At 37.3% G+C, this 72,089-nt stretch overlaps 4 protein-coding genes across 4 annotated transcripts; all 4 read right to left on the reverse strand.

The window, feature by feature from the left end:
- Positions 1-3,434: 3,434 nt before the first annotated feature.
- Positions 3,435-21,686, reverse strand: LOC134496946 (vomeronasal type-2 receptor 26-like). The gene is made up of 8 exons (XM_063302659.1): positions 21,645-21,686; positions 17,049-17,195; positions 15,154-15,263; positions 13,588-13,879; positions 11,523-12,257; positions 9,629-9,856; positions 4,629-4,755; positions 3,435-4,336 (listed from the first exon to the last, which is right to left on the reverse strand). Exons 1-8 carry the CDS (start codon positions 21,684-21,686, stop codon positions 3,435-3,437), a joined length of 2,583 nt encoding a protein of 860 aa, XP_063158729.1.
- Positions 21,687-22,127: 441 nt separating this feature from the next.
- LOC134496947 (vomeronasal type-2 receptor 26-like) lies at positions 22,128-28,627 on the reverse strand. Its single transcript, XM_063302660.1, has 5 exons — positions 28,484-28,627; positions 25,702-26,556; positions 25,075-25,302; positions 23,828-23,954; positions 22,128-23,029 (listed from the first exon to the last, which is right to left on the reverse strand). Exons 1-5 carry the CDS (start codon positions 28,625-28,627, stop codon positions 22,128-22,130), a joined length of 2,256 nt encoding a protein of 751 aa, XP_063158730.1.
- Positions 28,628-34,590: 5,963 nt separating this feature from the next.
- LOC134496948 (vomeronasal type-2 receptor 26-like) lies at positions 34,591-45,504 on the reverse strand. Its single transcript, XM_063302662.1, has 6 exons — positions 45,365-45,504; positions 43,550-43,727; positions 39,664-40,524; positions 38,155-38,379; positions 37,454-37,580; positions 34,591-35,492 (listed from the first exon to the last, which is right to left on the reverse strand). The coding sequence occupies exons 1-6, from the start codon at positions 45,502-45,504 to the stop codon at positions 34,591-34,593; spliced, it is 2,433 nt and encodes an 810-aa protein (XP_063158732.1).
- Positions 45,505-62,327: 16,823 nt separating this feature from the next.
- LOC134496949 (vomeronasal type-2 receptor 26-like) lies at positions 62,328-71,579 on the reverse strand. Its single transcript, XM_063302663.1, has 6 exons — positions 71,389-71,579; positions 68,915-69,092; positions 67,150-68,010; positions 65,704-65,931; positions 64,328-64,454; positions 62,328-63,229 (listed from the first exon to the last, which is right to left on the reverse strand). Exons 1-6 carry the CDS (start codon positions 71,577-71,579, stop codon positions 62,328-62,330), a joined length of 2,487 nt encoding a protein of 828 aa, XP_063158733.1.
- Between the last annotated feature and the right edge of the window lie 510 nt (positions 71,580-72,089).

The raw sequence follows: 72,089 nt of genomic DNA on the forward strand, positions 1-72,089 counted from the left end.
TTGCATATTGTTCTTCTGGACATGGAACAGAGTCATCTGCATCTGACAAAAAAAAAAAAAAATGTGATATAATGTTTTTCAGTGACTGGCCCGATGCCATCACAAAGTATCTGAAGAAATAAGATCTCTCTTCCCTTTTTCTATATGGATAGAGTGGAAAAACTGATTAGCATTAATCAGTTATGATAATTAAGGTTAGTGTTAAAATAAATTATAATAATAAATTATATTTTTAACCTTGCAGATTCAACAAGCAGATGGCCAGATTCAGCCTGATGACTCTGTCTACATTTTTGAGAGTTATAGGTTTAAACTCTTCCCACAAAATAGGGAAAGATGATGTCTCAGTCAATTCAACAGAATTTTCTCAACCTGATTTCAGCTCAGAACTCATGCAAGCCATTTAATGCATGCAGATGTTCTTAGAACCCTTCTCTCTCAAGCAGGGATCAGGGCTCTAAACAGGCCACTGGTCAGGACTTTGCAATTGGAATAAGCATGGAAAAAGAGTTTCCATAGTAATTGTGGTCCCTAATGTGGGCTCTTAACACATGCTCAAGTGAGGGGTTTCACTAATTTCCTTCACAGCAAATGCCAAGGGCAGGATGTGCTGATAGTTTTGTGTCAGGAACCTTTAAGGAGAACTGTATAAACTGAATCATTATGATTCTATCAGAACAAGTTTTGATATAACAGTCCTTGGACTGTAGACATGAATAAAAGCTATCATGGCCTTTTCTTTTAACTGGAAAATGAAGTGGCCATTATCTCTTGTCTCCTTAGAATAAAGTCATGGCAACAGATAAAAAGTTCCTGTACCCATCTATTACCCACAGAAAATGCAGTTTGGAAGACTGAGGAATGTTAACAGCAAGTGATCTTCTTTGTGAGAAGCATCTGAGAAAGTAGACTGAAATTCCTGAAAATTTACACAATAATAAATGTGTTAATCTCTAAGCTGCCAAAAGATTCCATGTAGGGTTTTGTTTTGTTTGTTTTGTTTGTTTGTTTGTTGTTGTTTTTCCTGCAAAAGAATAACAAGCCTTTGGAAATGGTCTAAATTGATTAGTTGTTTAATACAAAATGTGAGGAAAGGAAAAGTAATCCTATCTATAACTGATTTGCCATTTTGCCTATTTGAAGACATGTGAGATTTGAATTGCTCCTAGGAATATGTTTTCAATATGAATCTACAGATTGGACTCTCTCAAAGTAGAGTCAGTCCTTCTAAGCTAACCTAATAAAATTATTATGATAAATGTGGACACACCAATATGACTGATTTTTTTTTTTAAATGGTCATCAATTTATTTTACAGTAAATACCAAGTCCAAGATATGCTGATAGGTTTGAATTGGGAACCTTTAATTGGACAGTACCACTGTGAATTACATTTTGGTGAAAATTAACCAAAATTTGTACTGCTGAAAATGACTATGTTATACCCTCTTCCACTTGCCAGAAGACTAGAGTATCACTGATAAGAATTATGTCTTTCCTCCTAGGAATAAAATTTATGGCAGTTGGAAAACTTGTCTGATCTAATAAAATAAGTCTGAATGCCTTACAGCAGCTGACCATATTCTTTACAGGTGAGAGATATTTTAAAGTAATGTGATTCAATGACTTTTTTTTTTTTAAATTGGGGGGAAGAAGAAGACTCTTCATTTGAGGCCCACCTCTTTGGAACAGTTCAGCCCTCCCTTTCCCAAGATAGAGATAGATATTTTTTTTAAAAAAATAATTTTCTAGAATGTTGGAGTTCTAGTTGTGGGTGGCACAACTGTTAATTGTGTTCTTTATGTTTCAAATAGTGGATTTTCAAATCAGGCTTTAAACTCTAGCTGCCTAGAGTTTATTGAACTAGGTGGGATTTATGCAAATAAATGCATAAATTTATTTATGCAATAAATAAAAAGGAAAGCAGAAATGCAGTATACTGTACTGTGGATGGATGGATGGATGGATGGAAAAAAATGGATCATCATTAATCAACTAATTTTCTGGAGAATTACCCCTCAGATTTCTTTTCCAACTACTTAATGCTTGGACTGACTGTAGCTTTATTGAAAAAAAAAAAAAAACATTCACTGAAGTCATAATTGAGATGTGTTTTATTCAAATATTTTAAAATATTTCATCCTCAGATTTGAAAATCATTACTGAAAGCAGTAATATAAAAGCCACAGAAGTATACTGATTGATCTTTTCCAAGAAAAAAAGTGTGATTCAAATTTTCTCCAGGAGTGTAACTTGAGAGATCTCCATCTTTTCACACAACTCTTAGTCCTGAGCTCAGGAAACTGTTCTCCATAAGTCTCTCCTAACAGACAGATTATTGTAACACACAATTTTAAGTTTTATCTTCATCTTAGGAATCCTAACCCTAAAACCAAGTTCCACAAAAAGAGAGAAAAAAGAGAAAAGAAACAGAAAAAAAAAATGTTTAACAGTCATATCTTATCTAACTCTCCTTATTTAATTCCTATCTTAATATCAATCTATTATTAAAATTAAACATAAGCATTCACCCTGATTTTAACCCACAGACTAAATCCTAACCTCACCCTCAAAGAAGCATAGCCAGTACTCTATCTGCATCAACTTTCCCCAAACAGAAGTCAAAACATTTTTACATTGACACATTCCCCATACTCTCTCTTCTGTAAAACTGTTTCATTTTCCAGGGAAGAATAAAGGAATTGGCATTCTCATTACTAACATCTGTAACTGTTGATGTTTCATCTTATTACCATAATATGAAGCCAAATTGAATTTATTATAGCAGTAGAAAATCTTTTACGACTGGAGAACAGGACCCAAATCAAGTTGATTTCCCAAGGGCCAGGGGAATTTAATGATCTCCCTGAGGAACTATAGAGGTCTATAGACAGATTCTATAGATGCCTCCTGTTGACATACAGTACTCATATTTTCTTGATAAATACAATACTAAATAGGAGTTTATCTGCCCTATCAATTTCTTCTCTGAATTCCATGTAGAGTTCTAGGAGCTGCTGGCAAGACTACAAATAGTAAAGAACATAGTTAATCTTCCTTTGGAGAGTTAGTATAAAGAGGTACTATCTTCATCATACATGTCTGTGATATAAGTGACCAAAACAACAACATAGGCAGACTGAGTTTAATCTGTGGCATTAATTTCTGTCTTTCAGGCACAAAACCTCCTTGAACAAGTATGATTGTCTACTTAGTATAAAGTAAATTAGAAAAATAAGTTTTCTTCTTACAAAGAGAGCAAACTTTTGCATTAGTAGCTTCAAATATAATATGCTTCCACACAAAGGGATGCCTTTAACTTATAAGAACTTCCACAAGATTGAGGTATTTCCATAAACTTTATTTTCAAATTAAAACATATTGCTTATCATGTGGAGTTGTCAGTGATATTCAGCAAACAACTTGGAGAGTCTTTAATATTTCCTCCTAACTAGCTGTTCTTTTTTATTTAGTCCAGGCTGGAAAAGAATAATATAACATTTGGGTGCAAATATGCAACCCAGTAATCCTGCACTGGAGCCAAAGATGGAGAAGATCTCCACAGCCACCATGTATTTGCCCTTGGTGCTCAAATAGGCTGGGAAAAAAGACAACCACACGCTGCAAAAGATCAGCATGCTGAAGGTGATGAATTTGGCTTCATTAAAGCTGTCAGGCAAGTTCCTAGCTAGGTATGCCACTAACAAACTGACCAGGGCAAGAATGTCCATGAAGCCCAAGACACAGTAAAACATATTGGTTGACCCTTCATTACATTCCAGTATAATTTCTTCATGCAAGGAATACATGTCAAAATCTGGAAAAGGGGGAGAGGTTGCCAGCCAAATTGCACAAAGAAAAGCTTGAATAAAGGAGCAAGAAAAGACAACAAAACTAGCCAATCTGTTCCCTACCCATTTCCTTATTCCAGATCCTGGCTTGGTGGCCATAAAAGCAAGAACTACAATGATGGTCTTGGCCAATACACAAGAAATTGCTACTGAAAATATGAAGCTAAAAGCAGTTTGTCGAAGAAGACATGTCAGTGCTGTAGGCTGACCAATGAAAAGGAAAGCAGAAAGGAAGGAGAAGAGAAGAGAGATAAGGAGAAAATAGGAGAGGCTCCGGTTGTTGGCTTTGACAATAGGTGTATCATAGTACTTAATAAAGACACCAAGTGCCAATGCTGTCATGAAAGCAAACGAGAATGCAAACATGAAAGACATAATTCCTAAAGAGTCTTGGTAAGACAAAAAAGTGATCTCTTTGGCATTGCATGCATTTTGATGGAAGTTAGCATATTGATCTCCTGGACATGGAACACAGTCATCTGCATCTGAAAAAAGAACATAATACATTGTTTATATTGCTACAACTAAAAGCAAAACTACACATCTAAGACTTTGTGTATTAGAATGGGTAGAAATAATTTACATATTCTCTTCTGCACCCCCAACTCTGACCCCTAGCAAGCTGAATTAGAACTTCAGCTCCATCATATTCTGATGTTTGAAAATCTTAACTCTCAAGTGAAATGGGAGGCAAAGAATCTTGAATAATAGAGGCAGAAATCAACCATTCAATATATTACTTATGAGATTAACAGATTCTGTTGGTACACATCTTACCCTCTTGTGCTGAAAATTTTCCTTCTTCACATGGAAGGCAATCATAGCAACAGAACAGCTTCCCTTCTTTCATGGTTTTTCTATGACCTGAAAGACAATGATCATTGCACACCGAAAGGGGCTGAACCTGAATGTAGAAGAGAGAAAAGGAGAACGTTGAATGCAGGTGTTGTCCATGTGGGGGCTTTAGTAGACATCAATGAATCCTTGTGTATCCTGCTTAGAATTCAACAGGATATTTCTCCAACATCATCTATTCAATTAAAGAGCTGTTTAGTCACTTATACATATAGAAATACATATTTACATAGTAATATTCCTAGCAATAGCTGGGGAAATCACTGTAAAGAACCTCTGGAAGGACAACAGATGGAAATCAGTATAAAAGATGGTGTGCAGTTCTCCACTTGATTTATTTTGCCCAATTTTTAGATGTCAGTAATTCCTTTCCTTATAGCTGTCATTTGGGGAGAGCACACAATATATAGGCTCCAAATTCCAAAATGTGATTGAATGATTGATTGATTGATTGATATATTGATTAGGTGTTATGAAGTTGCTGTTGAGTGATGACATAGATAAACCTTTTTCAGGATGATCTTTCACCAATCTGGTCATTCAGGTCCTCCAACAGAGAGCTCATCCCTACTATAATCAAGTCCATCCATCTTGTTGCTGGTCTTCCTCTTTTTCTCATTCCCTCCACCTTTCCTACAATTATAAATTTATCAAAATATGATAATTTGAGCCTGGTTGTTTGTCCCTTGAGTGAGAACTCTGGGTTGATTTGGTTGATGATCCATCTGCTTCTTTTCCTGTTTATCCATGGTATTCTCAAGTGTCTTCTCCAGAACCCACATTGAAAATCATCAATATCCTTTATATCCTGTTTCATCGGAGTCCAACTTTTACTTCCACAGTGAAAACCATTGTCCGTACGATTCCAATCTTTATAGGTGTAACATGTCACAACATCTGAATAACTACTACCCTACCAGTCCATGGCATATTTCCTGACTGCTGGTTCCTTTACTGTTGGAACCTAAAAGATAGAAGCTATCCACCTATTTAATAGCTTCACTCTCAGTTCTAAGGCTGGTTGTTCTACCTATTCTCTCCTTTATATTTAATCATAGTCCCATTTTTCCACAGTGTTCCTTGACTGTCATTATTTAAGATCAGTTGCATTTTCTACTATAAAAGGGTGTTATCAACATAGTACAGATAATTGATGTTTCTTCTTCCAATTTTAAAAGCATGCTCAACTTCCCTTATTCTAGTCTCTTTCAATATGTATTCAGCATTAATGCTAAATGTACTGTAAGCTTATTGATTTCTTATCGATCAACTTATTTTAAAATGTGATTATACATATATACTTTTTTTTTTTTTATTATGCTTATATGACCAAAGCAGTAGCAGTGTTTTATTATTCCAGAAATCTGCAAAGAAGCACGGAACAACAGATATAAATAAATGGCTTCTGCAGAAAACATTCAATTCCAACTTTTAACAAACAAAAGAAATGAAAGACTTTGTTTAATTCTTGGGAAACTTGACTATAAAACAGGGATCTCCAAAGTGGTCAATATAGACACCCAAGGCTTGCTGTGACTCTCCATTGTTGTTGTTAAAGTGCTATTTATTAAATTATTTTCATATAATAAATTTTGGGGAGTTGATGAACAATCTGAAACTTCATGAAGAGGTCAATGAGCTGAAGAGTACGGGTACCCCTACTATAGAACACCACCCATCTGTCAGTTTGTCGTACTGTGGTGGCTTGCGTGTTGCTATGATGCTGCTATGATGTTCTACTTCCAAAAGAGTCACCCATGGTGGACAGGTTTCAGCAGAGCTTCCAGACAAAGAACAGACTAGGGAGCAAGGCCTGGCAATCTACTCCCGAAAATGTGCCAATGAAAACCCTATGGATTACAACCTAATATTTTGTGATATAGTGCTGGAAGATGAGCCCCTCAGGTTGGAAGGCACTCAGTGGGGAAGAGCTGCCTTCTCAAAGTAGAGCCGACCTTAATGACATGGATGGAGTAAAGCCTCCAGGACCTCAAAATGAGAAGTAACAGCTACAAACATCCATTAATAATTGGGACATGGAATGTATGAAATATGAATCAAAGAAAATTAGAAGTTGACAAGAACAAAATGGAAGCCTTAAGATTGACATCTTAGGCATTAATGAGCTGATGTGGACTGGCATTGGTCAATTTGAATCTGGCAGTCTTATGGTATACTACGCTGAGAATGAAAAAAAATGAAGAGGAATGACATGGCATTCATCATTAAGAAGAATATTTCAAGATCAATTCTAAAGAACGCCACCAGTGATAGACTAACATCTATACACCTACAAGGAAGACCAGTTAACACCAATATTATTCAAATTTATGCACCAACCATGAATGCTGAAGATGAAGAAATTGAAAACTTTTATGAAATGCTGCAATCTGAAATTGATCAAACATGCAATCAAGATGCTCTGTTAATTATTGGTGACTGGAACACAAAAGTTGGAAATAAAGAAGGATCAGTAGTTAGAAAATATGGCCTTGGTGACAGAAATGATGCTGGAGATCACATGATAGAATTCTGTAAGACCAATGATTATTTGTTTGCAACACTTTTTTCCAACAACACAGTCAATGACTATATACATGACTATATACATGGACCTTGCCAGATGGATTACACAGAAATCAAATTGATTACATTTGTGGAAGGAGATGGAGAAGCTCAATACTATCAGTTAAGACAAAGCCAGGAGACAGATCATCAATTGCTCATGTGCAAGTTCAAGCTGAAGCTGGAGAAAATTAAAGCAAGTCCAAGAGTGCCAAAGTATGATCTAGAAAACATCCCACCTGAATTTAGAGATCACCTCAAAAATAGATTGATGCACTAAACACTGATGACCGAAGACCAGAAGAGTTGTGGGAAGACATTAAGAACATAATATGTGAAGAAAGTCAGGAAAGAAAGTAAAGATCCAAATGGATGTCAGATGAGACTCTGGAACTTGCTTTTAAACACCGAGTAGCTAAAGCTAATGGGAAAAAAAAGAATGAAGTAAGAGAGCTAAGTAGAAAATTTCAAAGGGCAGCTTGCATAGATAAGGAAAAAAAAATATGATGATGAAATATGCAAAGGCCTACAGTTAGAAAATCAAAGAGGAAGAACATGATAAGCATTTCTCAAACTGAAAGAGCTGAAGAGAAAATTCAAGCCCTGCGTTGCTATCCTTAAAGATATTATGGGCAATACATTAAATGACCCTTGTAGTATTAAGAGACTATGGAAGGAGTGTACAGAATCACTGAATAAAAAAGAGTTAGTCAATGTTCAGCTACTGAAGGAGGTAGAATATGATCAAGAACCATTGGTATTGAAGGAAGAAGTTCAAGCTGCACTGAAGGCATTGGCGAAAAACAAAACTCCAGGAATTGATGGATTGCCAATTGAGATATTTCAACCATCAGATGCAGCAGTGGAAGTTTGGAAGACAACAACCTGGCCAACTGACTGGAAGTGATCTGTATTCATACCCATTCCAAAGAAAGGAGATCAAACAGAATGTGGAAATTATCGAACAATTTCATTAATTTCACAGGCTAGAAAAAAATTGCTGAAAATAATTCAACAACGGTTGCAGCCTTAGATTGAGAATTACCAGAGTCCAAGCTGGATTCAGAAGAGGACGTGGTATGAGAAATATAATTGCTGATGTCAGATGGATCTTGGCTCAATGTAAAGAATACCAGAAAGATGTTTACCTCTGTTTCATTGATTATGAAAAGGTGTTTGACTGTGTGGACCATAACAAGTTATGGTTAATATTAGGAAAAATGGGAAGTCCAGAGCACTTAATTGTACTCATGCAGAAACCTGTACACAAATCAAGAGGCAGTTGTTAGAACAGAAAATTGTGATACCCAGTGGTTCAAAATTGGAAAAGGTATGCAGCAAGGTTGTATATTTTCACCCTACCTATTCAATATGTACATTGAACAAATAATTTGAGAAGCAGGAATGTATGAAGAAGAACAGTGTACCAGAATTGGTGGAAGACTCATTAACAACCTGTGATATGCAGATGATTCAACTTTGCTAGCTGGAAGTGAAGAAGACTTGAAGTACTTGCTGATGAAGATCGAAGATTGTAGCCAGCAATACGGACTACACCTGGATGTGAAAAAGATGAAGATATTCACTAATGGACCAATAAACAATGTCACAATAAATGGAGAAGAAATTGAAGTCGTCAACAATTTCAGTCTACTTGGATCAACAATCAATGCCAAGAGAAGTAGTAATCAAGAAAACAAATGATGTATCATGCTGGGAAAATCTGCCATCAAAGACCTATCTAAAGTTTTCAGAAGTAAAGATGACAGTTTAAAAACAAAGGTGTGTTTGACTCACACCATGGTCTTCTCAATTGCCACATGTGCCTGTGAAAGTTGGACATTAGAAAAGGAAGATAGAAGAAGAATTGATGCATTCAAATTGTGGTGTTGGTGAAGATTATTGAAAAACCCTGGACTTCCAGAAGAACAAACCAATCAGATTTAGAAGAAATACAGCCAGAATGTTCCCTAGAGGCAAAGATAACTAGGCTTAGACTCTCATACTTTGGGCATATCATCAGGAAAGACTGATCACTTGAAAAGGTCATCATGTTTGGTAAAGTCGAGGGCCAGCAGAAAAGAGGAAGACCTTCAGTGAAATGGATTGATCCAGTTACCACAACAATGGATGCAAACATTGGAATGGTCAGGCATATGGTGCAAGACCAGACAGCATTTTGTTCTGTTATACATAGGGTCACCACAGGTCATAAATGACTTGATGGCAACTAACTACAACAACAACAACAACAACAACTAGAGAACATGGTTTTGGAATCTTTGCTTTTCATGTTGTCTTTGAAGGGATGGACACACAAAACTGTAATGATTTTCAATGACATTCATTGAACCTACCTGGTTAAAACTGGTGGGCCAAACAATGGCATTCTCCTGAATGGTGAGTGTCATTTCTTCAGGTGTATGTGTATCTAAACTTCCAACTTTGACTTTGAGGAAGGACTGGTTTGGCAATGTACTCCAGTTGATTATATCAAATCCTGACACTAATTGCCCACTTTCATCAAAGGAAACTGGTTCCCCAGCATTATTGTTAAATGAGACAGTCCTCAGAAAATAGTGCAGCTCAATTAATGAGAAAAAGAAAGAAAGGAATTATTGCTTCCGAACCATATTTTTTTCCTTAAGAATACCAGGATGGTACATAGGAACTCCTGCTGTTAAGTAAAAACATCAATACTGTGGAATGGGCTTGATTGGCAAAATGTATGTGTATGTGTACGTTTATACCCTTTTGCTGTCTAAAGTATTCATGCTTGTTGGTATTTTTTTTTCCTGCTTTTGGCTGTAGAGTCATTAAGGTTACCATGGTAATTGAGTACTTTCTTAAGTATTGGCAGGGTGAAGAGGTTGAAATTAATTGTCCTCAGTTTGGGTGTTAATAGCTGCATTGCCTGGAGGAAGGCAGCTTGTTTGTTACTTGTTTTAGTTTCACTTTGGCAGCCGAGTATGCAGCCCAGTGCTCTCTGAGAGCGTTTGTGAATGCAGAAGCCAGTAAATATGTTTTTGTGCTTTCTGTAAATAAATTTATTTTTATAGAAATGCCTGGTGTGTGATTTTTCTGATCTCTCTGGGCCAAAGGCTTCTGAGCATTCTGACAATGCTATCATCATCATAAAATAATGTCTTCTATCTATATTGACTAGCAATCCTCATATCTATTGACTATGCTTTATCCTTTGGAGAAAAGTGCAAAATGGGTTTCCAAAATAACAATCCAAGGAAAATTAAAGGTATGTGATAAGAAAATAAATAAATAATTAAACTCCATACCTCTCTGTCCTTGTAAACCATCCTTGCATCTTCCCTGCATGATTCACACATGCCTTTTGTCCTCTAAATCTCTCTCATTCTGAAAGTCTCATCAACTCCATCAATCCACACCTTTCTCAGTCCTCTCAACTTTCCAGTTTTCTTTCATATTCATTCTTATGACTAAACAACCTCAATGTATTTTGTTCATGTTGGTCACTCACCCAATTTTTGATCTGATCTCTTCCTGTATTGCTACACACATTTCTTAAATACTCCATTGGTATGGCATTCAACTTCCTTTTATGTTGCTCTTCTTTTAATGATTTGTGAAGAGGAGCATCCATTGTGGGGTGAGGGTGGGGGGGGGAATGCTTTCAGAATCTCTGAGATGAAAAGTCTACATTAATGTGAAGCTTTCTAAATACTTTCTAAAAAAATGTAATTGGAGAGGGAAGTCAGGGAACACCATAAATAATACTTTCAGAATCTTTAAGATGAGAAGCTCTCTGCCTCACTCTTCCAATCTATTCCATTTGGCAGATTATATTAAATAGTAATTATTTATTGCTGGTAATATTTTCTCTTTGCGATTCCCATTACTAAAAATCATTGACTTTCAATCTTCCTGGTTTCCATATCCAGTTAGATTGCTCCTTAGACTTGTAAACAGGTTATTTTTTTCTGTCCTCCCATCAAAGATCCATTTCATCTCCTTTTTTGAGTCACTAAATGCACTATGATCTTTTTATTTTGATCACAAGAATTTTTTTCAAAAAACCTACAAATCCTAAATTTAGATATGTATATAAAACCAAACATACATACATACATACATACATACATACATAAACCACTTTGTCATTTGTGCTCAAAATGATACCTGCCATGATTCTAGATGAAGAAAATTCAGTCTACTTTTATCTGACACAATTCTGTTTTTCCTTTTGAATGAATATAGAGCATGCAAGGCATGTACCACAGCATAGACTGCATTGTAGATGGTGTAACTGTGGCTAATCATGCGCATGTCAAAAATTGATGAAGGAAGTGTCTCTATCTTCTCTTCCCCAGTGCACATATCATCAAAATTCCTCTCTACACTCAAATTCGGGAATGAACATTGAAATGCATCTTCCCAAAAGTCCTTGAGAAAGCGATCTTCTTTATTGGAGGCTGGATTCCTTTTCCTAACAAAATCCTGAAATCCTACCAAGTCTCTTAAGTGAACCACAATGGATATAGCACCATGAATGAAATGTAAAGGCCAGTTCCTTTGAAGAGAAGTTGAAGTGAAATCCATCTGGGCTATCATAATCCAGACTTTTCCCTTGTTTGATATGTCTTGTTGGGAGAAGAGCAATCTCATACTCAGCATAAATTCACCTTGTATAACCACAGCAGATGCCATGCTTGCCATAGCAATTTCATATATTTCATTGCCCTCTTCCCACATTTCAGCAAACTGGGTAGTGTACGTCTTCTTGGGGAAACTTTCAATGAAGTCAAAGCAGATTCCTCTCTGGGAAAACACTGAAACCACTGTCTGTATAAACCAATTTCCATCATCATAGTTCAGAGAAACCATCCCAACCCATGTCCACCCAAAATGTAGCAATAATTGGAGAATTCCCTTATATTGAAGGATATTGTTGGGGAACATCCAATGGAAAAAATCTCCATGATTAATTGTAGGTGCAGAGCCATAGATAAGCTGAAGAAAGAAAAGCAATTGAAAGGTGTTACTCTAATGTATGCAAAATTATGTAAATACAATAAAAATGTCTTGATCAATTGATAGAGTCAGAAAAACACATAGCAAATTGACTGGTAAATTTTGCTCCTTAAAGTTCATGATACCACATCCCAAAATACACTTGTGCTTTTCACACTTCTGGATTGAAAAGAGAAAGAAAGAAGCTCATGTTCAAAGCACAAAGAAGAAAGAGCAGAAAAACAAAGAGTTCAAAAAATACAAATAAGAAAACAATAATGGAGGGAACAGTGGTTTTTATAATGAACATTTTCATTTTATAATGAAAATGTTGTTTTTTTTAATTAACTAAATAATTAATATAAGATGCACCTCAAGTTTGACTCAGTGTAATGGTATGTGGGAATGACCTTGGGAGACAGGATGAAGACCTGCAGACTGGACAACCAGCATGTAAAAGATATCTCAGCCCACAGAAGGGGGGAGGGTTTCAGAAACGTTTCAGAAGGGACCCTCCCTAGTTTTCCAGAGAGTAAAAAGAAAGGAGGGGAGAAATACTCTCAGTCTTGCAAGTTTCTGTTAATATAATCTTACAATAAAGATATAGCTAGTACTCCTGGTAGAGCTTCTTGTCTAGACTACCTAGCTGGGCTAATACTCAGTATTTGATTCTGTCCAAGCCAGGAATACACTTATATTAAAAAGAAACCAAGGATGTCTTGTCCAAGCAAACGTGATTCTCCATTTTCATCACTGCAGAATTTGAACAAGACAATTCCAGATATGGCAGAAAGTTGTACTTGTCAAACCCACCTTACAGCTAAAGCCGAACACTATCTGTTATATTCTATGTATTCAAATGGAATGTTCTATGTTCCATTTGAGCTATTTATGCTTGATCCCAAATATATATATATATATATATATATATATATATATATATATATATATATATATATATATATATATTATGGTATATACTGCTTTTCCTAGTCATTGGAGTCACTGAACATTTTGATACACCTTCTATGTTTTTTGTACCGTGTACAAAATATAGAAGCTGGCCAAAATAAGAATATGCAAATTGGCCAAAACAGACTTCTGTGTTAATTTGTAGAGTGCTGACTTCTTTAAAGTTCTTACTTGATTTGTTTGATAGGAATCCTTGTGAAAACTTCATGTTTTTCACATTGAAATGAATAATTTAAATACCCCATGATTTTTTAATTGTTTAAGATCTTAATGTGTAACCTGCTGATTGGGAAGGGAGGGAGGGAGGGAGGGAGTACATGGAAGATACATACATATGGTAAAAGGGAGCATATCTCACCTGTTGAACCTTGTAGTTGCACAGGATACTTGCCATGTCCAGAGAGATTTTTGTATTGGGTCCTCCAATGACAGCTACTGCATTGTTCTGGCCATCACACTTATAGTTGGGAATGAATTTGTCCTTTGTTGAAAGAAGCTCCATTGCACCACGATAGGTCCAGGCTCCAATGAAGTTGGTATTATAAATATGGAAACCCAAGGTGATGTTGGGTAGGAAGTGAGGATTTTCATTGATTTCCTTCACAGCAAATGCCAAAGCCAGGATGTGCTGATAGTTTTGTGTCAAGAACCTATAAGAAGATTAATTTAACTCACTATTCTCTATCAAAATGAGGTATGCATTGCATTCCAGTGACAATTGTTCTGGAATTTTAATGCTGAAAAAGAACTAATATGACCTTTTCTCTTTAGCCTGACACCAAGTGACAGGGATGGGCATGTTTCCTTGCCACCATGAAATAAAGTCATAGCAATAGGAAAACTTTCCAGATTTTATATACCAACCGTGAAATATATAATTCATGCCACCGAGGTATGAATTATATATTTGGAAAGTAATGTCCTTTTTCTCATCTGAGAAGCATCTGAGAAAGCAGACTGCAATTTGGAAAGTTTAGACAATAATACATTTGTTCATATTGAAATTGCCAGAAGAAGCTCTGTAAAGATAAAGATAAAGATGACAAAGATAAAGATAAAGATAAAGGTAAAGGTAAAGGTAAAGGTAAAGGTAAAGGTAAAGGTAAAGATAAAGATAAAGATAAAGATAGTTATTTATAGCAAAAGAATAACAGAAAGTTAAGGGATTTTTTTTAAAAAAATAAGACAAGGAAACTTGACAAATGAAACATAGTCCTTACTTTAAGTAGTCAAGTAAGTTAAGTTAAGTAGTTCTTAGGTTACTTAGCTTTTTTATTTTATTTATTTATTTTCTATCCCACCTTTTGCAGATAATCCAAGCAAAGATTTTAGAGCCTACATTTTCCAGCATTGCTTTTGAAAGTAACACAACAACTATAAACACTTAATAAATGTGGCACAGAAGGTGCATTGACTAATGTTCAACAACCAGGCTGTCCTAACTTAGGCAAAAAACCATGCTGAGACTAGGAGATTGTCTCTAGTGTTTAATAACTGCTCTAGTAGACAGAAAATCCTACCAAACTGAAGGAGTGTGGGAAACCCAGACAGATAAACCCAAAACTCAAGGCAGGTCTGCTCTGAGTTTCTTTGAAGGACAGTTCAAAGCCTCTAAGCTACACATGTGTTTTCCCCCCTGGATAGGGGCCCCCTCCTGCTCACCATCCGTATTCATGACACAGACAATCTACAGAGTCAGCATATCATCAGCAAGTGCACAATTCATTTAAAACTTTAACAAATATGAATGTCTTACAAAGGGTATCCAGTGTGTTCATGAGAAGGCAGCATTTCAAATGTTAGTGGTTCAGAAAGCATATAGATTTGAAATGTTATGGCACCAAGCATCAGCTGTCCTGTCTTTAAATATCTGAGAGTGGGAAGAGGTTTGCTGACCTGACATTTAGCAGGAGTGACACTGTACATTATCTGAGACTGCAACAGTACCAAGAGTGGAATCATAGCCATCATGTCAGAAAACTGCCTGTTCATCTCTTCCGATCTGTAATTTAAATGTCCCTGAGCAACCTCACTCTGAGAGGACAGAGCATAAAGAATCAGATGAAGATCTGGCTTTCTGTCCTTCTGCCGTGACAACTTTCCAAGATATAGGGAAGATTATTTGTCTTTGTAGTCTTGCCAGTAGCAACCAGAATTCCACAGAGAACTCAGAGAAGAGGTTGATAATGTTAGGGCAGATAAGTTCCTATTCAGAGCTGTATTTAGCTTTCCCCCAGGACTATAGCTTATCAGGAGGCATATGTCATCTATTGTGAGAAGTAAAACATGCAAAGTGAAGACAAATCCTAACACAGTAGATAAAAGTTTCAAGACTGATTCCAACTAATGGCCTGGAAGTGGATAGAAATGTCAAACCCAGGTCACCCCCAAAAGTCTTATTTAATCCACTCCCACATTTTCTCTTTATATCTATTGCCACTGCTTTGTTCTTCCACTACCCCTGCCACCATGCTTCTTGTGTCTACTGCCACAGCTTTGTACCAAAAATGTCATCAAACTTCTTCTCAAATACATTTTAATTAAAGGTCCAAAGGATGCCGTTTGTCAGTTAGATGGCATCCTTTGCATCAATGAATGCAGGTATTGGTGCATGCAATGGAAGATCTTTGCACCTTTTTTCCAAGACTCTTAAGATTCTCCCCCATTTCCTCTAAAGCAAGGTTGGAAACTGTATGTCCACATGTCAAAATGCTTTCTGTCCACAGCCGTTTCTAGGATAGGTGAAGTAACAGTGCCCACATTTCTATATAAGACTTAATCTTCTTCACATTGACCAGGTTATGGTATTTTTCTCTTTTCTAGGTCATGGTACATGGCTCTCCATCACCACATCTTAGAGAGTCTTGAAGAGCTTAATAACTAGGAATGATCTTCCAAGGCAGTGAGAAGTGTAATGACCATGGCCCTTATACTTCCCCAAAAGCTCAAAGGAGTTGTAAATTTTTCTCTCTCTCTCTGTCTTTAAGTCTTGAGAAATCTAATGTACTTCAGCTAAAATGAAGTCGTTTGACACCAAAGCAGTGGCACATCTCTTCTATGGGCTGGATATAAGCCATGAATTATTTTTGCTGGGTTTTAGGTTGTTTAATGTAATATCCCAAGGAAGCTGTTCTACCATAGGTGATGTTTTGTTACTTGAATATTGCACTCTTCACTCAAATATAACTGACCAAAGTTAAAACAAGGATATGATCTGCTATCTTTGATTATGGATTAAAGCTAACCTTTTATCCTCAGGATTTCACCCTCAGTTGATGGGCAGTTATCAGTCTTCCAGAATATGGGGTGTGGAGGGTAAATTTTTGCATTATGGATATTCCACTGAGTAAGAATAAGGCAAGACAGAGATCAGGCAGAAAATTAAATTCAGATTGAATGTCAAATAATTCCTACTAAAGTTGAGTTTGTTGACCAGTGAAACAATTTTAACCTAGACTGAAATCCTGATCAGCTCTCTGTACCTAAATACTGCACAGTCTTCATGTTATAGCACTTGAACGTCTTACCTTCATTACTCATAGAAGTCTTTTAGTCTCTGAATTTCAATTTTGTCCTGACACATGCCAACTCCAATCACCTTTCTTAGGAAGACTAAATACAAACATACTTCTACTCTAAGGCTGTCACAGAAAGATAGGATTTTCACCAGCTAAGTCCCTTTTTATGTCAAAAGAGCTATCAACATCATCATCATCTCAGACAGGGTTGGCATGTTCGAAGTCCAGGAAGTGTACCATCTCCCTTGCTGTATCTGCCCTGTGGAATGGGCTATGGTATGTATTCCTCCTGTTATATTACCTGCCAAGGTTCTTGATAAAGATGTCCCTCACTCCCTTGATCTATCATTCTGCTGTGTTTCCTTGTGAATGAAAGCATGCAGTGCAAAGCATAAGCCACAACATAGACTACATTATAGATGCTGTTGCTGTAGGGAGTCATGCCCTTCTGAAAAAAAAAAAAATATGAAGGAAGAGCCTCCAGCTTCTCCTTCCCAGTGCACATTTTCCATGATATCATGGAGCTGGGGATCAAACATTCAAATATGTCAAATATTCCCAGAATATTCTGGAAAAGTTATCATCTTCATCAGAAGTTGGATTCCTTTCCTTTATAAAGTCCTGGAATCCTAACATATCCTTTGATGGAACCGCAAGGGATAAAGCACCATGAAGAAAATCTATGAGCCACTTTGTTTCTTTGTTTATTGATGTGAGGTCCATCTGAGCTATCCTTATACAGACTTTACCTTTTGTCATGTTTGGTATATCCAGTCCAAACATCAACAATCTAGTATTCACTATAATCTCACCCCATACAATCACAACACTGGCAGTGGTCTCCATGATAATATTAGTTAACTCATAAATCTCTATAGACATTTCCACTATTTGTATGATATAAGTGATTTTGGGACAATATTCAATGAAGACAAATCAGATTCCTCTCTGTGCAAATAGTGAAACCACAATCTGTAGAAACCCATCACTATCATCATAATTCACAAATATCATTCCAATCCAAATCCACTTGAAAGGTAGGAGTAAATGGACAAGTTTGAACAGGAAGAAGAATAAAATGTAAAAATCACCATATGGTCAGATTCATATTCTGAACGTGAGGGGTATCACAATCTTCCTTACTGTCTCCTATTAAAAACCTTAAGAAAAGTAATGAATAAGCCAAGTTTTGCCCCTCCTGGACTAGATTTCTAGATTTCTAGACTTATTTATATTAAATTATATTAATCTATATTAAATAATAATTCCAATTTAGTTATCACATTTTCCATCAACTGACACATCTGGACATTCTTCAGATATATCTTCTTGTAGAATATGTTGATTAAACATCATTGCAATTCAGAAGTTAGATTATGCTAATTAATTATGGGTTAAGTGTTGTTAAAATTAAATTTGGGATAAACTGAATAATGTTCTATCATTCAGGACAGGGAAAGAAGACAAGACATTAGAATTATACCAGCAATCTAGACAACAAATATTCCTAGTGCTGAAAATCAGTCAAGAAATCATATTCCTTTCAACTTTAAAACCAGAGTGGTGAAGAAATATATATTTGCTAAAATTCTTAATATAAACTCCTCTCAGTCTTCTCAAATAGATAAACATTTAGCTTTCTATTTTCACAGCCCTTCACAGTGTGCAATCCACCATTCTGAACTATAACTGCCTACATACATTTATGTTTCAAATATTAGGGTTTATATTAAAGAAAATGGTTTGCCAGAATTTGTGCATCAGGAAAAATATTTAGAGGAATGATTATGGATTTCTCTGCACACTTTTACACCAAAAATTGTTAAGTGAGTGAGTGAATGAATGAATGAATGAATGAGAGGAAGAAAAGAAAAGAAAAGAAAGAGGGAGAGAGGGAGGGAGGGAGGAAAATGTTATATGGAAGTCACTGAACTAGTATTTCAAAAAATAAAATTTATAGAGAATAAAAGATATGCATGGGAAAAAAGAAAACAGTGTAAGATCAAATGTCATCTAAGAAGGGTACTGACACAGGAATGATTTTGAAGAAAGAGAAGGTATAGAACTGGGGGTGAAAGGATAGAACAAGGACTTTATATACAATAAATAATATTGTTCTTAACTTCATTTATTTATCAGATTTATATCCTGTCTTTTCTTCTGGAACTCGGGTGGCATCCAATTTTTCCCCACAACAACATGTGTGTGAAGAAGGTTCAGCTTAGAAAGAATGAATGAACCAAAAGTGACCCCTGGCCTTCTGTGGCTGAGGTAGTCTAGAACCTGGGTTTTCCTGCTCTGAATCCCACATTTAAGCTAATCCCACCTTAGCTCTCCATTAACGTTGGAGGTAAGGATGTATATCTCCTTCCCACACATGCACATTCTCCAAAATTCCTGAAGAAAGTGACTGATTTTACTTGTCTCAGAATTTAATAAAGAAATGCAGATGAAAGGGGGTAGGGGTAGGTAGAGAACAGATCTATATTTGAGTAAAAATGTATATGTTTATTTATTTAAATGATTTATATAGTCACCTATCTCACCCAAAAACAAACAAAACAAAATCAAGCAAAATACTTCTTGAACACTTCTCAGTTGGACTATTGCGACATGCTTTACATGAGGCTGCCCTTAAAAATCACCCAGAAATTACAACTGGTTCAGAATGCGATGGCATGTGCAGTGTTGGGCTCTCCTTGGTTTAACAGTGTTATACCACTGTTTTGCGGCCTGTACTGAGCCCCAGTTTCTTTCTGTGAGCATTTCAAGGTGCTGGTTATCTCCTTTAAAGCTCTACATGGCACAGGGCCAGTTATTTCTCCCTGAAGGTATCTGCCTGCCCCAGCTGGTCAGATAGAGTGGGCCCACTCCAGGGCCCTTCCTTTACATATTGCCATCTAGTGGGACTTTGGAAGTGTGCCTTTTCCATGGTGGCTTGTGTTCCCTGTGGAACAGGGTGTTCCCTGTGGAACACCCTTCCCTTGGAGTTTTGTTAGACCCCCAGCTTTTTAGCCTTCCAGAAAGCCAAAAAGAGGTGAGGTGGGAGCCTGTGGATGGTTCCGTTGGATGCAACCAAGGCAGATGGCTGAGGCAACAGGTTTTTGGTTGTATGGTTTTTAATTGGTTTCTTGTGTTATTGTTTTGAGCCACCCAGAGTTGTATTCTTAAGATGGATGGCCAAATTTTATAAATAAATAAATAAACCGACCAACCAACCAACCCACAATAACACAGTTTTAAAATCAGGATCCAGAAATACAGTAATATAACAGATGTCTGGGGTTTAAAAATAATTCCACTTCAAATCACTAAAACAGTAACGAAACCAACTGTGGTGGATTTCGGCGGTGCTGCTGGTTCTCACAAAGGAGGGAGCACATTCCAGGGAGGTGGAGGAGATAAGCGGAGGTGCAGTGTGGGAGGCAATGGTGTGAAAATGAAGAGGTATAGCCCCACCCTAGAGCTCTCCCAGGATATTTCCCCTTAGGTTAGATAGACTAGCTTTAGTCTGACAAGATTCTGTCTATATAGTGTGAGCAAATAAAGAACTGAAGTTTGAATGGACAGATTCTTCATTGTTCTTGGGCTGGGCCTGATGCCAACCAACCAATGAGACTTGCTTAACCTCCTAGCCCAGATGCCTATGGGAATACCTAGGTCTTTAGTGTCCAATATCACAAACACCTAGGTCTTTAGTATCATTCCAATCCAAATCCAGTTGAAATGTAGGAGAAAATGGACAAGTTTGAGCAGGAAGCAGAATAAAATGTAAAAATCACATCAGAATTTGGATCTCCAGAGGCATGCTGTTCCAAAGGGCAGGCACACACAACAACAGAGAAGACTGCAAATATGTATTCTGGAAACTTATGGTGTAATCCAATTCACATCTTGTAGTGAGTGTAGAAGACATTAAGGATCAGGCTGGGGACACATCTATCAAAGTAGTCTTAAGAGTTGATATTGACTTGATGGCACATAATCAATTAACTCTGTATCAGAGAAGATTGATTGATCTTGGTATATAAATTATGGGTGAATTACTTAAATTCAGATGTCCAGGAGATGGTTCTATTATGATCCTCTTACAAAGGCTCCCTTTTGGAATGCAATCATATATAGCTACTTAATCACATACCTTGGTAGATTCAATGAATTTTCATTCCAAATAACCACTTATGAAACCTTAAAATGAAAAGCATGCATGCACACACACACACACATGGTGCAAACCATGATGGCATCATGTGCATCATTATATCTTTGCACAAATTATGTACAGTATGTCATAATTGTCATTTGAGTGATGATGTTCTAATATGCATGCTATTACTTGTCCTCCCCTTGTCCTCTTTTCTCATCAACACCCATTCACTCACATAGAAACAGACACAAACAATCATGAATGTCTAAATATGAGAAAAGAACGGTTAGGCAACACATTATTTTACTTCTCAAGGGGGACTTTGAGTATGGGGGACTCCACAAGTATGGAGAAGGCTTTGGGGAGTTGAAGTCATAACTTTCCAATGAGTAAGGCTAGTAAATAATAATAATAATAATAATAATAATAATAATAATAATAATAATAAATCACATAAGAATTTTTACCAGCCATGTTGATCCACTGGAGTAAGAACAACAGCACCACCAACAAAAAATAATTTCAAAAGACTGAGAAAAAATATTACACACTCAATATTAATTTAAACAAAGATACAAAGAAGGATTATATCTTGTGCAAAAGACCATTGGTTCCTGCCCTATCTGTAAATTCATATCTCCTTTTAAGCCTGGATGGGTATAGAACAGAAAAAAACAACAAAAATAGAAGTCAAATGTGTGTATATGGGACTGGGGAATGTTAATATTACAGAAACATTATCAAACTCACCAATCCTTCATAAAGTTTTGCTAACATTAAGGTGATTACCATGGTTTACCCTTGGAAGGTATATAAGGGGCATGGATGGAACAGAAAAGGAACATTGGGGGAGAAATATCTGAAAAGAGTTACTGTTCCTAGTATATTCTATAAACAAAACAAATGTAATAGAATAGACCTGATACAATGAAAACATAATGTTTCCCATGGGGAGAGTGAGGGAAGATACTTTCAATGGAATATATTAATTCCTAACAGGAAGTCCAGCTATATTCATTGTGGCTTACTTGCAGCTAAATATGTAAAATAGTGCAATTCTTGAGCCAGTTATTATTATTATTATTATTTATACACTGAAACAACCAATATTACAAACAGATATTTATTTCAACTGTCATCTGTGTAGCTTGCCCACAGGTAAATAAGCAGATTATTTTGATTGCAAGACATAGGCTACTGTAGTACACTTGGAACAACTAACCTTCAGATATCTTAATACTTTCTCCTCATTAATTGCTCTCTTTTGTTCAATTCAGGGTTTAAAATTATAATGTAAAATTTGGGAGAAAAGATACAAAACAGTAACCCTGCACTAGAACTTAAGATAGAGAAGATCTCCACAGCCACCATGTACTTTCCTCTGGTGCTCAGGTAGGCTGGGAAAAAGGACAGCCAAACGCTGCAGAACACCAACATGCTGAAAGTGATGAACTTGGCTTCGTTGAAGCTGTCAGGCAAGTTCCTGGCTAGGAAAGCCACCAGGAAGCTGACCAAAGCAAGAAATCCTATGAAGCACAAGACAGAATAAAACATAATGGTTGACCCTTCATTGCATTCAAGAACAATTTCTTTTTTCACTGAGTGTAGATCCACATCAGGGAAAGGGGGAGAGGTTCCCAGCCACACAATACAAATCATGGCTTGAATGAGAAAGCATGAAAGAACAATGGCATTGGCCAGTGACTTCCCTACCCATTTCCCCATCCTAGATTTGGGCTTGGTGGCCATAAAAGCTAGAACCACAATGATAGTTTTGGCCAACACACAAGAAACAGCTACTGAGAAGATGACACCAAAAGCAGCTTGTCGAAGAAGGCATGTGATTGTTAGAGGGCGACCAATGAAAAGCAAAGCACAGAGGAAGGATAGCAGAAGCGAAATGAGGAGCATGTAGGTGAGATTCCGATTATTGGCTTTGACAATGGGAGTATGCTGGTATCTAATGAAGACTGCAAGCACCACCGCTGTGATGAAAGAAAAACAGGAAGCAAAAATGGCTGAAGTGATTCCTAAAGGTTCTTCATAAGATAGAAATGTTGTGTCTTTGGGACTGCAAAAATCATGGTCTGCATTTGCATACTGGTCATCCGGGCATTGGAAGCAGTCCTCTGAATCTGGAATAAAGAAAGCAAGAGAGATGCATGACGGTATGTCTTAATTATTCTTAGACCACTACACTCCCAAAAGACTCCTGGCTGCTTACAATGGTTCTGTTAAAACATAACCTGGAAATGATTAAAAACATTTTGATCGTTCACCCTCTTTTCACTTGCTGCTCCTGATGATCATATAAGTAGATGTTCTTTGAATTTTTGCCATTTTTGCATTTTTTAGTCTGATTTACAGATATTGTATATATGAACTACTCAAAGTTAGTGACTGGAGTGTCAGATAGGCTAAATAAAATCAAGTAAGTAAGTAAGTAAGTAAATTAGTAAATGTAAGCACTCACTCAGCAAATTCTGCATCATCTATTATAAACTATATATCAGTGTTTTTCAACCTTGACAACTTGAACCTGTGCGGACTTCAACTCTCAGAATCCCTCAGCCATCAAGCTGGAAGTTGAAGGCCATGCAGCTTCAAGTTGCCAAGGTTGAGAAACACTGCTATAGATTATGAATTCAAAAAGCCAGTGAGAAGGCTGTCTTTACTAACTTCCTAAATGACAAAAAATAGGGTGTTGTACTTCTTATACTGCAGCATCAAAAAATAGAAAATAACATTCTGTATCAAGAACCGCCAGAAAAGGATCAAAGACAGTCATTTTCTGAGCCTGAACTAGCAGACCTTTTGCCACTGCAAAATGCATTTTAAAACTTTTGGGAAATATTTAAATTATATAGACAATATAGATCACAGCAGATATATTTAAAAAGGAAAAGAAACCCTCCTTTGTTGGGACATCTTACCCTCCTGTATTGAAATCTTCCCTTCTGGACATGGAAGGCAATCATAACAGCAAAATGGCTTCCCTTCTTTCTTAGTCTTTCTATACCCTAAAGGACAATGGCCACTGCACATGGAAATAGGATGTCCCTGTGCAACAATGGAAAAAGAGTATATTTAAATATTTGAAAAGGATAAATATGGAACTTATTTTGGAGTGCTGCTCCTCAACTTCTTTGCAGTAAATATCTCAGGAGAAAGAGAGAGGAGGAAACCTGGCCTTGTCCCTTCTCCATTCATATCCATCCCTTTCATGCTTTTAATTGTGTGTAAGGGATACATCAAAAATTTGTAAAAGCAGCCACCACTCAGAAACTTTCATGAAGTAAACTACTGGATGCTCAAATGGTTGGAGAGGACAAATGCATTTTTTGTGGATTTATGCCCTACTGACAGATTCTCATGGAGTGAATCCTGGGTAAAGTGGCCGGTGAGACCATTCATGTTGAGGGCTTGGACAGCCCCCAAATATTTGCTGAAAGTATGTATGGGGATTAATTTTAATTTGAGAGTCAGTTTGATGCACTGGTTAAAGAAGCTGGGAGATTGTGTGTTCTAGTTCTGCCTTAGGCATGAAGCCAACTTGGGCCAGTCACTCTCTCAGCCCTAGGAAGAAGGCAATGGCAAGCCACTCCCAAAATATTGTCAAGAAAACTGCAGGGACCTGTCCAGGCAGTCACCAGGAGTCAAGGGTGACTCGAAAGCACCCCCCCACCAATAAACAAACAAACAAACAAATAAATAAATATTATAGTCTTGTTTTTTTTTCAATTTCTTGAACATTGGCTAAAAGAAGACACTTTCTAATTCAGTCTTCAATTTGTTTGAGCATGGCAGCATGGACACTTTGCCTTCAAAGATTTTGGGTGCCTCCAGGAAAAAAAAAGAAAAAGAGAAAAAACCCTCCCCAACACCCCCTACCCTACAAGTGTGTTTCCGTATGCAGTCAAAAGCAATGATAGTACAAATTACTGTCTCACGTTTTATTTGGTTTTGACTCTGAATAACATATTGACATTTGTTCTTACTGTACAGTTATGAAACATAGGAATTCATCCATATGAGGAACATGAGAAAAAGGGAAACCAATGCAAATGAAAGTTGTCCATAGAAAACCATACAAGTATTGCAGATTTGTGGATGGTTGCTTGCATTTATTAAAAAAAAAATAAAAAAATCAGTGGAATCATTGAGTAGATACAAACTGTACCTGATTAAACCTACTTGGCCAAACAATAGTATCCTTCTTAATAGTGAGGATTTTTTCTTCTGTGGTATTTGGGTTGATCTTTCCAACTTTGATTCTGTGAAAGGACTGGTTTGGGAATGTAACCCAGTTTATAACATCAAATCCTGCCATTAGTTGCCCATTCTCATCAAAAGAAATTAGATCTCCAACATTATTGTTGAATGAGATGCTTCTCAAGAACTGATGCAGCTAAATTGGAAAAGGAAGGAAGATTTATCTTCAACTTCAGTCATTCTGGTCCTTCCTGACAACATATACACCTAATCATACTGGATGTAGGACCTAAATATGAATTATCCTTTGGTTTCTCTGTTTCTTCTGCTTGGAAAGTAGGCATACTTGGTTTAGAGTAGGCCAAAGGACATTTAGGATCCTCATTGATGGAATATTTGTGTGCCACCTCTCAGCTTAACAGCCCTCACTAAGAAGAATCATGTATTCTATCTTGAGACCCTGGGAAAACAAGCAGGTAAACATATATAATAATAAAATTAAAGATAATGTTTTCTGAGTAAAGGAACTGGCAATCTTTGTTAGGGCTGACATAAATAAATACCAAACTTTTCTTCACAGATGTGATGACATTACCTGCCATGGCTGTAGGTTCTGAAGCTTCCAATTGGTACTATCTACCATCACCCTGTGTTTCCTTTGTAAAGAACACATGGCATGTAAAGCATGAGCCACAGCATAGACTGCATTGTAGATGCTGTAGCTACGGCCAGTCATGGTCAGGTCAAAAACTGATGAGGGAAGTGTCTCCAGCTTCTCCTCCCCAGTGCACTTTTCCACAGTGTTCTCATGTCCCATGAAGCCGGGAAACACACACAGAAACACATCTTTCCAAAATTCCTTGATAAAACCATTTCCTTTCTCAGTTATTGGGTTGCTTTTCTGAATGAATTCTTGGAATCCCATCAGTTCTTCTGAGTGAATCGCAACAGACATAGCGCCATGAAGAAAACTTATGGACCAATTTCTCTGAAAGGCGATTGCTGTGAATTCCATCTGAGCTATCATAATCCAGACTTTGCCTTTTGTTTTGTTAGGCAGCTCCTCAGATTGAGGTAGGCAGAGCAGCACTCTCAGATTTAACAGAATCTCACTTTGTACAACCACAGCATTGGCTGTGCTCCCCATAATAACTTCATATAATTCACTCCCCTCTGACCACAGTTCTGAAATATCAATGTTATATGATGTTTTGGGAAAACTTTCAATGAAGTCAAAGCAGATCCCTTTCTGGCCAAACACTGGAACTACATTCTGTACAAACCAGTCTCCATCATCGTAATTCACAGAAATCATCCCAATCCAGGTCCATCCAAAATATAAAAACAACTGGAGAATCCCCCTGTACTGAAGGCCATCATCCGGAAACAACCAGTAGAAGAAATCTCTTTTGCTTTTTTTGTTCACTGATGCAGCAGAACCATACAATATCTGAAATAATGAGAGGAAACAGAAAAATAATTTTCTCAAGCAGGATTTATTTTTATTTTATATATATATATATATATATATATTCAAATTTTGCCACCATCCATCTCCCCCCAGAAGAGGGACCCTTTTGGGGGGAGATACATTCATATACAAATACAAAATTTGTGTTTCCTATATGGTGCCCTGAATGAATTCCATTTCGGCTGCATAAAATCTACTTAAGGGTAACAGCCACTAAGATTTGTCTTTTTATGTATGCTTTTAATGAACTGCAGGGGAAAACTTTTGCTTATTTTTGGATTTAAAAAAAAGTAAAATAAAATGACATAATACTAAGATACATCTTTAAAATAATATATAGTTTAACCCTTATACTGCTTGTTAGGATCTCAGCTACTGAGCATACACAACTGAGAATTCTCGATACCAGCAGGACCTTCCCAGCTGTACAGATAGAAAAAACAGGTAAAAAACAGTAAAAAACACAGAATACATCTGTTCAGGAAAGGAAGGCCAGAGATTTGGGTATGCCTTAAAACTGTATTTCTTGCTCTGGCTTCCAGATTTCTCCAAAAACGGTGAACCACTCTGGTTAGGTGACATAAAGTCACCACCTTAAATTTGAGTCTGAAATGGAAAACATGAAATGGAAAACATGAAATGGAAAACACTCCTCCAAATGCTGGAGTCTCTTTCTCCCAGTAAATAGTCTGGGCAATAACATGTGTATAGCATAGACAATTGTGGAAAACAAATATGTTTTATATAAAATGGTCTTAGTGACCCCCCTCAAAGTACAAAGGGAATGCAAAATCAATCAGCCTCTGGTCGCTGCACTCTTCCACGTGTTTTAGTAACATTCCTTTAGCAAACAGGTTTTATTAAAATATGCACCTTATTACGGGGGAGGAAATGCTAAAATGTAAATGTCACAGAAAATTCTAACCATAAGAATTTACATGGGGGGGGGATGCTTAGGGAAAAGTTTAATTTAGGAAATTTGCACAGTATACAGATTTTCCTCACCATCAGCCTTTCTTTATAGCATCCTCCACACTATGGATCATGCTGCCCTCAGATGTATGCTCCTTGCTTTCCAAAAAGACTGAAAACCATTTTATCTCAATAAAACTTTGAATTGTAGAGTGATTTTAACTGAACTATGTGGATTGCATTAGTACTCTCTGTTTTAACAAGTTCATTGTAGCATTTCTTCCTTACTATGAACCACTCAGAGTTTCAGTTGATTGAGGTGGTCTATGAATATTACAAATGAATGAATGTTGGAAGCAACAGACGAGCCAACCAATCATTCAACTGACTGTTCATTCAATCATCTTGAAATGAAATGGAAAGTATGCACAATTCATACATGTTTTAAACTGTGAGATGTCAAAATAGAAAAGGCATATCCATCCACAAATAGTGGTAATACAAGCCATACTATAAAAACAAATAGCTTAAGAAAAAGATGATGATCAAGTTCACCCCAAAATCTGGAAATGATTTGTATACTCAAGGAAGATGCACATAAACACAGTGGCATAATCAAATTTGAGGGGGGAGAAAGAAGATAGATTGGCAAGTGCACAAGCAATATTATACTGTAAAATTATAGAAGTGGAAAGATTATCACATTAATAAGAAGGGAGGCATTGGAAAGTCACATATCTCTATCTGGATCTTTATTGATACCATCTATATCATATATATCTATACAGTAGTGCATCTAGATCTATGTTGTTGCTGTGAAAACTGCCTTAAGGTAATAACTAGGTCAAGTCTGATACATGGACATCCTTACTTTCAAGCAGAATGGAATCCCTATTATATTCCTTTCCATTATATCACTTTCTATTCCCAAGCCACCACTTTTTAAAGAGTGGAGTGAGGATGGCTTCTAAAAGTCCCTTATTTCATTCCTTGCCTGTGGTATCTGGTAGTTGTTGAGGATAGTTGCCAGATCAAGACATAGATTAGAATTGGGTCCTCCAATTACAGCCATTACTTTGCCCTGATCATCACACTTGTAGTTAGGGATGAACTGGTCCTTTGTAGACAGCAGTTGCATTGCTGCATGATAAGTCCAGCTTGCAATAAAATAATCATTATAGATATGGAAACCCAGGGAGACATTGGGCAAGAGCTGGGAATTTTCATTGATTTCTTTTACAGCAAACATCAGAGCCAGGATGTGTTGGTAGTTGTGAGTCAGGAACCTTGAAGGAGAAGTATATAAGATGCATTAGTTTGCATTTTGCAAATATTGCAAATATTCCGCCAAGGGTGATGCCCACTGTGTCTTCTGTCTTGAGATTCTGCAGTTAAAAGAAGTTATAATATGGCTTTCACCATGGCTATGGAAGGTGTAAGACAAACACATAGCATGCTAGCTTTTGTGTGTGTGTGTGTGCGTGTGCATGTGTGTCAATGGATATACAGTACACATAGACATACTGTACACGTACACACACTAAAATCCCAGGTAACATTTATGTGAGAAGGAATCCCAGTGATCAAAGTAGAACACATCTCAGCAAGTTCTAAATCTGACTGACCCAAATACCATCTGTTCCCAAGAAGCCTGGGAGTCAAAGGTTCTTGTTCATAGACTGGCCACTCATCTGAAAATTCATGAAAACGGATGGGCAAAAGTACAGTTGCTAGAATCAGAATACATGCCAATGACTAATTTGATTAAACAAGAAGCCTAATGTCTTACACGAAGTCTGACTGTTCATAAGAAGGATACTTTTCAAAAGTTAAGTGTTCTGAAAGTAGGTGGATTTGATTAGTAACAGCAGCAAAGATTAGTCCCCCAGGCTTTAAATACTCATGAAAAATAGGAGGAGGATCCCTGATGTGGCATTTAGTAATCTCGCACATTTTCTCAGGTAGCAATAATAACACAATTGCTACAGTTACTTTAATTTTGAGCAAGCAACTCTGTACTGAAGAGACCCTTTTACATCCTGCTACATTGCCATTTGACTCTAACTTGCACAGCCTGACTTTAATAACAAGGAGCATAAAACAACAAGAAAGGAAACTTAGAAAGATCTAGCTGTTTCTCTCTGTGGCAGGGGAAATATTAATATTTTTGGGTGTGCTACCAACCACTGAAATTTCACAAAGCCTGACATCATATACTCAATTATTATTTAGAAGAAAACATGTTCATCACATCTCATTGGGAAGTGTTTCTTTTTTTTTTTTTTAATATATATTATTATTTCCCCAGTGGGAGTACCACTCCATTATGAATGAAGAAAACTAGAAGAATATAAAACTAAGAATTTAAAACAACAACATACCAAATCCTATGAGTCTACAGAAAGAGCTGTCAAGGAAAACAGGGGATACTTAAACCATTGTTCAGATTTTGTTTAATTTTCCTAGCAACTCCTGGAATCCCACAGGGAGAAATAATTACAGGGGAGAAAACCTACATACTACAAATGTATTTAAGAAGAAAACATGTTTACCATGTACAGTACCTTCAGAAAACATTGGTTGGTAACTATAACAAAAGATACAGGGAATTAGAGTATACAGGAAGGGAAATTAAATTATGTCTGCTCACATAGACACAAACACACACAGACACAGACATAGACATACACACACTTGGAAAAAAAATCTGCTTGTTTTCCCTTCTTGTGTCTGGTCCCTTGTAGATCAGTAGACTGAAGCTTTTCATCTTCCTAGTCTAGGGTTAAGAAACCCAGTTTAGGTCTGCCCCAAATCAGTCTAGCACCTTAACCACTTATGGAGGATTAAACAATTTCATTCTATAAATATTATCATCTTTAATAATTCTAGGCATAGACCATACATGACTTAAAGCAGCAATGTAGTAAAAACACACATTGAAATAAAGCTAGTGTGTGACCCTGGAGTGGAGGCAGATACTGATAGCAGACAATTGTCCTTCCTTTGAGTGTGAATGGAATGTGTGAAAGGGGGAGGTATGCTGATACAATAAATGTAACTGTTTACAGAACATGTTGATGGTATCTGACAGGATAGAATCCTTATAGTTGGAAAGAATGCAGGGGCACAATAATAAGGTCACCCCCAAAACCCTTTCAAGGACATTCTGGTGTTCAGAGACATGCTGTGAGATACGGTATTTCCTTTGTCTTTCTTGTATGGTGCAATAAAACAAAAATATATAACTTGTGTGTGTGTGTTACCAAAAAAAAAAAAAAAAAAATCCCTTCTCCCTCCTATGGGTGGTATGTGTCTTCTTCAACATCAGGTCCTCTACCAGAGGCCTGGGAGTTTGAGGGTTCTGCACAGTATCATAGCTGTTCTTAGCATTGCACTTTTCTGGACAGAGAGCTTTGATGTTGTTCCTGGATCTGTTGGAGTCACTCTCCCAGCTTGGGAGTCACAGCCCCAAGTGCCCCTACCATCTCTGGGACCACTTTGGCCTTCACTTTCCACATCCTCTCTAATTCTTCATTCAGGCTTTGGTATTCCTCCAGCTTCTCATAGTCATAGGGTGCTACTCAGAAAAAATAGGTAGGCAAGAAGTGGCAAGTTTTAGAAAATGGAGGAATAAATAACCGAGTTAAGAGTGCCTCACACATATTCATCAAGGAGATTGTGTGATGGATGTTCTGCAAAAACCATTTGCTCTGAAGGCATGTAAATCTCATAAATAATGGCAGCAAGAATGAGGTGTCCAGACTTTAAGTACTTGTGAAGAATAGGAAAAAGATCACTGGTAAGATATATTTAGCCCTTGAATAGGCCAAATATAAAGACAACAGTGTGGAAGGACAGACTGCCTGAGCAGATCAAAAGCCCCTGTGCCCCTCCATTCTTGGCACACCCCCATCATCAGGATAACCCAGCTTCCAATCAAGAGCATCTGCCAATCAAACAGCAGCATTAGGCAGGAGGCAGGGAGGAGGAACAAAGAGAAGTGGTGGCCAGGGAGCTCTGCAGCCACAGGCCTCATGAAGAAGAGGGTGAATAAACAGAGCCAAGAGCCAGGAGTGAAAGTGAAAAGGCAAAGTGAAAGACAGACAGCTATGATGAGGAGAGGCAACAAGAAAGGAGGCAGCAGCCGAGAAAACTGGGGAGGGAGAGGTGTTCATTTCCTCCCCCCACACAGGCATGAGGGAAAAGTTCTTGAAGCCAATTCCCTCAGATGGAGTCAAGATTTGGAAGAGAAGATGAATTAAGAAGCCCAGCCAGGAACACACAAGCAGAAAAGACTGACAGAACAGAAATAGAAAGCAGAAACTTAAAAAGTTAAAAAACAGATTGAACTTTGTAGAAAAAAAGAGTATAGCCCTAAAGAGAGGGAGAATAGAGATATACAGAGATTAGGAGCAAAGAAATAGAGAAGTCAGCCATAAAGAAACATATCCAGGACAGAATAGAAAGTAAAAAAAGAATAAAAAAGTAAAATAAAGTTCCTCGTTAGAATCTAATCAGAAGCAAATAAGGAGAGACAGAGAAGGTACAAAACAAAGCGACTGAAAGCAATAATAATTGAAAAGTGTCTTTAAAGGAAACTTTAAAAGATATAAGCAATTTAAGAAATAGAACAACCTCACTGTAAATAATAATATGAGCTCACTTGAAGCACCAAAGTTTAATTTGTACATTATTTTCTCTTGTAATAAATGTGATTGTCTTGTGCACTATCTGGGTGAAGAGCATCATCCACCAGAAAACCTTGAAAAGGACATAAGCATGCAGTAAGTTACCTTTGGACATTTGGGTATTGTCATCTGCAGTATGGTTATGGAGGGCTTGTCCTTTATAGGAGTCTAAATAGCTTGACTCTGGTTTTTTGGTTAATGCTACTTGCGGTTAGAAACTTCCTTATTTTTTCAACCAAATTTATATCCAGAGATTATCAGATCCTACTGATTCTTACCACTGCAACATGTTACCACTGACAACAACCAAGTTGCACAAATATTTTGAACAGAAGCTTCTACAGGTTGTTCTTGACTTGTGATCATTTGTTTAACAACCATTCAAAGTTAAGATGGTGCTGAAAAAAGTAACTTATGACTCGTCTTGCCAAGAAACTCAGGCACTCTGAGTTTGACACGGAGCTGATGGAAACTTGGTCCCTGAATTCGGCAGACAGACTAACTTTGCAAAGTGGCTTTTTGCCTACCTGAAAACACAAATCACACAGCAATTCAGGCAAAAGCCAAAGCATTTATTAAGAGGGGGGGTCCTTTTATAGGGTACAGAAACAAATGATACATACATTCATTATAAGTGATACGTCATAAAGCAAGAAAGCAAACAATAACAGGCATTGATTACATGAGAGAGTTGAACAATAGGCAACACTGATTCTAGATAACATTCCACAAATGCCAAACGTATGGGTTACGTCAGTCCCTTCCCCAGCCGGGTTTGTATCATCTTAAAACTTGCAAGTGTATTCAAGGACTTTCAGAATACGCCTTCTACTGTTTAGTTGCTGAAAAGGCTAGTTTTTGCATGTAAAAGAAAGAAAGGGTTTTTGGTAGATGGAAAACATGTTTCTTGAACTTGAAAAGAAGGCATGGATGCCATGCTTAAAGGGTAATATCACCTTTATTAAAAAGCTACTGAAGCTAAATATTCCAGGTCACACTTGCACTTACAATCATTGCAGCCAACCTGTGGTCACATGATCAAAATTAGGGTGCTTGGCAACCAGCATCGCCTGATCACCATTCGTGACCTTCCCAGCTGGCTTCCAACAAGCAAAATCAATGGGGAACTGCTTTATTCACTTAACAGCTACATGATTCCCTTAGCAACCATGTGATTCACTTAATGACCACAGTGATTCGCTTGACAGCTGCTGCAAAAACATCATAAAATTGTGTGTGGTCATGTGATGCCTTGCTTAATGACCACAGAGCTTAACAATGAATTCTCCAGTGCCTGTTATAGTATTAAGTTGTGCACCTGGCCTTCAAACCCCTAAATGGAGCCCTTTTCCAAATTTGTTTATTTAGGGCTGGGCAGTAAGTAGGCTTTTTCACAAGTTGTTCTATTCTTCAGTATGACTGTGAACCATATGGATCTTTTTTTCCTTCTGATAGCCCCAATTCCTCTTCTTACCTCCAGGAATTAAATTGTCTAGCCTGTAGAACTGTGCATCAGATGACAGTGCTGAAACATCTACATTGCTGTAAGAGATATTTGGGGAATAAATATAACCTCTCTTTGCAAAGCAAGGTTTGAAGGCCTATGTTTCATCCTCAAATCCTGTGACTTCTCACTCTTGTCCATTAAAATCTTCATGTGGCCAGATTTAACACGGTTTTCAGATATCAAACTTGAGAAATATAATTATTTCTCTTACTTTTTTTTTTTAAAAAAAACTTTCTTTTGACATTCTGCTTCTTCAAAATTCAACATTATCATCAAAATGCAGGACAAAAATTCACCATACACTATGTGTGTATGAACAGATTGGCCTTTCCCTTCTTTCCTCCCTCTATCCATCAATTATCAGGACAAGTTCTTTATAGATAATATACAAATCATATTTCTGTTTTCCAATACAACCTACAGTTCTGCAAAAGTTATCCTTCTGGGGTTCAGCATATGCCAATTTTCTAATTAGTCATAATATCCAAACTTGCAGGTACTCTGGCACTCTGTCTTTAGCCTCATAAGCACTATAAAGGAAAGGCAGGTGTGGCACCTCATAAAATGCAGAGAAAAATAATTTGCTTTGGTTTCTTTCTTAGTTGCTCCCTTTTGTTCAAATCAGGCCTCAGGGCAATAATATAGCATTTGGGGGAAATGATGCAGCCTCTTTGGGCATCACATATAAATAGCTCAAACAGAAATATATGGCTTTTCCTCTGTTTTTAAAAGAAAATGTATCCAGTGCTAGGACAAAGAATGGGGCTGTCTTTCTTATGCAGTGCATACATTGCTCTTGACTATTTTGTTTCTGAACCAATTTTTGCAAACTGAAAGCAGTTCATCAGAATGAAGCTTGATCTAGAGTAATAAGCTTATCAAAGAAATAAAAACAAAAACTGGGGTTCACTTTTGTTTCTTTATCAGATGCTCTTTTCTGTTCAAATCAGGCCTCAGAACAACAATGTAGCATTTGGGGAAGAAGATGCAGCCCAATAATCCTGCTGCAGAAGCCAAAATGGAGAAGACCTCCACTGCCACCATGTACTTCCCCTTGGTGCTCAGATAGGTGGGAAGAAACAACACCCAGACACTACAAAAGACTAACATACTGAAGGTGATAAATTTGGCTTCATTAAAGCTATCTGGTAGCCTTCTAGACAGAAAGGCCATAGTGAAGCTGATAGCAGTCAAGAACCCCATAAAGCCAAGGACAGTATAAAACATGATGGCTGAACCTTCATTACATTCCAGGACAATTTCTTCAGACACTGAGTGCATGTCAACATCCGGGAATGGGGGAGAAATTGCCAGCCACACACTACAAATGGTGATTTGCACCAGGGAGCAAGACAGAACAATAGTGTTGGCCAGACTTTTCCCCACCCACTTCCTCATGTTCGAGCCTGGCTTGGTGGCCATGAAAGCCAGAACCACAATGGTTGTTTTCCCCAATATACAGGAAAGGGCTACAGAGAAGATGATGCCAAAAGAAGTTTGTTGCAAGAGACATTTTACTTGGTCGGGTTGGCCAATGAAGAGCAAAGTGCAAAGGAAGGAGAGGAGGAGAGCCATGAGGAGAATGTAGGTGAGGTTCCTATTGTTGGCTTTGATGATGGGAGTGTCCTGGTGTTTAATGAAGATCCCCAACACCACAGCTGAGATGAGAGAAAAGAAGAAAGTGACACTGGTCAATGTGATTCCCAAGGGTTCTTTGTAAGAGAAGAAAGTTGTGTGTTTTTTAATGCACAGAGCCTGGTCTTTGTTAGGATATTTTTCTTCAGGACATGGAAAACAGTCATCTAAATCTGGAAGAGGAAACAGAGTAGACAAGCATATAAGATTTCAGAGTCAGCTCAGCCTTCCCCAGTTTTCAGAATATAGTATTTCAGTACCTGGAATTTCCAGACTTTCATCACACAGACTGGGAATTTGGGAATTTGAAATCTAACTGATATGTAAGACTCTAGGCCAGGAAAGTTATAAAACTAAATTGGCTGCGAGCAGATCATTTGCAATTATTTTGACTTTACTTAGTTAGATATAATTTGATTCTGTGAATACATGTGAACAATTTTCATAATAATCTCTCTTTTTGAAAGTGTATTTCAGTGTTAAAAAAGAGGGAGATGTGAGTTAGGGCAGTTATCTCAAATCTGACACCAATATATATGCTCTCTCCAAACACGATTATAAACATAATGTTTCCCATACTCTCTCCTCCTTTAAAATGGCAGAAAGAAAAGGGAAAAAAAAACAAAAACAAAAACAAATATACAGTATGTCAGTGGAAAAAAAGAAAAAAGAGGAATAAGTTAGGGCTATTAGCTCAAATCCGAAAGCAATGCATAAGCTCCCTCAAAGGATGAACAGGATGTCTCCCATACTCCCTACTCTGTTTAAAATGGCAGGGAAAGGAAAGAAGGGAAGGGAAGGGAAGGGAACAGAAGGGGAGGGGAGGGGAGGGGAGGGGAGACATCCTTCCTTTTGAGATGCTCCTCCATTGGACAAATTTATCTGTATTCTATGCTCATGGTAGAGGAAGATTTTAATAGTGACTACTATGGCAAAAATTATAAACTTATTTTTATATTTATTGGGTTGTTGCTTTATATATTTTTATATAGCTGTCTATTCCATTGTTACTGGGTTACTTAAAACTATAACTGGTAAATAGCACCTAAACTAAATCTGAGAGCATAATCAGCATAATGCTAACACCTAATCATAATCTCCAGTATTGCTATCTGATTTCTATGAGGCTCTCCTCCTCAAAGCTCCTATTCCCACCACTAACTTCCTGCAGTAGACAGCAATTCAGTGCTTTCTTGTTTGACTTGCAGATATTCAGCAGATATAATTTAACAAGAGTAGATGGACCTCAAGGTAGCAAGAATCTGAGCCATAATGGGCTTTGTAGGTGATGACCAGCACTTGACCTGGAAGCCAATCAGCAACCATTGCAGGTGCTTCAGGATACTTGTCACTCTTCTACTCAGGCTTCTAAAACCAGCAAGTGGCTTTTGCCTGCTGAAGCTTTGACTTTTCTTCAAATGCAGCAGCTGGTTAAACAAATTACAGTAGGCTAACCAGGGCTGAATCACCTGTACCTTCAGGGGCAGTGCCATCTAATCCAGAGCTGGTGTGGACTTAGATGGAGGGCTTGAGCATAACAAATGCTTCCATGTTGCTAGGATTCAGCTCATTTGTATCCATAAATGCCTGGGGTGGACAAATTTTTAGGTCCCTCCTCCCTCTTAATGGCACTGGCAGCGAGACTCATGGTGACTGGAAAGGGATCTGACTGTGCCAATTATGTTTGATATCCTTGATTTATCATTTATCATTTATTTATTTTACTCTACTTAGTCATCGCCTGATTCCAGTTGACCTTGGGCGTCTCACAGCATGAAAACAAAACAATAAATATAGAATGTCGAAAAAAGGAGTATATAAGAGTAAGAAGATGGCGGATCTGGTCAACAGCAACAATCATATCATACTCCCATATTCCATACACCAACCACCCTAACCAAAAGCTTGGGAGACTTCAGATGACATTCTAGTGGTTTTGACGACTAGTTCAGTTGTTGTTGGCCCTTTTGTGAGTTGGAGCAGTGTTGACTTGGGACAATCCCATGGTTGTTATGGTCACCATCCCTATCCTCAGGGTCTGTAAGGTTAAATGCCCCATCATCAGAATGCTGGATATTGGCTCTTGACCTTCAGAGCTAATAGATATCAACAGTTTTTGCAGGACATCTCTTACCTGTCTGGTTAGCAATTTTCCCTTCTGGGCAAGGAAGGCATTTGTAACAGCAAAATGGCTTCCCTTCTATTTTGATCTTGCTATAACCCAAGGAGCAATGGTCATTGCACAAAGAAAAAGGTTGTGTCTGTTAAGAAATGAAAGTGTAATGCATTTAGAACATTAGCAATCTAGAAATTACCATTTTTCTGGAATCCTTTCTTTCCTTTTTTGACTAGGTTAGAGTTGTAAAACATTCTATGCTGGTGTGCAAGGCTTGTATTATTTCTTAAAACATCCTTGGGCATAATGAGTCCATGTCAATGGAAAAGTCTGTTATTCATCTGATAGATCTCAAAGACTAGGGCTAATTAGTTCAGAGGTAGGAGTATATTGAGTTACTATTTATTATGCAAAATCCTCTTTGAAGTCCTGTGCATCAAGAATATTGCTGGATACTTTGATGGATTTTGTGAGAAATATTCCCAAAATTCTAGACTGCAATGAAGTCTGGTTGTGTTCTGGCTTAAGGTACATTTTTTTTGCAAAAAATGCACTGAAATCTATCTAGCCTTTTCATGTTGTTTTTTTTCTCATTATAGTTTCAAAATTGATCAGCAGCAACCTGATTCCTTGATTTGTGTGGCTGTTGAAGCAAGCTAGTTGGAGATCAGTTGCAGCATGAGCAGTGAAGCACCCCTTGAACAAAGAATAAAAGATACCTGGTTAAAAAGGTTGGGCCAGATAATGTTATCTGCTGATAGAGAGAGAAGCTTTTCTTGTTCAGCCGATGGATTTACTTTTCCAACTTTGATCCTAAGAAAGGATTGGTTTGGGAAAGTGACCCAGTTGATAATATCAAAGCCAGCTGCAACCTTCCCATTCTCAAAGAAAATATTTTCTCCAGCACTGTTGTTAAAAGAGACTTTTCTCAGGTAGTGATGAAGCTCAAGGGAAGAACATGACAGTAATTCATTAAGGTATACAAGAATGGCAAAAATATACAGCAATATTATTTCTGAAGAAATTGTTGTGCCCCCTACATATAATAATAATAATAGCATTAATTCATCATTTCCATCAGCAGCAGTCAGAAGAATCACCAGGAGAGACAGAGAACTTCTAAGGGAGCCTAACAGCCCTCTTGTCATGGCTATCACCCAGAGGTACATGCCACCACCCTCAGGAGCATGTCCTCCCCCTTACTAGCATTTGGCAACCACACCACACTCTTCCATCTCCCTCCTTACCATTGTGTCCCTCCTCCCCATGTTGTAGCTCTTATTGCCAGTGCCTGAAGCCACCAACATTTGTTCTCTTCCTCCCTCTCATAGTTACACATCAATTAGATTAGATTGGAGATGGAAAAGGAGCAGGAGGAGGAGAGGAAGGGGAGAGAGAGGGAGAGGGAGAACAAAATGACAATATAAAGACACACATCACCTTTCAAAACTCTATTATGTGTGTTAACAGAGAAAAATAGTGTATGATTTCTCTGAATTTCACCCAGAGGTACATGCCACCACCAGCAGGAGCATGTCCTCCCCCTTACTAGCATTTGTCATCCTCTTCTATCTCCCTCCTTACCACTGCCTCTCTCCTATCTGTGTTGTAATTTTCATTCTCAGTGTCTGAAGCCACCAACATTTTGTTTTGTCCTTCCCTCCAATAGTTATGCATCCATCTTTAAAGCACAAATCACCTTTCAAAATTCTTTACTTTATGTGTTGAGAGAGAAAGAGCATGCATAATTTCCCTGATTTTTTCCAGAGGAAGAAGAGCTTCTGCCTCCATTCCAAACATCAGAACTCTACCTTTAAGTGATAGTAGTACCCCTAATGGGAAATCTCTATGGGAGACATTCCCTTTTTATAATCGTCACTGACAATTTAATCAAACAATGGCATGGAGGAGGATATAGTTGCACTCACACTTTGATCACCAGGTAACTAAGTTAGCTATATTTTTACAAACCAGAACTGGTAACATTTATTTATAATATTACAGAAAGTCCATATAAAATATTATTATAAAAAGTAATTAAAATATCAGGAACTTTGTGTCATAAAAAACAATCTGGGAGAAACCAACCACTTGATATGGGATAGGAAGGTGTGGATGTTCTTATCCATCTAAATCATTCCTCTAACCTTAGATTTAAATTGGTTTTGACATAATTTGTAGATATGGAAGCAATATCATCTGCTAGATTAAAAGATATAGGAGATTACCTGCCACACCTGATGATTCAGAAGCTTCTGTTTCCCACTACCAGCCACTTTTCTGTGTTTGGAGTGAGATGAAAGCATGGCTTGCAGAGCATGTGCCACAGCATAGACTGCATTGTAGATACTGTAGCTTTGCCCAGTCATGCTCAGATCAAAAACAGACTCTGGAAGAGTCTCCAGCTTCTCTTCCCCGGTGCACCTTTTCTCCGACTTTGGGTTTAAAGTGGAATTTGAGAAAGAACATTCAAAGGCTTGTTCCCAAAAGACCCTTGAAAGACTGTCTTCCTTTTCTGGAACACTGTTTCTCATCTGAAGAAATGTATTGAATCCTATTAATTCCTTGGATGAAACTGCAAAAGAAAGAGCACCATGGATGAAGTCCATACTCCTGTCTTTTTGAAATGGAATTGAAGTGTATTCCATCTGTGCTGGAAAAATCCAGACTTTGTCTTTTCTCTCAACTGATGTGTCAAAATATTCTGAAACAGATGAGATCATTCTGAAAAAACTCATGACCTGGTTTTCACAATATACAATCACAACACTGGAGGTACTTCTCATAATGATTTCGTATACTTTAAGAGCCTTACTGATTTTTTCTCCCAGCTCATTTGAAAAAGCTTCTAGCAGAAGCTCTTCAATGTAATCAAAGCAGATTTCTCTTTCAGAAAACATGATAAGCACTTCCCGCAGAAATCTTTCACCAATCTCATTTCCTTGACAAATCAACCCAATCCAGGTCCACTTAAAATGCAGCAGCAACCCAAGGGTCCCCAGAATTTGAAGATGTTCATTTGGAAACATCTGGTGAAAAAAAGCTGTATGAACCATGTTATCAATCACTGGAGCACAGCCATATGTGAGCTAAAGAGAAAAAATAAATAGAAAAGAAAATATATGCATAGGTATTTATAATGATATGTGGGAACAACCTTGGGAGTCAGAAGGAAGAGCTGTAGACCAGACAATAGAAACAGAGACAGCATGGGACACCTTTTAGAAGGGACCCTTCTAGATACTTTCAGGCAAACAAGATTATGTTAATGTAATCTTACGATGAAGATAGTGCTAGTATTCATTGTTGTGCTTCTTGTCTGGACTGTATTGAGGGACTAACATCAATCGTACAAGTCTGCAAGTACTGATCTTCTCTTTTCCTTTTACTCTCCAGAAAACTAGGGAGGGTCCCTTCTGGAACACTTTCCTTTCACCTCTCCTTCTGTGGGCAGTGATACCTTTTGCCTGATGGTTGTCTATTCTGTGGCCCTTCCTCCTGTCTCCCAAGGTCATTCCCACATACCGTTAGAGTATTTTATATAATTTTTAAATTGTTCAACCTGACCAATTCATATTGTTGCTTTGATTTTCAGGGTGTATTCCTATTCTATGAGGGTCTTCCTTTAATTTCTATGAAGTTAATGGCACTACCCAGACACCATATTTGGAAACCTATTGTTGTTGTCATTTTAAATATGATGTAGCTTGATCACCTTCAGTGTAGGCAGAATGTGTTAGGTCTAGGGAAACAATGACATATTATGTAGATAGCCTCTTTCTGTGTAGCAAGAGGCTATCTACATAATATGCAGTTGATGTTCAAGATTGATGTAATCAACAGTAAGCCACTATTTGACATTTAGGAATTGACTGAAAAAATCATTCACTACCCCAAATTCCCCAAACTGCTTCTTTTCTACCATCAATGGAGTACTTAGAACCTTTGAAAAACTGCTTTTCATCTAATTTGTGCATGGGGTCTAATTGAACCATCTAGTACCAAGTTTCCTCTGAATTTTGCCAAGGCATAGCTGATGCTGATGGGCACAACCCTGCTGCATTTTTATCCATACAAAACTGGAGAGATAAGAGGCTAGCAAAAGGTTCTATCAGCAAAATTTGAATTCTTAAGAATTTGTGACACTGAATTTCCACTACTTAAGTATTTATTTATTTTCTATCCCACCATTATTGTGTTTAAAAATAAGGTGGCAAACATACCAAATACTCCTTCTTCCTCCTATTTTCCCCACAGCAACAACCCTGTGAGGTGAGTTGGGCTGAGAGAAAGTGACTGGCCCAAAGCCACCCAGCCGGCTTTCATGCCTAAGGCGGGACTAGAACTCTCATACCACACCTAATTGGCTGTTGGGCTGAGAGAGGAGGACTGGCCCAAGGTCACCCAGCCGGCTTTCATGACTAAGGTGGGACTAGAACTCTCAGTCTCCTGGTTTCTAGGCTGTTGCCTTAACCACTAGACCAAACTGGCTTAACAGTAATGCATTATTGGCACTACCTTGTTGTTTTTTCACACTTTACAAAATTTATTACATAAGAGTAGATGTCTCTAACAACATTTTTTTTTAAGATTGCTCAGAAACACATCATCCATACACACACACACGTGCACACACACACAGACACACACACTTTTTCTAAAAGTGCAAGTTCAAGAACAGAAATTAGATAAAGAAGCATCATTATTATGAGTGACTGTGCCAGCTGGACACGATCAACTTTCTTTTGTGGCACCATACAGCAGAGTGTTGGAAGGTACCTTGGAGACGTTATATGAGGCAGGTGTCCTCGTACCATCCCTGACAGATGGTTGTACAAGCTTTTTCTTGAAGACCTTCAGTGATGGAACACGGATGACTCCATGAGGTAGACTGTTTCACTGCTTAACAGCTCCCTAGGAAATACTCCAGTGAAGGAGTTCCCAGTCCCCTGGGCCCGAGGGACATATTTAGCATTTTGGGAACATATCATGAGTGCTTTCAGACAATGTCAGACATGGGAGTGGGGGTAGGGTAGTTCTTTTGCTCATTCACTGAATCTGTATTTCTGAGAAGGTAAATTAATAAAGTTTTAATTCTCTGCACCTTCGTTTTGAAGATGACCAATTTTCTCCCTCTGCCATTTTTCCTAGGGGTGAAGAACCTTCTAGTTATTGGGCTCCTTCCTTTCTTCCCTCTTTCCCTCCTTCCCTCCTCCCTCCCTCCCTTCCCTAAGAATCACAATGCAGCTAAATTCTTCAGTACATAAATGCTGGAGCAGATTTTTCAGTATGAATGCATTGCTTGAAGCAATCATAACCTTTCACAGAAGAAAGTCCGGTGACTGAGGTTATCTGATCTATAGCTCTCTGTATCAGTTTATCACTAGCTATCAACAGAAGAGATTTGGCATGGCAGTAATACTCCATTATTACAATTGCATGTCTTCTATAGTTTCTGCATAGTTTTAGCTGCCTCCCAGGTGCAATTTCCAATCCCCCTTCTCAGAACTGTGATGAGTTTAGGTTTATCTAAAGTGGTTAACTTTAGGTTTACCTGCTCCAGATTCCATTGAGGGAAAGGGATAACAATGAAGCAAGAAAAACTTTCTAGCTTCAACAGAGCAGCCTCTTCCACACTTGACTGCAGAGAAGCCAAAACACTATTTTGAATTATTTGTAGATATAAATCACTCTTCATCCATATTTTGGTTCTTCATTATGACTGTACCATTTGATCTTCTAGATGTATAGTATGTTTTATTATAGTTGTTATTTTAGGTTTTGTTATTATCTTAACTGCTATGGAACTTCCATGGAAACCAAGAGAGAAATATTTCAAATTAAAAGAAAAATCTCTCTTAATACCAAGAGGGTTGACCTCATTTCCTTTTTTTTTTTTTTCTTTTGTTTTAATTAGAGACAAGATGTCTTCTCCTAAAATTCTTTGCACAATCTTCAGTAAATTAGGAATGGAAAATATGGAAGTGCTGTGTGGCCAGATTTTACTTATGTTCTGGTTCCTTTAGTTACAAGCAATACAGAAAAAATCATTAAAGAGGAAGGCACATCAATAGGATTTTTGTTTTGTTTTGTTTTTTCTTGAGCAGATCCTACCTGTGGAATCTTGTACATGCTCAGGATGTCAGCCATAACTTGAGAGATATGAGAATTGGGTCCTGCAATAACAGCTACAGAGTTTTGGGGGATGCTGCATTTGTAGTTGGGAATGAATCTGTCATGCGAAGAAAGAAGCTCCATAGAAGCAAGGTAGGTCCACATTGCCATGAAATAGCTGTTAGATATGCCAAAGCCCAGAGTGATGTTGGGCAAGATCTGAGGACTTTCGTTAATCTCCTTTACAGAAAAGATGAAGGACAAGATATGCAGATAGTTCTGTAGAAACAAACTTCAAGGGAGGGTAATGCCTCTGTCACAACACTTGCATTTCCAAACAGAGAATTAGTTGCATTTCAAATTAAAAAAAAAAAAAAAATCTTTGTTAACAAGGTCCAAAAATAGACTCTACACCCTATCTATCTATCTATCTATCTATCTATCTATCTATCTATCTATCTATCTATCTATCTATCTATCTAGTGTGTAGAAAATAATTGCCCTCACTGTTCCATAAGTTAATACAGAACAAGCTCTTTGGCAAATAACCTCTTCATAGTGTTTGTATATTTGTATATTTCCACCTTCTTTTAAAAGATCCAGTGTTCTACACTAAACCACATTAGAAATGGCAATATCTAAAACCTGGAAAGAAAGTATTTCCAGCTTCTAAGAAATCCTGTCTTTGATGTCAAGGGGGTTTGAAAAAAGAAAAGGAATAACACAGATGGGTTAGGCTGTAAAACTACCAAGGTGAAATTCAGTGGAAGATTCAACATTCCTCCTACATACTAGGTAAAGCCAGAGTGCCAGGCTTCTATATCTGTGCTTTCTATGTGGTCACATTTAAAAGGATTCTGCCTCTAACCTTCCTTTCCATTATTTCTTCCCATCCCCCTTCTGTCTTCCTTCACTATTCAAGTGTAAATAAACTCCTTTCTCAAAATAATAATCTCATGAAATAATTAATTTATTTTTGGGATATCTAGGACTCTTTATTTTTGTTACAAAACAATGGCCCATGTGTACCTCTGGAAGCAACATGTTTGGCCCTTTGTACTAGTTTGCTTACAGTCAAGATGTATAATAATCTTGCTTTTCCCTCACCTCTAAAATAATGCTCTTTTCCTGATCCCTCTTCAAAGATTTTTTCTATATCATTCTCTAGCACCATTCCGCCCCCCACCTCTTGTCTTATTCCATATATCTGATGAAATGGGATGTAGACCACGGAAGTCTATGGGACAAAACTGTGGTTATGTCTACTCTATATTTCAGTGTTGAATTCCTGCCAAACTCAATCAACAGAAAAAGTAACATGAACCATACAGTATAATCATACCCACATATAGTAATGGAAACAGTAGAAATTCTTCTATATAGAACAGGGATATAATGTGATAGATACAGTGGTCAACTTTAGGTTTACCTCACCCAAATTTATTTTCTGTGCAGTACCTTATCTGACCATTTAAAGATATACTATGGAATTGGTGTGTCATGAAAGTTTAGGACAGAAGCATTGGAAAACCGGGAAGCAGGGGGTTTGGAAAACACTCAGATATCTGTAAGTGAGACTAAGGCAAGTACTGTTTTACCGAATTTATGAAGCCTGAAATGAAGTGGGGAAAAAAAAATCACTGTCTTTCATATTATGAAGTATGTAAGAGATAGAACAGAATCCCTGAGCAGAAGAAGAATAACTGAAAGAAGATTAAAGTTATATTTCTATCGTTTATGCCCTCCCCAAAATACATTGACTCATTATCCAGCCAGATTTGGGAGCTGGTATAGTAAAGAATGACAACTACGTACATGGGATCATCAAGAAGTTCTTCAGATGGAATTGTTTTGAAAGTGATCAGATTAGATATCATATAGATCAGAGAAATAATGCCACCAATGGTGAGGTCACCTGAATGGTAAGACTTGTATTTAATGCTACGGTTGTTCATGGTACATTTAGCTTCCTGGCATATGACCTGAGGAAGCCATATTATCATGCACAGCATGGAGAGTAACATAGCAGATTACAGATGTCTGTTTCCCAAATGATCATTGATAGTAGCTTGTGAATATAGGACAGCCTAACAGTTTGGCTGTTCCTTTTCGGTGATCTGAAAACAGAAATGTATAGCAAAAACTTTCAGACTCACACAGCTTTGCTCTCATGCCTCATATTTGAATATGATAAGGAACAAGGAATATTAATAACATCCGTCAGTCTTGGTTGGGTTCAAGTTTGGCTCTGCTGTTTGGAACTCCCTAGGGTCCAGAGTGGTAGAATTACACACGGTCAATTATAGGGCACAGCAGCTCTTATCAATTGTTTCTGAAATCGCAGAGACAAAAAACTGATCTCACCTTGGTGTAAATGGTTTGGGGCTTTGTGTGTAGCAGCAAGAGAAAAACATATTGCAATCAAAGGCAAAGAAGACCAAGGGAAATCAACAAATAACTTGATGAGTGAAAAATAACAAGTTTGTCAGCTTTGTACTGGAACAAGCGGCATGACATGGAAGTCAGTTTTGCACTTGGAGTAGACTTCCAAAATGAAATAAATACATAAATAAATAGATAAATAGATAAATAAATAAATAAATAGATAGATAGATAAATATAAAGTTTGATTTTTTTAAAACAAAAACCTTCATTATTTGTCACAAAACATCCATGGTTTTAAATCACCAAGAGTTTGTTCCTCTTCTCTGGCCAACAATCCTTTATATAATTATAATGAAATGGTTCATTTTACAAAATGTATGTTCAGTATATGTATGTATGTATGTATGTATGTATATATATATATATATATATATATATATATATATATATATATATATTTAATGGTTGATTGAATCAACCTTGACTTGTGGTGCTTACAAGAACAAGTCCATGGATATATTTTTTTTTTGGTCAACTTTTTCAGAAGTGGTTTGCCATTCTCTTCTTCCTAGGGCTAAGAGGGAGTGACTGGCTCAACGTTATCCCGGTGAATTTTGTGTCAAACACAAGTGGAGGCTCTGACAGGCGCTTAAGGCTATGAGAAACTGGATGAGATGAAAATAACTGAAATGAGACCCAAGAAAAGCTGGCTTGCTGTTTATTCTCTCTGCTGAAATCTTAACTGTGGGTAAGATGACATTGCCTTTGAGGTTGTGAGTCTCTAAGCTGAGAATTCTCATGGACCCCTGGCTACTGAGGGATTTACTGGTGAAAACATGGAAATGGATCTTAATCTTGGATCTCACTATGTGGAATTCCATGATTGCAAGATGTAAGAGCTTTGATGAAGTACCAGTTGGATTATTATATTATGGCTGTTGAAAATATGCTCTTCAGTCCAGTCTCTGTGGCATACAGATGGGAAGTATCTTTAATATGGCTACTTTTTGATATCTACATGATGATGCTTAGTTAAATAACTCTACCCATGCTACACCTGAGATGCTGTACAGCTTGTGACCCAGGGTCTAAAGGGTATGAGAGCCTGGAAGCTATGCAAAGAGCTGGGGCTCAGTCCTCCAAAGACTGGCTTGCTCTTTATTCTCTTTGCTCTTGCTCCAGGCATAACTTAGCAAACCTCTAAGTTGAGAGTTCTCTTGGACTTCTGGCTACCGATGGATTTGCCAGTGAAGACCATGGTTAGGGGAGCATTCTTCTAACTACTGCTGCTGCTCCACTTTTGTCCTTATCTGGAGTGGGAAGCACTGGCTAAAGCAACCATGCTTTGAGCATTGCAGAAGAAGGCTACAGCAATGTTTTCTACATGAGGCTGGCTTTGAAAACTCCTCAGAAACAGTAATTGGTGCAATATACAGCAGCCCACCTTCTGTCAGGCAAGGCCCTCTACAGCAACATGTCATCTCTGTTTCAGGTGCTGCAAAATGTTTTAGTGGCATTCCAGGTACCATTCAAAGCTCTGTACTTAACAGAAGTTCATCTCTTATATAGAGCAAGCTTGTCTTGTGTGCTTGTCTCCAGATGGAGAAGCTCAAGATTCCCTACATATAGGAGGTTAAAGGGGTTGGTACAGGTCACAAATATATATTTTTTCAGCGACACTGTAGAAAATCAAGGGAAATCTGAAGTCATGGCAAGTGACATAATTAAGTAATTAAATAGGATCAGACAGAATAGAATATGGAAAAAATAATGCAGAGAGGGAAAGGTATATTAGTCCTTATTTCTAAAATGTAAGAAATGGAGGACAAATTGTGAACTGGTCTAAACTGAGAAAGTGAGGAAATTTCAGAATCCAAACACTGGCTAAGTGACCTTGGGCCAGTTACTCTTTCTCAGCCCTCAGAAGCAGACAATGGCAAACCACTTCTAAAAAATCTTGCAAAGAAAAGTGTAGGGACTTGTCTGGGTAGTTGCCAGCAGTCCACACAGATTTGAAGGCGCAAAAAACCAAATCAAACAAAAGGATAGGTTAGCTTTTTCTTCAATATTAGCTCTTCTATATGTAAGTTCAACCCATTACTGAGGTTTGAACTCAGAGACCTTGAACTGGGGGGAGGGAGGGATGGGGGTATGTCCTGAAGCCTCTGTATGATGCTCAGGCAAAAACAAATAGCTGTGAGGTCTCTAGTTTGAGAATGCACATGAACATTTTTTTCCTCAGAAGTTCTGTTTACTTGTGAGGAGAAAACCATTCCAATCTTGCATTAAACACCAAGTTTCATAATAAAAGCCCATCGGTCTGTCCATAAGTCCTTTATATAACATAGCTTTAATATTAACATAACACAAGGTAAGCTACCAAAAGCTTTCTTTTTGGATCATTGCTTTAATGTAAGGGAAGTTCTTGAAGCTATAAAAAAGATTAGGAAAGATGCCTGGACTAGATGGGTTACCTGCTTCTTAATAAAAATGCTTTGAGGATGAACTTTTACAAACTTTAGAAAATACAATGAATTATATTTTACAAAGGGAAAGATACCAGGGGGCTGGAAAGAGGCTACTATAGCATTATTACCTAAAGCTGGACAAGATTTGCCTTTAACAAGAAACTATCAGCTGATATCATTATTGAATAATAAGTATAAGTTGTTTATAATCATTTTGTCTGAGAGGTTGAAAATAATTTTGCAAGAATTTATTCGTGAATGTCAATGTGAGTTTTTACCTAAAAGACAGTTAAAGTATAATTTTATATACTATAGATAAAATTATATATGTATGTATGTATAGTACATCTCAGGACATGACCTGAGATTTGGGTAGCATGGATATTTGTGGTACAATAAAGTCAAGTTTAATGTAGATTTCAAAAATCATTATGTTACATGTGCCATATTGAGAATATGGAATATATATATATATATATATATATATATAATATGTATATCATATATATCTATATCTACTGTATATCTAACTCTACTGTATCTATATCTATATCTATATCAAATATCTATCTATCTAGATATATCAAATATAATACAATATATGTTCAACACAAAATGTGTTGGACATTTTGGAATACTTGGAGCAACATATGAAAAACAAGCCACATTGTTTTTCTGAGATGCAAAATAGGCCTTTGACTATTGGAACTGGGCTTTATTGTTCAAGGTTTTGGAAGATATGAATTTTGGAGAGAATGCTATTAAATGGTTAAAATCAATTTAAAATTTATGGAACACACAAATAACTGTCAATAGAGATTTTAAAAAACCCTGTGAGATACAAAAAAGGACAAGACAGGGATGCCTGTTGTCTCCTCTGCTATTTATCTTAGTTCTTGAAATATCGAACAGGCATATAAGACAAGATGAGAGATTTGTGGGAGTAAAGATTTTAAAAGAATCTTATAAATTAAGGGCATTTGCTGAATACCTGGTGTTGTTTTTGGAGGATCCACTAAAGGAAATAGAAACGTTAATGGGAAAATCAAAAGAATTTGGTGTATTAGCAGATTTTAAGATTAATAATTAGAAGAATAAGATATTAACAAAAATCATGAAAATAGAGGATTAGAATGAATTGATGAAAACAGGTCTTAAGATTGAGAAAAAAAAAGCAAGTATTTGGGTATCACTATGACAAATATGAATTGTATTTTATTTTGAAATAATTACGTCAAGACATGGAATGAAATTTAAAAATATATGTTAAGATGGGAGAAATTACAAGTGCCATATTGAGAATATGGAATAAATACAAATCCAGGCTGTGCCTGAAAATGCTATTGTGGTCCTAAGCATAAGAATCATTCTATAGATGAGAAATAATAGACAAACACAAACATGTTAACATATCATGAAATACTAGAATTTTGTCAAGGGGAATATAAAATAAAGGAAAGGAAAAATAAAAGCAGATGGCAGAGGCATACAGTTGTCAATGGTTTTCTTATTGACAGTTATCAGAAATATTTAAAGTAGGTAAAATAATTTATCGTATTGAACATTGTAAGACTGATTTTGAAATGAAATTGTGTACAAATGATGAACATGTGATTGCTAAAATGTATAAACTTGTACTGAAATTTGAAACAGAAGAAGAACAAGTTAGGGAATGTATGATAAAGTGGGCTAAAACTTTGGTTATAATATACAGATGGAACAATGGGAAAATATATGGTTGAAAGGGCTAACCTTTACACTATGTTATAATCTTAAAAAAAATATTTTTTATAAAATGATATACAATTGGTATATGACACCAGAACAAAAATATCTAGAATGTATAAAGGTAGTTCAAATTTATGTTGGAAGGTGAACAAGAAAAAGGCTCATTTTATCATGGCCAGTGGATGTGCAAAAAAGCTATAGAATTTTAGATTCAAATACATACAGTGCTTCAGAGGCTTTTAAGGATTAACATTCAACTGCAACCACATTTTTTTTTTCTTGGGACTGATGGATAAGCAGTTGGAAAAAAAATCATGGTGCGTTGTTTTTATGTATGATAACTGCAGCAACATTACTGTACGGACAAAGATGGAAAGATACCTACGAAAGACGAATGGTTGGTGAAGTTGACAAAACTCACCAAAATGGCCAAACTGACTTGTTTAATTAGAGAAAAGACAGTATCTGTGATTATTGGTGACTGGAAACCCCTAATGGACTTTTGTGTAAAAATTAAAAACTAAAAGAACTTAAGATTTATGGTTTTGATGATTAGATAGGATAGATTATAGAAAGGAGAGAGTCACAACTGAACATTAGACAGAGAGGTCAATTTAGGATTGTACAGTACTTATAATTGCTTTAAAGAAGATTGAAAGCCACTTCTTTATAACTTCTTTCTTTCTTTTCTGTTTTTCTGCTACTCTTTTTCTTTTTTCACTTTTAGTTTTTTCTTTCCTTTGTTTTTCATTTTTCACATACATATACAGTGTGTGTGTGTGGAAAGAGAGAGAGAGAGAGAGAGAGAGAGAGAATGCACATGAAGAATTAAACAACAAAGGAATGTGTAACTTCCTTGCCCTGGAAGTAGTAGGATAAAAGTCTTCATGGAATTTGGATGCTGAGACAATCAAGAGTTCCTGCTGCAGTAATGATTGAACTCCACAAGCTCCTGGTTCTGCTCTCAGGGTCGGTGTTTGCATTCCCAAGGCCTTTAGTGTTGGGTGATCTCAACCTCCAAACCTTACATTAGACGTACAGTAGTTTTTCTTGGCTGGAAAGAGTTACAATTAAAGTACAAAAGAAAGAGGTGGCTTGATTACTCTGAATCTTAAACTGCATCATTATCTGGTCAATTGAATTGGATTATGAAATAGATAGAGGCCCTTTGTGACCAAATACCCATGACAGAAGGAGAGGATTTGACCATCCTAATGCATACATTATTACGCATCCAAACAAATTGAAGGGATTAAAAAAGAACAGAATATACTATTATAAATAATTTAATAGAAGTATGGGAGAAAGTTTCATCCTTATCAACATTGGCTGCAGTGCGAATGGAGGATAGGTTGGTAAAGATGACAGAGCTAGCAGAGATGGAAAAAAAAATAACTTGTTGGATTAAGGAATGAACAAAAACTGCATTTGTTTGTGACTTGAAACTCTTATGGATATTTTGCTCAAAAAAGAAAAAAAACAATGAATTGTTAATTTATGGATTTGATGATTAGAAAGTGTAGTTTATTGAAAGAAAGAAATTTTGAAGTAACCCTAGAGAGAGAGGAAAAAATGCAAATGTATCTATAACCACTGTCAAGAAGATCAGAAGCCACTTCTTTTTTATCTTCTCCTTCTCCTTCTTCTCCTTCTCCTTTTCTTTTTTCTTTTTTTCTTTTTTTCTTTTTCTCTTTTTCACTTTCTTATTATTTTTTTTTATTCTTTTTTAATTCAAAATTTGTATTGTTTTAAATTCTGTTGAAAAACTTTAATACACACAAACATACAAACACACACACATACACAAACACATACAAAGAGTTTTGGAATGTGGCATATATAAAGATACAATAAATTGTAGTGTTTCATATCATTTGCCATCCCATTGTTTTCTTTTTAATATCACAAAATATTTTGCATCAATATTATTTAGAGAATTAGCATGATATATAAAGTCAGGGACTAAATGTGCCCTATATTGGCAACTTCCAAGAATACTTCTCTTTGAAGCCTGGCGATTGATACTGCGGGAGTATTATTCAATGGAAAAAAAATAACTACATAGTACAACAGGTTTGATCAGTTCAATAACTCAGCAACTTGAACTTAACTTGAACTCAGCAACCTTTTATTGATTCTAACATTCAGGAAAGTTTTCACATCCAAATTATGGATTAATCTGCTTTACTATATATTTCATATATACAATTTTTTGCTTTAATGCTGCCTTTTCTTCATTAGCTGTATGTGTTATTTTTCTTATTAAACTTCTATTGAAAAGCAAGCAGGATTAAGTACATTTCAAAATTTCTAAAAGGTTTAAATTCAGAGAGAACACAGGGCTTCTCCATATAAAAGGCTATTCTCCTTGGGAAAGTTTGACATACTATTTTCAAATTATTAGAAAGAGATTTAACAACATCCACTTTGAAGAAAACCTCTAAATCTGTTCAGATGGAGATGTTGAGATCCATTTCATGTGTTTCCCTGAATTCTGTCTGTAATTTATCTGGATGCTTAGAGATAATCTCGCCCCTCATTGCTTGATCTTTCAATGTCTGTAATTGCAGCTATTTCTACTGACAGGTCAGCCCAATATTTTTTCTACAAAATTCATAAAATTATATATGACTGCAAACTCAGTTAGAAGACAATGTCTTTACATGAAAGGCCTTGACCCCAATTCTACTTAGTCCACCCTGATTATTGCCCCATCACATACATTAACACCTATATAACCTCTTTTCTCATGTCACAATTCTCTTTTAGACATTTAAATTATTGCCAACACTTTTATAAGATATATTTTTTCTATTTTTTTCTTCTCTTTTGGTCTATGAATTTAAAGCAAAGAAATAAGTCATACATTTTAGTGCAACATGAGAAAAATAAGCTTCAAATCATATATACTAAGCTTCATTCCTCCTCTTCTCCCTCCTCTCTTCATCCTCTTCTTCTTCTCACTAGCATTTTCCTATAATAATTGCTTTTCTGGTGCAGCTTTCAATAGCTCTTATGACAGCTGCATTCCACTTCTCTGTTTCTCACCTATATCTTACCTATAAAGAAACTTCATTATGAGAATTGCATTCTAAACCATTACGCACGTTCCATAACTTTATTTATAGTTAAAGGAAAAAGGAAAGAAAAAATAAATAAAAGCTGATTGCAGCCTCTTAACCAGAGGAATAAATCTCAGGTCAGAGCTTAGATGATTTATAGTGTATGGAGCAAAAATCAGTTTTATTTCTTTATTAGCTGCTCTTTTCTGCTCAAATCAGGCCTCAGAACAATAATGTAGAATTTTGGGAAAAAGATGCAACCCAGTAATCCAGCTGCAGAAGCCAAAATAGAGAAGACTTCCACAGCCACCATGTATTTTCCCTTGGTGCTCAGATAGGTGGGAATAGATAAGATCCAGACACTACAAAAGAGCAACATGCTGAAGCTGATAAATTTAGCTTTGTTAAAGCTGTCAGGTAGTTTCCTAGCAAGGAAAGCCACTATAAAGCTAACAGCAGCCAAGAATCCCATAAAATCAAGGACTATACAAACATTGGGGTTGAACCTTCATTGCATTGCAGGACAATTTCTTCAGCCATGGAGTGCATGTCAGAAACAAGGAATGGGGGAGAAATAGCCAGCCACACTACACAAATGGTGAATTGTGCCAGGGAGCAAGATAGCACAATGGAGACAGACAGCCTTTTCCCCACCCATTTCCTCATTGTGGAGCCTGGTTTGGTGGCCATGAAAGCCAGAACAACAATGGTCATTTTCCCCAATATACAAGGAAGAGCTACAGAGAAGATGATGCCAAAAGCAGTTTGTTGCATGAGACATTTCACTTGGCCCGGTTGCCCGATGAACAACAGAGTGAAAAGAAAAGAGATCAGAAGAGCAATGAGAAGAACATAGGTGAGGTTCCTGTTGTTGGCTTTCACTATGGGAGCATAATGGTGATTAATAAAGATCTGAAGCACCAAATCGGAGGTGACAGAAAAAAAATAAAGCAATAGTTGTCAAGGTGAGTCCCAGAGTTTCTTCATAAGACAAAAATATGATAAGTTTTGGAATGCAAAGTTTGTGAGCTTTCTTTGGATACTGATCTTCTGAACACTGAAAACAGTAATCTGCATCTTAAAAATATATAGTTGCAATGATAAGTATTTTGAATTGCCATTTTGGGCTGAAGGGGTGGTATAAATATACATTTGTTGCTGAATATATAAATATAATCAAGAAACAAACTTGAAAATAAATGCAATCGTTAGAGTAAATAATTTAGATTCACAACCTAGAATTTTATTGAGAAGAATAATGGAGAGTGGGGGGGGGGGAATCTATTCTCCTCTCTCCTCTCCTCTCCTCTCCTCTCCTCTCCTCTATAATGAGGAGACTGTAGCCCCATCTATGAAAACTACATAAAATTTCAATATTCGTGGTATTAAGGATTCAATAAAGAGTTTCTGACCATATTTTCAGATCAATTGCATTGAGGCTGCTTTTGTGCAACAAGGACTTCCCTTTGGTTATTGATGAAATATTAAAATAAGGCTATATATTCAGATAATAAACCAATCAATAAATCAGAATGAAACTATTCTGTTTAACTGTGACCCCAAATAGTTAGTTCACTGCTTTTAAGAATGATTTTCCTTGATGAAAATAACAGGTGTAAGATTTATTTAGGCTACATATTTTTCATTTCTTTTAACAGACTTCAGGTCACATAGAATCTTCCTGTAATAGAATTCTTGTTTTCCATTCCTCTTGCACAGTCATTAGCAGATGTCGCATGTCTGCTCCAATTTTGATTAAGGTCATTTTTATTATATTCTGCAGGATTGCATAGCAATGTGTACTGTAGGTTATCCAAGCTGGACACCTTCAGCATGGATCTTCATTTGCTTCATTTCCTAAAGCAGGGAAGCCTTACTGTCTATTACATCTCTTACCTGTCTTGTTTGAAATCCCCCCTTCTGGACATCAAAGGCAATTGTAGCAGCAAAACAGCTTCCCTTCTCTTTTTATCCTGCTATAGCCTGGAAAGCAATGGTCATTGCAAACAGAAAAGGGCTGTGCCTGTTGATAATCAATAATGGAATATTGATAAATTTGTCCTTCATATTCAAACTTACTGCAGTTAAAACCTTGGATTCCCCTGGCTCTGATATATATATCAATAGATACATTTCTATCTGGGTTGATATGAATATTCCTTTCACTTGACACATCGTAAGTTATTTAAGACAGTCTAAAAATTGATGATCAGTTCAAGTGTTTTGTAGGATTCCCAATCCAAGGGTGGCATTCCTTTAGAACCATGAGAGTTTTAGATTCTAGGCAAATATTCAAAAAGATTATACCAAACTGAAGAAATCAAGTTGGAACCTAGCCAGGTTGTGGGAAACAAACCGACCCAGTCATCCTAGAGATAATGGACAGGATGTAGGAAGTTCATAATATTTCAGTTGATGCACAATTGGGCTCTACTGGCTTGGTTGGAAATCAGTTTGTGGATGGAACGTTAAACAATGCTTCTCCCACTCATTCTAGTAATTACTTAATACTTTCCCATATATATAGAAAATTCTCAGTAACCTATTTAAATACTGAGGAAATTATTCCATCTATTCTGATATTACCTGATTAAACATGGTGGGCCAGATAATGTTCCTTGAAGAAATGGAGAGCAGCTTGTTTGGGGGAGCAAATGGGTCAAACTTTCCAACTTTGACTTGATGGAAGGATTGGTTGGGAAAAGTGACCCAATTGATGGCATCAAAATCAGTTGCTACTTCTCCATTTTGATCAAAGAAAATATTTTCTCGTGCAGTGTTATTAAATGAAACAGTTCTCAGATGCTCATGAAGCTAGAAAAGTAATACAAAAGGTAATAAAAAGTAATCTTACACAGCTAAAGATTTTTCATTAACTATGGACAAAAATTCAATCAGACACTCCATGAATATTAACAGAAATTGTTGTTTATTCGTTTAGTCGCTTCCGACTCTTCATGACTTCATGTACCAGCCCACGCCAGAGCTTTCTGTTGGTTGTCAACACCCGCAGCTCCCCAAGGGTCGAGTCTGTCACCTCTAGAATATCATCTATCCATCTTGCACTTGGTCAGCCCCTCTTCCTTTTGCCTTCCATTCTCCCTAGCAGCGGTTTCTTCTCCAGGGTGTCCTGTCTTCTCATTATGTGGCCAAAGTATTTCAGTTTTGCCTTTAATATCATTCTCTCATGTGAGCAGTCTGGATTTATTTCTGGGAGTATGGACTGGTTTGATGTTCTTGGAGTCCAAGGTACTCTCAGAATATTCCTCTTACACCATAGTTCCAAGGCATCTATCTTCCTTCTCCCAGCCTTCTTTATGGTCCAGCTGTCACAGCCATATGTTACTAATGGGAATACCATTGCTTTAAGTATGTGGACCTTTGTTGTCAGTGTTATGTCTCTGCTCTTAACTATTTTATCGAGATTTGTCTTTGCTCTTCTCCCAAGGATTCAACATCTTCTGATTTCCTGACTGCAGTCAGCATCTGCAGTAATCTTCGCACCGAGAAATACGTCTTTCACTGCCTCTACTTTTTCTCCCTCTATTTGCCAGTTATCAATCACGCTGGTGGCCATAATCTTGTTTTTTTTTTTTTTTTTTTTGAGGTTTAGCTGCAAGCCAGCTTTTGCATTTTCTTCTCTCACCTTCATCATAAGGCTCCTCAGTTCCTCTTCGCTTTCAGCCATCAAAGTGGTATCATCTGCATATCTGAGATTGTTCATGTTTCTTCCAGCGAATTTAACCCCAGCCTTGGATTCCTCAAGCCCAGCATGTTGCATGATGTGTTCTGCATAAAAGTTGAATAGGTAGGGTGAGAGTATACAGCCCTTTCATACTCCTTTCCCAATCTTAAACCAGTCCGTTGTTCCATGGTCTGTTCTTAATGTCGCTACTTGGTCCTTATATAGATTATTCAGGAGGCAGACAAGATGACTTGGAATCCCCATACCACTAAGAACTTGCGACAATTTGTTATGGTCCATACAGTCCAAGGCTTTAGAATAGTCAATAAAACAGAAATAGATGTTTTTCTGAAACTCCCTGGCTCTTTCCATTATCCAGCGGATATTGGCAATTTGGTCCCTAGTTCCTGGTGCCTTTTCTAAACCGAGCATGAACATCTGGCAATTCTCACTCCATGAACTGCTGAAGTCTACCTTTCAGGATCTTCAGCATTACCTTACTGGCATGTGAAATGAGTGCCACTGTTCGATAGTATGAACATTCTTTAGTGTTTCCCTTTTTTGGTATGGGGATATAAGTTGTTGTTGTTGTTGTTTTCAATCTGATGTCCATTCTTGTCTTTTCCAAATTTGCTGGCATATAGCAGGCATTACCCTGACAGCATCATCTCACAAGATTTTGAACAGTTCAGCTGGGATACCGTGGTCTCCTGCTGCCTTGTTGTTAGCAATGCTTCTTAAGGCCCATTCAACCTCATTCTTCAGAATGTCTGGCTCTAGCTCATTGACCACACCATCAGAGCTATCCCCGATATATGTTATCCTTCCTATACAGGTCTTCTGTATATTTTTGCCACCTTTTCTTGATCTCCTTCTTCTGTTAGGTCCTTGCCATCTTTTTCTTTGATCATACCCATTTTTGCCTGCAATTTACCTCCATTTTTTTCTAATTTTCTGGAAGAGTTCTCTTGTCCTTCCTATTCTATTGTCTTCTTCCCCTTCCACACATTGCTTGTATAAAAATAATTCCTTATCTCTTCTGGCTAGCCTCTGGAATTTTGCATTTAATTGGGAATATCTCCCACTATTACTGTGGCCTTTTGTTTTCCTTCTTTCTTGGGCTACTTCTAGTGTCTCAGCAGACAGCCATTTTGCCTTCTTGGTTTTCTCTTTATTTGGGATGTATTTTGTTGCCACCTCCTGAACAATGTTGCAAACTTCTGTCCATAGTTCTTCCAGGACCCTATCTACTAAGTCCAGTCCCTTAAATCGATTCTTCACCTCTACTGCATATTCCTTAGGAATATTAGTGAGCTCATATCTAGCTGATCTGTGGGTCTTCCCTAATCTCTTTAGTCTGATGTTAAATTGTGCAATAAGAAGTTCGTGATCTGAACTACAGTCAGCTCCGGGTCTTGTTTTTACCAACTGTACAGATTTCCACCACCTTTGGCTGCAAAGGATGTAGTCAATCTGATTTCGGTGTTGTCCATCTGAGGAAGTCCATGTATAAAGCCATCTCCTAGGTTGTTGGAAGAGCGTGTTATGCAGAGTGAGTTGTCTTGGCAAAATTCTATCAGCCTATGTCCTGCTAAGTTTTGTTCTCCCAGGCCATGCTTACCTGTAATTCCAGGTGTCATTTGACTGCCCACCTTAGCATTCAATTCTCCCGTGATGAAAATAACATCTCTTTTAGGTGTTTTGTCCAGTAGGTGCTGCTGATCCTCATAGAACCGATCTACTTCAGATTTTTCAGCAACTGTGGTTGGAGCATCTATTTGGATCTCTGTGATGTTAGATGGCTTGCCCTGAATTTGAATTGAGATCATTCTATTGTTTTTTTGATTGTATCCAAACACATCTTTACCCAGTTTACTATTAATTATGAAGGCTACTCCATTTCTTCTGTGGTTTTGTCCACAGTAGTCGTTCTGGTGGTCATTTGATATGAAGTGGCCCATTCCAGTCCATTTCAGTTCACTGACACTCAAAATGTCTATCTTTCATCTTGACATCTCACCAATAACCACATCCAATTTGCCCTGGCTCATAGATCTCACATTCCAGGTTCCAATGGTGTGTTGATCCTTAGAACATCGGATTCGCCTTTCAGCACCAGCACCGTCAGCCACTAGCCATCCTTTCGGCTTTGAACTAGCTTCGACATTACATCTGGGGTTACTTGAACTCATCCTCTGTTCCTCCCCAGTAGCATTTTGACCATCTTCCAACCTGGGAGTCTCATCTTCCGATGGTATACCGACATATCTCTGGTTGTACTGATCCATTTAGTTTTCATGGCAAGAATACTGGGGTGGGTTGCCATTACCTTCCCCAGGGATCACATTTGGTCTGACCTCTCTGTCATGACCTTCCCGTCTTGTTTGGCCCTTCACGATTTAGCTCATGGCATCACTGAGGTGCTCAAGCTCCAGCACCATGACAAGGTAACAATCCTTGCTGAAGATTAATAGAAATAGGCACTAACAAATGTTTATAATGAAGAAAGCAGGAAGCAGGAAGGAAGCAAGGAAGCAAGGAAGCAAGGAAGCAAGGAAGCAAGGAAGCAAGGAAGCAAGGAAGCAAGGATGCAAGGAAGCAAGGAAGCAAGGAAGCAAGGAAGCAAGGAAGCAAGGTTCTTTTTTTTTTTCCCTTTTGTTGCTACTTGCATAAAATGCCACTGTGGGAGGGAACAGGGGAGAAGAAATTGTTTTGGTGATTAACAGGTTGCCTTCAAATTAAAGCAACTAGTACAAACCACCATCAACTGGAGGTTCATTCTGCAATACAGATTAAATCTACTTTCATTGTTCAACAGCAGGAAGTAGGTGGGGTAAATTGGCATTGGAGAAAAGTGAATTCTCAACTTCAGAATCAGATTTTATCTGAGGGAAAACCAAAGAAAATACGGATATGTACTGGGTTTAATCATATTTGCAAACCATGATATTATCCCTGGAGAATGCTAAAATGCACTGTTGTAATCTGTACAAGTTTTTACCATGAGTTTCTAAACAGAGGCAGACATTTCATTGGCAGACTAGGCAACATCTTCAGTGCAAAGAGGGAGTGGACCTTGCTCTCAGTTTATATACCATGGCTTGCCCTGCTTGTGTTGTTAGGGGTGTTGTTCAATCCTTGGAGGATATTGTGTAATTATTTTCTTTAAAATATCAGGAGAGATGTATTATGTATATAACAAATAGTGTTAAGTCCTGAAGGACTCCAGAAAGAAGAGCCTTGGACTATATTTGTGTCCCTGTTCCTAATCCCCTGAACTAGTCCAAAAGGATACCATGATTGTTGATATTCAGATCTGTTGAGAGATCAAGGAAAGCTGGGATGGGTGCACAACCTGTATCCTGTTACCACCAGAGGACATCTTCAGGCATGCTCAATGCCTCAGTTTCTTATCCAGATCTGAAATCTCAATGAAAGGAATCTAGATAATCTCCCCCCGCCCTCGGGATTCTCTGAAGTTATAGCATGATCACTTTTTCAGCAACCTTTCCTTAAAAGGGACAATTAGGTACAGGGAAAAAAATATCAAGTACGGTTGGGTCCATCCTCGATTTCCTGCATCAGTTGGACAACCCCCTATCTCAAAATTCAATTCACCACTGTCTGGACCTAACCACATATTATCTCCCAGGAAGCCCTGGCTAAACAGGAGGGACATGAGTGACTCAATACAATGACATCATGTTTTTCCACCCTTATTGCCACAAAGTAGGTCTTAATATGTCCCCATTGATCTCTGGAAGGATCTTGTTGAGAAGGCTGGTCCCACAACAAAAAAGACATTGTTTAATTGAGTAGGTAGCTCTGTTGCATATGACAGTCTTACCAGAATTTGAAAATGTTATAATGAAGAACTTTAGAAATTCATTAGGCTTTATTTAAGAATTATATTCTGAAACGCAATATGTTCAAGACGGTAAGCTTAATATCTCATGTAGGACTGACTATTGATATGCAGCTATGGAAGGATCAAGGAATGACTTAGATTTACTGCAAATTTCATAATTAGATTACATTTATATGCATTCATATATTACCCCAGTTACAACTGTGAGTTTGAATCCCAAATATTTTAATATTCCTTGGAAAAGTGAGAAATATTTAGGAACATGTTATTATTTGTAGTGGAATTGTGAAAAAAAGCTTAATGGTTAGAGAATGGGAAATCAGTCATGATGCAAGAAATGCTAGTTTTGATTTTATTTCCCATGCTGTAATTTTCTTCTTGAATAACACAACCCATCATATATCAGCAAAATATACTGAAATGGTATATATGTTCTCCATGACGAAGATTGAGTATGCCATATCTGGGAAGCTTGACAACAAATTTTTTAGAGTGCTTCTATACCTCCAAAACTAACCAGACAACTGAGTTCATTATTAATTAATTAATTTATTTGTTTATTTGTTTATTATATTGTTTCATATAGTAGCCCATCTCACATTTGTGGCAAACACAAGATTAAATCAATGGATTAAAACTAAATAATAACAAACATCAATAACAGAATGAAAGTGTTAAGGTAGAGTTGCAAAGGATTTTATCAGTTCAGTACAGATTGGCAACAAGATATTGGTAATAAACACTGTCCTATATTTGAGCTCTCATTTTATTTCTATGTGTGTCTTTGTGTCTGTGTGTCTGTGTGTAAACAGAGAGAGAGGGAGAGATTGAGAGACTGAGACAGCGACAGACACATTTTATTTGTATATGCACACACAAAGATATAGGTAATATTATGTAAATGTCAAGATTGCTACATAATTTAAATGTGATCCCTAAATTTAACCCTATAAATAACCTGTTTTCATTATACTCAGTTTTCTTTTAGATGATAATCTACTGCCAAATGTTTTCCATTAACTATGTGAGGTATTTGTCATTTTTTCTTCCTTTCTTCTCTTTTGGGCTATTATTAGGAAATAAAATAGATAAAAATGAGAAAAAAAAACAGGTTCAAATTTCATCACATTTCTCCTACCCCACCTCCCCTCCCCTCCCTTCTCACTTCCTCCCTCCTTCCCTCGCTCCCTGCTTACCTACTTCCCTTCCTCCACCCTCCCCTCCCCTCCTCTTCCCACTCCTTCCCTTTATTTTTCCTTTTATTTTTTTTGCTTGTTCCTCCTCATTTCCCTATTGTTTCTTGTTTCTCTGAGAGCCTTCCATAGGTCTTATAGTAGCTGGGATACACTTTTCTATTTCTCACCAAAAGCCAGCAGGCAGAGATATAAAGGAACCATATTGTAAGGACTGCATTGCAAATATCACATGTTTCACGCCTGCATACTCTTAGTATAAAAAAAACAAACAAACAAACAAAAACTAGTCTTCAATCATTTCTACAAGACTGACAGTAGCCTCCTAAGGAGGCTAATGAGGTTTTTGTCAAAATTTAGAGGATTCACATCATAGTGGCCCAAACAAATTAATTGTGTTTCTTTATCAGCTGTTCCTTTTTGTTCAGATCAGGCCTCAGGACAATAATGTAGCATTTGGGGAAAAAGATGCAACACAATAAGCCAGCTGCAGAAGCCAAAATGGAGAAGATCTCCACAGCTACTGTGTATTTGCCCTTGGTGCTCAGATAGGTGGGAACAAATGATATCCAGACACTACAAAAGACCAACATGCTGAAGGTGATAAATTTGGCTTCATTAAAGCTGTCTGGTAACTTCCGGGCTGAAAAAGCCACCGTGAAACTGATAGCAGCGAGGAACCCCAAAAAACTAAGGACAATATAAAACATTGTGGTTGAACCTTCATTACACTGCAGGACAACTTCTTCAACCACTGAATGTATATCTGAGTCTGGGAATGGGGGAGAAATTGCCAACCACACTACACAAATGGTGAGTTGTGCCAAGGAGCAAGATAGCACAATGGAGACAGACAGCCTTTTCCCCACCCATTTCCTCATTCTGTCATCTGGCTTGGTAGCCATGAAAGCAAGAACAACAATGGTTGTTTTCCCCAATATACAAGAAAGGGCTACAGAGAAGATGATGCCAAAAGCAGTTTGTCGCATGAGACATTTCACTTGGTCAGGTTGCCCAATGAAGAGCAAACTGCAAAGGAAGGAGAGAAGGAGAGCCATGAGAAGAATGTAGGTGAGTTCCCAGTTGTTGGCTTTGACAATGGGAGTGTCCCGCTCTTTAATGAAGATCCCCAACACCACGGCTGAGATGAAAGAAAAGAAGAAAACAACACTTGTCAAAGTGATTCCCAGAGATTCTTCAGAAGACAAAAAAGTGATGTGTTTTGGAATGCAAAGACTGTTTCCAATGTTTGGGTACTGATCTTCTGAACATGGGAAGCAGTCATCTGCATCTGAAAAAGAAAGCATTGGAATCAAATTTTGAAATGTTATTGGAAGAATTGGAGGAAAAATAGCTAATCTGGCATTCTAAGCTTAGTTTAGCTGAGTCTAATCATGGAACGATGTAAGCCTGATAGTGTCTGGATGCCCACTTTCTGGTCATGAAGACTTAACATATCAAAATCCGATCAACATTTTCTCTTCATCTTTTAATTCTGATAGCTATCCTGCATGAAGAAAAATAAATTTATGATTGTTTTTATGTGGAAAATGTCTACGGTCCTCTCTCAATCCTCAGGGTTCTGTGGCTGGACAGAAATGCCAAAAGATTCCAGTCATATAAAGTAGAGGAATATAATTGAAGTAGATCAACAGTAAGACAGGGACCTTTTGAATTTCTTTTATTGCTCCTCATTTTGCTCCCCAATCTGAGAAATCATGCAGCATCACTTAAAATTAGCCAGAATCTTTCTATAAACCTTGAATTACCTACCAATTTAGAACGTCTCTCTGGAAAATAAATCTGATGAACATTTAGTTCTACACATGTTTTGTTGGTTGGTTTATTATTTTTCCATGATTAAGGAACCAATAGTTAACTAGCAATGTATCTTCTAGCAATCACCAGAGACTTGACTTCTCTTACAGTCAACTTTTTGTAAGAACAGTATTGAGACATATTATTGCTTACATTTCTATATGGTCCCAAGAATACACTATCCAGACATTTGACTTGCTTCAGTATGGTTAACTAACTGAGACCTTCTCTTTAACATTTCAATAAATCTCCTTCTGAACTGGAATTCTCCAAATTGAAAGGAGGTTCATCCCACCTAGCCTTGCAATCTATTTCCTTTGACAGATACCCTATGTGAAATGATTTATTTTTAAGTTCTAGTTTATCTTTCCCAAAAAGAGAAATGATGACATGAGGATATATTAAAAGATATTCATGAGGATATTTTAAAAAAAACATAATAATTACACAATATTTAAAGGGTTTGGAAACTACTTTTTATATTAATAATATATATATATATATTAAAAAAATAGGGCTATGGGGGCACAGAAAACACACAGCAATGAAGTCTGTCCTTTCAACCTCTTACTTGTTTTGTTTGACATCTTCCCTTCTGGACATTGAAGGCAATCATAGCAGCAAAATGGCATTCCTTCTCTTTTTATCTTGCTATAACCTGACAAGCAATTATCATTGCAGACAGAAAAGGGCTGTGCCTGTTGGACATTATGAAGGTAAAATCAGACATTATTCTATAACATGAAGAAATCCTAGGATCTGTCGAATTTGGATTTCATTGGTTTTGTTAGGCCTATCAAATATTTTCATCCATGTTTGTCAGTATTTTTTTTTCCTACTAGACATAGCATGACTCATTTAAATTGTGCTGACATCACTTTACATTAAAACTGGTGTTCTTTTGGAACCTTGAGAAATTCTGGATACTATTGCACATATTATGATTTTGAGATAATATTCACACAATTCTAGATTAACAAAGCATAACCAAACAGGCCAGAAACTATCCAGTTTGTGGGAAGCAAACAGCCTTAGTCACCTTAAAAACAAAGGGCGGGAGATGGGAAATGCCACTCTGTTGCAAAGATCTTGATGTTGAGCAAGTGTTTACAAATTAAACAAGTAAGCAGGCTGGATAATGGGTTGACCTTCTTCCAAGCAGCATACAGCCTTAGGTCACCATGTGAGAGAAATGTCAGGTATGACCTAATATATAATGAAATAAGATCTGAATGGCTGCAAGGATCTTATACACCGTCTTCTGAAAAGTGTTATTTCTTTGTTCTTTGGAAGAATGGATAACTAAATTGTGAAAGTACACATCAATGTCCAGAAGATCTTTGCTTTTAAAAATGGTGAAGTTAATTCTAACTGGAAATTATTCTTGGCCTGTAACTTTATAAATGGGTTTGTAACGTATCCTAAAGTTAGGAGCTTTTATGTCTGGAATCTACCTTCTCTTTTTATGGGAAATTAGATTTCTGGTTTATTGCTTTACATGATGATTTACACTGTTTTAAACAGGTATTTTCAGGTTAAAGCTGCATACAACCTTTCAGGTATTTTTGGTTTTTAAAAACTTGACTGATTTTAGCATAACAGGATTAATAACATTTGGAAAATCCTAGTCTTTATGATATTTTAGATTGTTTTCCTCTCTATTTGTATCTCCCTATCTGTACTGTGTTATTTTACTTCTCTTACACATTTTCTCTCTGCTGTTGCTTATATTCTTTTCTCAAATGTTTTAAACAAAAATAAATATGCTATCTTGCTTACTCATCCAGTTATTATGTCTTAGTTAAACATTTCTAATGTGTTTTGAAACTAGTTTTCTCTGGAGATCCTGATAATTTCAGCAGGTGGATTATCTGGTCTATTGACTGAGTAAAACAAGGACCCTGAAAGATGTTCCTAGCCCTCCCATCATGGACATGGAGAACTTACCTGGTTGAACATGGTGGGCCAGATAATGTTTTCTGCAGAAATGGAGAGCAGCTGGTTTGGGGGAGCAAATGGATCTAATTTTCCCACTTTGACTCGATGGAAGGATTGGTTGGGGAAAGTGACCCAGTTGATCACATCAAAGCCAGTTGCTATTTCCCCATTTTCATCAAAGAAAATCTTTTCCCCAGCACTGTTGTTAAATGAAACAGTTCTCAGGTATTTATGAAGCTAAACCAAAGTAAATGGAAAGAAGTGGTGAGAATATATAGCAATAGTCACATCTACTGTAGAACAATGTTTTTTTCAGAAGTAATGGCTAAAGATACTTTGAGAGTTTCCATGCATGTCAAAAAGGCAAAATCCTCATCTAGATGAAATTGGGTGGCATAATTTCATCTAACTGAGTTGTAGCAGTCAGCTCAATCTCAGGGTGTAGCACATAAAAACCCAGCATGAGACCTGGTAAGTAGACTTTCTTCCAGAGGTCCCATGAATGGCAAATGTTACTTTGCAGGAGCCATGCCAAAATCAAAGAATGAAAAAAAAAACCCTTTTCCACTTCTATATAAAACCATAATTGGTGGCTGTCAGGCTGGGGAATGGATCCAGTGATTGAATTAAGATAATAAGTCAATTCCATGTTTCTTTCTTCAGTTCATAAAAACAAAACAAACAAAGTGAAACAAAACAAAACAAGGAGGCATGAGTTTTCTGAGATAGACTAAAATTCCATAATTCTGAATCAGGCTATGTCTCTGGTCATCAAACAAACGAAGAAATAACTTACATAGTTCTAATGTTTTTGTAACCTTTTTTTTTTTTCATTGTATAGCCTTTATGCATCTTACAGAAACCTGAGCCATTTGTCCATCAATGAGGTCCAAGCTGAAGTCTCAGTTTGTTCTTCTTCTTGGTCTCCAAATCATGTTCAACAGAAACTTTTCCCCGCCACCATCTCCCACTTTCAAATCAAAACATCATTCTGTTGTGGTCCACCTGCCTCTTAATCCTCAATCCCAACCTCCTCTTTCTCCTTATTGCTGCCCATCTTTTCCCCCATTTTCTGTATGCATCACCACCTCATCTTCATTGCTACCTCTCATCAAATTCCTGCTCAACCTCAATAATAATAATAATACATTAAATCTGTATGCTAGCCAAGTCCCAGTGACTCTAGGCAGTTTGATTGCCTTGTTGGCTTTCTTCAATTTTTGCCTACCTTTTGCCCGCAGCATTTGCTTCCAAAATAATGCCACTTCCTCCTGTTTTCCCTACATTCTGCACAGCATATTGCAATAAAATGCACTTCCTTAAACATATAAAGAAAAAATAACCCTCTTTTGCTAGTCTACCATATGACTCAGATCCTGTTGGATATACTTAGAAGGATCTTGTTGTATGAGTGATTCCTGCTTAAGGGGGTAAAAGGATTCATTCCACCCTTACCTGCCACACATAGTGATTTAATGTCTTATGTTTTGAGCCATTTCCTCTTGCCTTGAGTTTGCATTTTGATGAAATCATGGCCTGCAAAGCATATGCCACAGCATGGATGGCATTGTAGACACTGTAACTCTGACCAGTCATAACAGTGTCAAAAACCGACTTAGGAAGGGTCTCCAGTGGTTCCTCACCAGTGCATTTCTTCTCAGCATCCTCCTCTATCATGGCATTGGAGAAAGAACATTCAAATGCACCTTCCCAAAACACTCTCATCAAACTGTCTTCCTCTGCAGAAGCAAGTTTTCTCATCTGAAGAAATCTCTTGAAGCCCAAGACCTCCTTTGAGGCTACTTGAAAAGACAGGGAACCATGGATGAAATCCATACTTCGATATCTTTGAAAGGGCAGTGATGAGAATTCCATCTGGGCTGGTAATATCCAGATTTTGTCTTTTCTCTTCACTGCTGTGTCCTCAAATTCTGAAATATAGGGTAACATTCTGAATACAACTGTTTTCTCATTTTCACAATAGATGATCACAACGTTGGCACTACTTGTCATAATGACATTGTACATTCTTATATAATGTCTAAGGAGATTATCTATTTCATTGGAAACAGGTTCCTTTGGCAATTCTTCCACGAAGTCAAAGCAAATACCTTTCTGAGAAAATATGGCAAGCCTATTCTGCAGAAACCTGTCTCTTTTCTCAGCACTTTGGACAATCAGCCCAATCCATATCCACTGGAAATGTAGCAACAATTGGATCATCCCCTCAATTTGAAGATCTTCATTTGGAAATGCCTGGTGCAAGAAAACAGCCTGTGTGCTGTCATCTATCACTGGAGCAGAGCCATATGCCACCTAAGAAAATGACAAAACAGGAATTTCCCTACAAAAGTTTTGTACTGAACTGTAAAAATATCTGCAGGACCAACTGCTATAATGTGATAATTACTGTATCTCAATGCAACCGAGTCCCAGTCTAGATTTCTGTTTCCACTCTGAAGTAGAATACTTAAAGGAGGGTTTTCCTCTAAAGTTCTATGAATGTGATGATCTTATATAGCTATTAGGATACTAAATACTAGGGAAATTATAGAGAATATGTGTGGTGCATTAAATGATATTTATACCAAGATGGTCTTATTATACATTCATTTCACTAGGAGTGGTTCTATGGAGCATTTAACTTTGAACTACAGTAAGTCCTAACAATGTATTTCAATATTTAGTGAAACAATTTCATTATAACATATATTTTAATCACCATTTTTGTTTCGTTTATTGCAAATGTTAGATTTACAGCTGGTCCTATTATCTTTAGAAATAAAATTAAATCAACAGTTCCATTCATATCCAATTGTTATATATTAATGTTTCAATGGAATAAAATAATTGATAATCAGCAGTTAAATCATTTTCTCAGAATATACTGAGTTACAATGATTGAATACAAAAACCAATGTTAGTCTCTAAATGTACACATATTTGATAATTCTCTGAATGGATAAATATTGTATAGACTTTTCGAAAACCAGCAATAATGTGTAATGGGATCAATTACAGAAAGTCCTGGTATTTGCATCAGTGACCATTAAAATGAACATAGAGGTTTTGTTAAGTTACGTTTACATAGCCATCAGAATGTGGAAGAATACACCCAAGGCATTGTTTCCTATGTCTTTATTTTTTTATTTATTTACCATTTTCTATGTCCAGACAACCAACCTTCTTTAATGAACCAATCCTGAAGAAAACCTCTTACCTGTGGGATCTTGTAAATGCTCAGAATATTTGACATGAGCTGACAAATATAAGCATTAGGTCCTGCAAGAACAGCTACCACACCATCCCTGTGATCACACTTGTAGTTTGGGATGAATCTTCCTTTTGAGGAAAGAAGTTCCATGGAAGCGAGATAGATCCAACTTGCCAGGAAATAGCTATTGGAGGCATGAATGCCCAGAGTAATATTGGGCAAGATCCTGAGATTTTCATTGATTTCTTGGATAGCAAATTCGAAGGTCAGGATATGCTGAAAATTCTGCATATGAATCCTAAAAAGAGAGTTAGAACCTTTATTGTTCTACCATTTTGGAATAACTTTGCTCCATTCTAATTTACCTGTACTAATCTATGCAAAGTTAGATCAATAGATCATATTGCTGGGGTAGTGAAATGATCAGAGCAATTAAAAAATGCAACCTCAATTTAATGAGACTGCTTGCAATTTCAATTTCTACCCTAATCATCTCCACCATATTTTTGTTCCTACTTTTCCTTCTTCTATCAGTACTTTTATCCTGTTAAGACTATGAGATGGCCAGGCAGGATTACTTAAACTCTTTTATTATAAATAACTATTTACAGTAAGGAATTATTCAATAATTATGCAACAGTGATAAATCAGATCCACCCAGGCAGTGGAGGAGAACTAGGCAAGGTTGCAGGATCAGGATCCAATGGGGGCTGAGGCAAAACAGCTAGGCAGAATTCAGCTAAACCCCTCAAGGAGGTAGCAAGACTCAGGGTGGTGATTACACATGGCAAGAAGGAGATTGGAGATGCGTGGCTCGACCTGGGCATGGAGGCTGGGCAAGGCACAACTCAGGTTCTGGAGGTGATGCAGGGCTCGACTGAAGCAGCGAGGCAAGATGATGAACTCAAAGCTGCACTAGGCTTGACTGGAGTGATGAGGCAAGTCTCAGATCCAGACACAAGGCAGGATATGACTGGAATGATGGAAGAAGGCAAGGGACTTGATGTGGAGCTGGGCTTGACTGGAATGACAAGACTGGACCCAGAAATGGCGGCAAGACTGGACATGACTGAAGCAGTGAGTCTAGACTTGGAACTGGAAGCAAGGCTGGACTGGACAAGAGTAGCAAGACAAGACATGGATCTGGAACTCCAGGTGGGTTTGACTGGAGCTGCACAATGAGGCTTGACACTGGAGGCAGGATCGCACATGGCAGAAATTGCAAGGCAAGACTTGGAACTGTACATGATCTGCTGGACCAACAAAGCTGGACTCAGCCGGAGTGACATGCAAAGGGAGTGATCCCACGATAGTAGGAGAAGCTGGCTTTGATTCTGCAATGGCTACAGACGAGGCTTCTGATTCCGGTAAGGACCCGTCCATTGAGACTCTGAGCTCAAAGGATCGGTTGTCTCCGGCAGCTTGCTAAGCATGAGCTTGCTTTTTAATGCATTCCATTCCATGCCTTTTCTCTTCAGCAGCCTATCGGGCTGCCTTCTGTTTTGCGTGCTTCTCTGCTCTCCTGTCTCATGCGCTGATGGGCAGTTTCCTCTGGAGTTTGCCCAATCAGGTCTTGCACTTTCTCCCTCTCTGCTGAATCATTCTAGGTATGTCTTTCCCTGATTCCAAAACAATAAGTTTCATTTCCCTCAGACTGTTTCGGATAAGTTTCGTTTTTGGAGTCTGACTCAGACTCAAACCTCGAAACTTTTAATTTAACCTTAAAATATTCAAATTCAGCAGAAAAAATTAAAGTCATTCTAGGATCTCCCCAATCCATTGTTGTTGTTGTTTTTCCCCCATGTGTACAACTACCATTTTGTCCTTGTGACTACCTCCAATACAACATATTCCCTTTTTCACTCTGATTTATCAAATAATTCTGAGGGGAGATTCAGTTAGAAGTCCATTGTGTATCCAAAAAATTCAAAATACCTATATAGGGATATATAACATAAATATGTACAAGTTCTATAACTAGTTCCTTTAGAACTACCTAGCACTTTGTCTGCCCTTTAAAAGTGATGGTTTGTTCAAAGGAATGGGATGCCAATAGATACATGAATAAGTAAAAGGCAATGAGTGAAATGGGTGATGGAAGCTGTGGATACAAGATAACAGATATGATTTTCTTTATCTAATAATAATGTAGCAGTTGAGATAAGTTTCAGATACCTGAAGACAAAGGTAACATGTCAAGGGATTAAAACAAAATGTGATTAAAAATACTGCTAATAATAATGGTAGAATGAGGAAACATCTGGTGAAAGAGAAAACTTGTTTATAACTGAAATGATTACACCAATAAGCATATCAATAATTATCATAAGCACAAAAACATTAATATGGATTAAAGAGGCAAGTATTTTTTTCAATCCATGATTCCCTTGCTCCCTTCCCAAATATTTCCATCAAATACTGCATATCTGCAATAAATAATATCTATTTTTTCCCCTTTTGCTTCCTGTAAAAATAATTACATGAAATCATCAATTAGTTCCTTAGATGGATTCCTTGTGAATGTTACTTCATTTGAAACCATGTAAATCTGAGAAGTTATGCCACCAATAACCAAATATTCTGAATGATATTTCTTGTGCTTAATAAGGTCTGGGTCCCCCACAGTACATTTACCACAGGGAATAGAACCTTTGATATGAGGCAGTAACATTAATATGTTTGCAAGGAATAAAATCATTGTGCAGAACAATCCTTCCTCTGGCTGAAACATACTCTGTGAAGAATAAGACTGAAAGAGTTTTCTCTCTCCAACCTCATCTTGCACAGCACAGATGCAATATAGTCTATTGTCTTAATTCTTTGTTATTTTCCATCTCTTGAAACTCCTTAGGGTCTTGGAGATAATAATAGAGAATTTGATAATGATCGGGCAAAACACCCCTGCTTTGGGAACCTTTTGGTCTGATGTGGCTGAGGAATATGTCATGTATTATTATTATTACTATTTTAATCAGCTATGGCCAATTTTGAAACACCATGACAATTGAAGCCTGTAATTAAAAGCAAAATATTCAAGTCTGGAAAAAAATAATAATTCAGAAAGTAAAAAGGTCAGCTCCTTTTCTAATTTGCAAAGGTGACATTTCAAAAAGGAGAATGAAGAAATACTAGAATTTTTGAATTGAGATAATGTCTAATTACAAATGAAAATGTTTACCAT

The sequence above is a fragment of the Candoia aspera genome, chromosome 4 (genome assembly GCF_035149785.1).
Source record: "Candoia aspera isolate rCanAsp1 chromosome 4, rCanAsp1.hap2, whole genome shotgun sequence".
Taxonomy (NCBI): domain Eukaryota; kingdom Metazoa; phylum Chordata; class Lepidosauria; order Squamata; family Boidae; genus Candoia; species Candoia aspera.

Bases quoted from the DNA above. Each gene is read 5' to 3' on its own strand.
- LOC134496948 (XM_063302662.1), bottom strand. From the start codon at position 45,504: ATGAACAACCGTAGCATTAAATACAAGTCTTACCATTCAGGTGACCTC. The intron at 40,525-43,549 runs GTAGGATCTGCT...TTTTCTCTTTAG, and splicing joins GCATGTACAAGATTCCACAG to CTCACATATGGCTGTGCTCC. The intron at 35,493-37,453 runs GTAAGAGATGTC...TTCCTCTTCCAG, and splicing joins GAAAATTGCTAACCAGACAG to ATTTAGATGACTGTTTTCCA.
- LOC134496949 (XM_063302663.1), bottom strand. From the start codon at position 71,579: ATGTTACTGCCTCATATCAAAGGTTCTATTCCCTGTGGTAAATGTACT. The intron at 69,093-71,388 runs GTAATTATTTTT...TGCCTCCAATAG, and splicing joins GAACTAATTGATGATTTCAT to CTATTTCCTGGCAAGTTGGA. The intron at 63,230-64,327 runs GTAAGAGGTTGA...TTTCTTTTTCAG, and splicing joins GAAGATGTCAAACAAAACAA to ATGCAGATGACTGCTTCCCA.
- LOC134496946 (XM_063302659.1), bottom strand. From the start codon at position 21,686: ATGGTAATCACCTTAATGTTAGCAAAACTTTATGAAGGATTG. The intron at 12,258-13,587 runs GTGAGATATGCT...TTCTTTCTTCAG, and splicing joins GCAACTACAAGGTTCAACAG to CTTATCTATGGCTCTGCACC. The intron at 4,756-9,628 runs GTAGGTTCAATG...TTCTACATTCAG, and splicing joins GGCCCACCAGTTTTAACCAG to GTTCAGCCCCTTTCGGTGTG.
- LOC134496947 (XM_063302660.1), bottom strand. From the start codon at position 28,627: ATGCAACTGCTGTCTACAAAGGACCAGTTCATCCCTAACTACAAGTGT. The intron at 26,557-28,483 runs GCAAGGAATGAA...TCATTATTTCAG, and splicing joins ACAACTACCAGATACCACAG to ATATTGTATGGTTCTGCTGC. The intron at 25,303-25,701 runs GTAATGTCATCA...TTTCCAATTTAG, and splicing joins AGAACCTACAGCCATGGCAG to CTGCATCAGTTCTTGAGAAG.